The sequence below is a fragment of the Lolium perenne genome, chromosome 5 (assembly GCF_019359855.2).
Source record: "Lolium perenne isolate Kyuss_39 chromosome 5, Kyuss_2.0, whole genome shotgun sequence".
Lineage (NCBI taxonomy): Eukaryota > Viridiplantae > Streptophyta > Magnoliopsida > Poales > Poaceae > Lolium > Lolium perenne.
Window position 1 is genome coordinate 206692555 of NC_067248.2, and position 72089 is coordinate 206764643.

Consider the following 72089-nt stretch of genomic DNA (forward strand, 5'->3'; position numbering starts at 1 on the left):
TATTCTGAGCATTGAGTTGCTCATATATCGAGTATCTTGAGGTATGCGAAAAATAAAATAAAAAAGAGATTGTATTGGGTTTTTTTAAAAGGTCAAAATGAGCATAACCAGGAAAGAAATGCATGATCAGCATCAAGTTTTTTTCCTCATCGATAACTTGGGGTGATTTCCCAACAGCTTATGCATCATAATAGAAAAAAAATCCCAGCCTAGTCTAAAATTCATATGAAGAATTCAGCGTTGGGCTGGCTCCCAGTATCCTTGGGAGACTGGATCTAGCTTCCAGTTTCCTTGGTCCAGCAAGCGAGTCCCCTTCATGGTATACTTAGTAAGGCATATTCCCTTCATGGAGCGTTGAAAATTTGCAAAGCCCCTGGGAATTCTAGGGCTGGTGCGTTCATGGGTCCCAGTTTTCGGCACGCTAGTGGTAGGACCATACCAGTGGCACACCGAATGTGCCGAAGCCACCAATATTAGCTGTGGCGTGATTTTAGCTTGCCACGCCACATATCACATGACCCCGCTAAGCTATTCTCTACTAGTGTACATCGATCGCGAGGGAGACGACGGCGGTGTAGGAACGAGCGCAAGACGAGGTAGCGATGCCAGCCCTAGCAGGATCAAGGACGAGGTCGATGAGTTCAACTACGACTGGTTCTATAGCGCGTGCCACGATGATGACCTAGATTAGTATAGGTCTAAATTTTGATTGAATTTCTTTCATATTTGTAATATAAAAAATTGAATTGAATTTTAGTTTTGTTTCAGTTTTAAAATTTATATTGGGGCATGGCTCGGGAGTGCCCCCCATACGCCCGATCTAGCGCAGTTCGAAAACGACGTAGGGTGGGAGATTCTCTTAGAGATCAATGAGTAGCAAGTAATTTGTTTGCTATTTGTACTTCATAATCTGAGTTCTCTGCCCTGTTTTCAGCATCTGCGTTAGGATAACCCCAGCCTTTCAACCTCAACGGTCAACCATAGTTGACTGGAGATGCTTTTAGCAAACAATTGCGTAGCAAGTAATCATTTGGTATTTGTATTTCATAATCCGAGGATCGGATAGTATGTGGCACGTCTGATAAGGTATCCATGATCCATGATTTTTTTTCTTAGAGAAGTTCTCTGCCCTGTTTTCATCATCTCCATTAGGATAACTCAAACCTTTGAACCCTAGCTGATAAGTGACAACCACAGTTCAGAGTTACATTTGTGGAGGTTCAGCCCAAACGAACACAGCGTAATGTCACTAATTAACGTGTAACTTGGTTGTTCTAACCGAAGGATATGTTACTTATAAGGTAATTATTAAAAAAATGATAGTGAAAACATATTTAATCTGAACTTTTTAGGTTGTTGCGCGATCGATCTATTATCCATGTGCTACATGTTTTTTATTCTATATTTTGCGTATTATTTTCTTATTTCTTAAATCTTCTTTATTTGTGACATTAATTGTAGGTACAACGTATACCTCGTGCTCATATTTTGTGCAATGCGTATCGCACCTCTTTACTATCATTAGGATATATAAGCTTGCCTAGTGCAGCATGTCTCTATTAATTAGCTCTTCATCCTCCACCTCTCTCTCCATATCTTCCTCCCTCCCCCTCCAGCCATCTCTCTCTCTCTCTCTCTCTCAATCTCTCTCTCCAGTTGCTCAACATCATCGTTTCTGACTTGCGAGGAGAACAGGGGAGGACCCATGTTCGACCACGACAATAATAATGGCGTCCAACGATATTGAAGTTGTTGGTAGGTATCAGATCTAAGAAAATATATCACTTCTAGGCGGTGCATCTTTTCTATATTGGGTGATTTTTTTTCTTGTTTGCCTAAGGACTTGAGTAGACCGGTTCGAGGTACATTCATGATTTTATTTCTTTTTTATGTTGTTGCTTGTTTGTGTCATTGGTGTTTTTATTGTCCTCTCTTGTGTCCGTGCAATACTATATTTTTCTTATTTTATGTTTTCGTTGTCATCCACCTATACGAACCTCCAAAATATCTACACACTTTTCAGTCTGTCACATCCTCTTTTCCAACAACATAGGAGATCAAGAGAGATTTCACAGTTCATTCCTACATATGTTATAGTCTCCTTACCAACCCAACTATGTTCCTAACCATGGTGGGTGTTAATTGACGTCTAAGGGCTCTAGATCTAGACCTGGTTACGGTTGGGGTGTGTCTATTATGGTGCAGCATGCAAAACACAAGTATTTGTTCCATCCCCTCCCCTAGTATAGATCTGACTCCCTACCCTAGTTATCCAGCTATTATTTCACTGGAGCACTATAATCATAATGCCGTTCAAAGATATTGAGGGGGCGGGTAGGTGCCGTATCTGAGCGGTTCCATCATTATTCTAGTTTCTTGATTGTTATTTTTCTCTAATATTGTTCTTTGAAGCACATTCTGTACTAAGAGTTGTCAGTGGGTGCATCATTTTCATATTGGAAGATTGTTTTTCTTGATTGCCCAAGGGATTGAGTAGATTGTTCTAGGTATGCACCTATTTTTTTTTCTTTTATGTTGTTGCTTCTTTTATGTAATTGAGTTTTTTCCTGTCATCTCTTGCGTTGGTGCAATACAAAACTTTGGTGAGGCTCTAGTAACGCTGCCCTCGAGATCCTTTTTGATGTCCTTCACAAAGAGAGACCCACCCTTTGTTTTCTATGGATCCGTTGGCCGCTCGAAGAGATCTCTTACAACTTCACATGGGACATTTTCCTATCACAGGGTTCCATTCTCCACCATTGCTCGATATTTTCACGCCTTCTAGCACCGAAGGAGCCTGCCTAGTCGATTGATGCAAGCGCATCCACATGAATATTTGTGCCATAGGTTCAACTTACCTCCTTAGTCCTTATTCCAGACCCATGGGTTTTAGGAAGGTTTATATCTGCATACTCAACCTCCTCGGTGGTGGTCGCTGGTGACAACATCTTATCGACGACAATAAACACATGTTCGACAATATGGCAACTCGATGCATGGTACACATGGCAATGGCCAGTTCTGTTTTTGTGCATGTGTCCTCTAGGAGCACTGAGGTTGTTATTTATTACTCTCTTTTTATCTATAAAAGGATGTTTTAGATGTGTCTAAATTTAGATAAATCTAAGACAATATTTTATGGATAGAGGTAGTACTTTTCCTTGGATCTTATTTATTATTCTGGGTCTTCGGTTGCTCATATGTCGAGTGTCGTGAGGTATATGCAAAATAAAATAAAATGAGCATATATTGTTTTTTTTTGAAAAGGTCAAAATGAGCATAACCAGGAAAGAAATGCATGATCAGCATCAAGTTTTATTTTCCTCATCGATAACTAGGGGTGATTTCCCTACAGGTTATACATCATAGCAAACAAATTCCAGCCTAGTCTAAAATTCATATCAAGAATTCAGCGTTGGCCTGCCCTGGCCTAGGAATCCTGTGTCCGCTACAGGGTAACCCATGCATGTTACACCAATCTACCGTTGGGTGCCAACAGGAGGCCACCCTTAGCAAAGAAAAGAGCAGATGCACTCGTGTTGGTTTTCCGCCGTGCAGTCGCCAATGACACCCTTGATGTCCGGGTACTTCCACATGAAGAGCTCCACGCACAGCGCGCCACAGCGGTCCCGCTCGCAGATGCCGTCGTGAGGAACACGGATGGAGATGACGCTGCCGCAAGGGTACCCGTGGCCGTCATCGGATGACACGGAGGAGGAGGAAGACGACGATGAGGCTTCCAGCACCGCGGCCCTTCCATGATTCGCACGAGAGACTGCGTGAGGCACTGAAGCCACAGTTTTAAACAAGCAGGAATTAGTTTAACTTACCAGTAATGATCGATGAGAGACAGAGGAGGGAAGGCCAACCTAGGCACAAGAACGCGAGAAGAGCTAACAGTGCAAGAGACGATGCTCTGGCCGCCATGACACTACCGCCGTTCCTGCGATGAAATCTAGCTTAGCAAGTTTCTTCGATGCGTGGTTGGTTTCCAGATTTACTTCTCCTAGTATTAGGATGTGCTTTGGGTGCATCTCAGTGTGGTTTAAATACGGGGCTCGTGTCTTAAGCTAATCACTAATATGGCAGGTGTTTAGTTCCCTTATCATTTTCGTGCCCAAAATATCATGGCCAAGATAATACAATATATGGGATCGAATTTCATGACGATTACAGCTCCGCGCGACGAATGCGTGGAATTTATTTTTCGATTCCTTGCCATTTTTATCCATAAGCGAGAGAGCGTGTTGCAAACTTGCAATGCATTAACCAATAACCAGTGGGGTCGTCTATTTATTTAGAGAAAATCATATATTTCCGTTCTGTGGGGCCTCCGCAGCCAATGACCGCTGGGGTCGTGTATTTATTTAGAAAAAATCATATAGAGCTGCTCTGTGGGGCCGCCTCAGCCAATGACCGCTGGGGTCGCCCTTAGTGAAAAGGCATATATCTCTGCTTTTAGTTAGAGAGAAGCAACAAGTTCGCTAATTAATTTTTATTAAGCTAGACCCAGCATGTGACTATTTTCGCAGCTTAATCTAAAGTGAATCTTATGGTAAACATGGCTGGATCCTAGTGTTGTGTATCTCATTAGTCATCGGAGAACCGCCGGCAGCTCGTTCCCCACCCTCAGACAGAGCAGCCATCGTCGACGCCTCGTCGCGCCGCCGGCTCTGTCCCCCGGCGGCGTCGGACGGACTGCGGCACTGCACGTCAACCACGGCTCCAGCACTTATTTCGTCTGCACGCATTGTACCCACCGCAGGAAATTATGCCGCAAGAAGATCTGCCGCCACGATGACCGTGATTTGTTCCGCGCATCAATTGGTAGTATAGCTTGGTAAGACCTCCACTTCTGCCTCCCCCGCCCCCTAATCGATTCGGTTCCCGTAATTTATTGGAGTTTGCAGGTGCGAAATAGTCCTCAATGTCTGGTCGTAGCAGGTATACCGACGAGGGTGGGGATTCGATCATGTCGTGGCCACGTTCTACTTCTCCTACCTCGTCGGAAGTGCAGGTATTTAGCTTCTGCTCTCTGTACTACCGTTGAATTTGAAGTGCCGTCATGGCCTGTTGTAGTGATTTCAGTTGTTCTTTTTTCCATTATTGTTACAGTTAGCCAGGCAAGACGATGATCCATGGTACATTGCATACCAAGATGAATCAACCCAGTGGTGTAGCCAGAGGTTGAATTTGGAATAGAAGGTGGCCAATTTAGGTGATGAATTGGCCCGTAAAAACCTGATGATATTCGAGCTGAAGCGTACTGTGGAGGAAGAAAAGAAGAATTCAGAGCTTATTCGCAAGGAGGAGTTGAGAGTTGAGACAGATCTTGCCGTATTTGATCAAGTGGTAGAAAATATAGAACATGAAATTCAAGTGATGGGAGAGGAGAAAACTAGATTCATCTGGGAAGTTTTATTAGGTGTCATCCCTGTCCTAGCAGTTATGTGGTTGTGGTAGATGATTTAGATAGTATAGAATTGTTATTCAGTAGATGGCTCTAACCACTGTATTTTGGCGTACAATTTCCTAGTTCTGCTAAGTAATGCGCGCCATAATTTTAGCATGCATGAACATCTTATAAAAGTGAAGGGATCCCAAAAGTGAAAGCATGTACCAGCCTCTCGGATCAAATACATATCAATCTTCCCAATCAAGTTGGGATAGAATTCAAATCATACATCGGATGTACATGGACACATCGAGAAAGTGGAGAAGTTTTTTTTGAGACGGAGGTAGTAGTTCGAACAATTTTATCCCAATTTGAAATTGAAAAATACAAATTTATCCCAATTTGCGTCGTCAAACAAGGCCGCGCAGCGATGGGCTAGAAGGGCCGGGACGACCGGCGGCTAAGGGGTGGTCATCTGCGCCATCCGCAAACTCGGACATGGAGGAGGGCTGGATCTGCGGCTTCGCAACCACTCTTGGCACCGCCGCCGTCTTGGTGTACTTCATCAGCGACGGATCTGAGGAGGGCTGGATCGGCGGCTTTGCAGCGTGGTTGTAGATGATGACTTGAATCGTCTTGGCATCGATTCGCACTCTCGGCACCGCCGCTGTCTTGGTGTCCTTCATCAGCAACGGATCTGAGGAGGGCTACGGAAGTGAGACATCAACAGGCTCCGACATTGAAGGCTGGATCTGCGCCGTCGAAGCGATGTTATAGGCGATGGCTTCAATGATCTTGACATCGATGACCACTGTCGGCATGGCCGTCATCTTAGTGTTCTTCATCATCAACGGATCTGATCAGAGAAACGAAAGTGAGACAGAGAGAGACATTTCAACTATTTCTGAGGGTTAGATCCTCACCGACACTCTTAGATCCATGCCGCCGCACGGTTAGATTTGCGCCGCCGCACGCACGCTGCAGTTCCGTGCCGCCGCGACCGTCGGAGTAAGAGAGGAAATAGGAGAGAGGAATATGCGACTGGAATATGCGACTGCCAGGGTTGGTAGGTATGTGCTCTGCTCTTCTCTCCGTATGCGTACATCGAGGTAGAGAGATATACAGGCCATCCGATCATAAATGATTCAATGGTGCAAGCGTACGTTGAGCTATCAACCAACCAAGATCCGTGTGACATACATCTCGACCAATCAGAGATCAGCCAGTGAGTACAAGTGAGGAAAACTGAGTATAACTAAGAGGGGGAAAAGTGAGGAAATCTTTATCGGAAGGGCAAAACTGAGTAGAACTGAGTAAAACAAGTGGACACAGAGGGGGAAAACTGAGTAAAACTAAGTAAAACAGGGGCACCCAAATAATAAAGGGAGTAAGGGAAATTGAATCTTTTGGCATAAAAATTGTTAGATTGTGTTATTTGAATAATATATTACATTTGAGCCGACGTGATATTGTTTGCAATTCAAAGATACACAAGTGTGACGAATTTGGACTCATTTGGACAAAGTTTGTAAGCATAGTGGGTATTTGGGAGGTGTGTTGAGTAGAATGCCCTGCATCTTCATAGCTAGTAGCTCATGGACTAGGAAGTGATTTTGGGAAAAACTTCATATTTCTATATTTGCTTTTCCATTATTATTTCTCTAGGTTGTAGGTAACATAACAAGACTCCATGGGAAGGTTCCACCATGTTTTGAATTTTTTAAATTATTTTGAATTAAACTAAACCCAAAACTACATTTTTTGAGTTTAGTCACTTAGAAAATGATAAATGTGGCTTAAGCGATGAACTTATTCGAAGTGCATGACCATAGAAAACTTGCAATAAGACATACATTATTGTGATTATTCAACATACAAACTTGGAAACGTCACACTAGTTCGAATTCAATACAAAGGGATCCCCAATACAAATTAGCTCATACAAATTCAAATTAATTGTTCAAAATAAAATCTTTCTCTTGCTCCTGGTGTGACTCGCTGGGGCCACCACCTTACTCCGGGTAACTCTACCAGGGATATTACCGGTGTCTACCTTCCTTTTGCCCTCTTTCTTGTTCTTCTTCTTCTATTCAGGTGTTGCCAAGACCGAGACAACCATATCATACGAAGCTTGTGTTCTTTGTTCTAATGCATTTTCTTCCCTTGCTTCTACAATATGCTCTTCGGGTTGTGCCAAGACCGAGACAACCATATCATACGAAGCTTGTGCTATTTCTTCTAATGCGTTTTCTTTCATCTGTTCACTCATCTGGCGCAGCATTTCTTCAACGGCCTCTCGATCCATCTGTTCCCTCTGCTCTCGATCCATCGGTTCAAGCAGCTCTCGATCCATCTGTTCCCTCTGCTTTCGATCCATCGGTTCAAGCAGCTCTCGATCCATCAGTTCAAGCAGCTCTCGATCAATCTCCTCATGTTGAATTGTTGCTTCAATCGATCAAGTAGCTCTCGATCAATCTCCTCATGTTGAATTGTTGCTTCAATCTCCTCATGTTGAATTGCTGCTTCATTCTCTTCTGCATTTGCTGCTCCCGCCTGATCTTCAATTCCAAAAGCTGGGTCAACCGGATTTTTACAAAGTCTAGCAATGTGTCCAGGGATTTCACAACGTTTGCACTTACGTTTCCGAATCGTTGCACCACCCTCTGCACTAGCTCTGATCCTATTCTTTCTCGGCCTACCTACTGGTCTAGGCAAAACTGGAGAGTACACTTTGAAGCCTGGATCGACTTTCATCCATTGGTCTTTTTCCAACAAGGTAGGAACATTCATAGCATATGCAGCCCTAAATTTTGCAACAGAGAAATACTCTGACACATACTGATCAACTTCACCTTCTGCACCCCCTATAACACTCATGAAAAATAATGTGTGTATGCAGGGTATCCCACGGATCTGCCATCGCCTACAATGGCATGTCCTATCAACCAAACTCACTGGATACCTCCACTGCCTATTTTTACTGTCATTGTAGGTTACCTCGGCCTCCATTCCTTTTCTGATGCATTTCATCTTCAATTATTTTGCCCTGGCATGCAAAGACTTAATCAAAGATGGGAGCATGAGATGGCCAACACATTTTGTGGATGCAAGTCTTTGACGCAGATTGATTATCATGATCATCTGCCTAATCTTATGAAATATTTTCCACAGCATAAGCCCTTTCAATGATTTGACCTTTGAATTGAAACTCTCCACAAGGTTACTTGTTACATACTCTATCTTGCAAATTTCATTGAATTGTCTTCTTGACAGATGTTATCTTTCAACTGAATCGCGATAGCCCCAGGGGTACATAGCGCAAATGTTATCTTTCAAATCCCTCAACGATATGGTGGTTGCAACCACCGCTGGGATGTAAAATCCCGTCATATTGCGTTCAGAATCACGCATAAAGCTAGTATCCAGCCTAACCACCAGCTGAAAAGCCAGTGCTGGATCAATCCTATTCGAAAAGCAACGCAGTTAGTTGAGCAACAACGATTCGCACTCAAAAACTGACTACTGTTAATTCACATAGGAAGACGATGCTTACCCAGATGGAATCCATGCATTAGATCCCTCAGATTCCCAATCTTCTCCGCGGCTGAGGGGCAGAATCGGCACACCAGATGTCTGTATGAACTCTACCGCGACAGGGGTAGATCTAGTGAAGGCTGAGCCCTCTATTCCTCCCGGGGGTGGTGGTGGGGGCGGGGGCGGCTCGGGGTCGGACGACGCCATAAGGTAGGAGGGCAGGACGGCATGGCAACGGAGGGGTGGTGTGTGAGCTTCTCCAGTCTCGGGCGGAAGGGAAAGCTTTGGGTGAGTGAGAGACCGCCAGTCCGACGTGTCTCATTGGGTCAACAGTCAACACAATTCAAAAGCAACGGTCAATTCACAACCACCGCGGCTCCCTAGCCGTCACCAGTAACGGTCAAGGCCTCTGACCAGACGACAACCCTCCCGTCCGAGCGTCTACATTATTTTAATCATGTTGTCTACTGCAATCATCGCTACTGTTTTTTCATTTCACTACTACCATTGCTATAAAACTGTTACTACTGATAAACTGTTGCGAGCAAGTCTACTTCCAGGTGTAGGTGAATTGACAACTCATCTGTTAAAGCTTATAAATATTCTTTGACTCCCCTTGTGTCGAATCAATAAGTTTGGGTTTTACTTCCCTTGAAGACTGTTGCGATCTCCTATACTTCTGGGTAATCAGTGGCTAGCTAGCAAAACATTCAGAACGGGCAGGAGGGAAACCTATGTCGAAAAAGGACCCCACCAAAACTGCACCAAGAATATGAACCTCCACATCACGTGCCATACACGGTACCGCACCCGGATGGCTCGTAGGCCCACCCTCCACCGGAACAGCTGACGGCTTAATAAAACAAGACACATAGAGGCGACACGGCGTAAAGACAACCACACTTGACACCACATAGAGAACCCCTTACCGCGAGAAACAACCGCATCAGAGCGCAGTTACAGGTCTCACTCTCCGGTGAGTCTGTCGCTCCCCTTCCCTTACGATTGTTGTCTGACATCGTAAGGGGGAGGGAGGATCGGTTCTTGTTTGTTTGTTTGCTTGTTTGTGTGTGTGTCCTATATTTTCAAGGTTTCTCTGAGTGTCATGGTGGGATATATGCTAATGGTGGATTTTGGAATAATGGTTTCCCAGTCCATGTTCCTACTTGCCGAACGTGTTGCTGACGCCAACGAGAGGATTGTGGATTCCAAGCTAATAGAGTGGCTTCGTTTTGGCACTGCGTCATGGCGTGGCGCCAAGGTTGGGCTGCTCTTGGAGTGCAACGGTCTTACTGCTTCGTGTTTGCGTAAGATGCTGGGTGATCTGTCCGCTTGAAGGGCGCGATGGCGTTGGCCCTGGATCTAGCATTGAAGAGGCTCGGAGGGCTCTTCCGCATGATGTTCCTTATCGGGCTAGATCCAGTCTTATGGGGCTGGTGGATATTGTGGCTCGCTAACGTCTCATGGGTAGGGGTTTCTTCAGAACCAAAGTGTGGACCAACTGCTGGTGTTCTTCTTTTCAGTGACTGCTGAGAATGTGTGTTCTTGGTGGTTGCGGCGAAAATTGTTTGTAGCAGTACAATCGTGTGTATCCTCCTTGTTATATGTTGCTTGTATACATACCAACTCTGTATTTTTATGTCCATGAATACAAGTAATGTATCATAAATGAACCACATGTATCCCAATTCATCCAGTACGAGCCTATGGAGGACCGAAGCAACCTCCGAGAACTCATGCGACTTCCCAAGCGAGCGAAGGTATGTGTCCCGTCTAAGGCCTTGTTTACTTCTCTCGTATTTTTATTTCCAATAGATATGGAGATGGGATGGGATTAGGCGACTTCCACAAAAATATACTAGTATGATATAGAGTTTTTAGTTTAGGAAAAAATATGGGGATGGGAGGGGATATCTGAAGAAGTAAATGGATAAGTGGGGATATCCCGGGATTCAAAACAACCCCCTTCGATTCCTGCAAATACACTAGAAGTAACCAAGGCCTAACCGGGACATACGTTGCGCCACCGCAATGGCGTGTCCCATCGAGTGCAGAACCACAACAGGCGTGACCCAGACACTACAAGCAACATACAACCAAAACCCAAAATCTGGCGGCCGCTGCCACAGATCCGTCTCCACCGCATAATGATACAAAACTCCGCCGCCACCGCAGATCCGCTGCCTACACCGCATAATGACAAAAAACCCCGCCGTCGCCGTAGATTCCTGCCACCAAACATAAAACCCTGAAAAACAAAATAGCGCAATTTTTTTGTGCCTTCGGTGAATTCAACTACACCACATATGCCTACTACGACATCGACCACTGCTACATTATGATCGGCTACCTCAACATCAAGAAAACGTCAACGTCAACTAAAGAGCTCTACTCAACAACGTCTGCGTCGTTACTTGCGTCCACAACACTCCCGCTGTGACTGCGGGAGGGAAGAGAAGGAACCAGAAGAGGATGAATGATGATGGCAAGGTGGAGAAGGAGACGAATGTGTGGGACTTCTCCAGTCGCATGCAAGCATTCTCTTCACTCTCGCTACCACTGAGGGGATGTTAGAATACATGTACGGTTTAGATTAGACTAGGATTAGATCTTCTTGTAGTACAAGTCTTCTTCCCTCATTGTACCTCTATATATACCCCACAGGACCATTGCAATACAACACAACAAAACACACAATTCTAGGGTTTTAATATTTTCTACAAAAGCAACAAAAGTTCGCTCCAATTTCCCAGCCAAAGATGCGCCTTGTCGTTGGTGAACCACATGGAGGTATTCACATCATACTTTCATGAACCACCCACCAAAAGTTTCGCCACCACAACGGTCCTTACCTCTCCACGATACCTCTGAACGAAGGTAGACCCAGGAATATAGGGTTGACCAATGCAACCTCACCACATGGCACATGTACCATGCGTGTAACATGACACCGATAGACGTACACCACCCAAAGCGACTAACATCTGAACACAAGGGATGCCCGCATAACGCCGGTCTGAACGCATCACATCGCTCGATGGCGGTGCAAAGTTCACACCCACCGCATGACACTAATAAAGTTGGATCGCAACTATCATTTATTTTATCTGAGAACTAGCACATGTGTTTCCTACTTACTTTCTGTTATTCAAGAGTCAAAATACGCAAAATATCCAAGGAAAATAAACAAAAGAGTCTTCCAAAAAAAATCTATAGGTTCATCCACGTATGCTTTATGATCTATAATACTTTCATTTGTTTCAACACAATACCACTTATTGTTGAGCATGTTCTGTAGATTGTATAAGATATCACCTTATAGCTAACTTTCTTATTGTTATTGTTTGGGGATTGAGCCTTGCAAACTCTGTGTGACAATGAAAAGAAGCAAAGCAACAAACTTGAAACTCCATGTTAGTTTTATCACCTTTATGCTCAAGGACGAGCATAGGTCAAGCTTGGGGACGTTGATGCATGTAAAATGCATGCATGAATTTTGTATTTTGTTTACACATATTACCACATATTTGTAACATATATTATTTTTTATATATACATGTTTTATATTGATTTTTGGGGATTTACCAATGATCCCCTTTCTTTTGGTTATAACTCCGCATGACAGGAAAACCATGTTTTGTGTATTTTTAGCTTTTAGGTAACTAAACTAATTCAAATGGAGCTAGGACTTTGGGGATGTAAATATTTCATAATGAGAAACGTCTAGGGGGGAGGGCCTCACGAGATGGGCCAGGAGGGCCAAAAGAGGCATGGTGTCATGTCCAGCCAGGGGGTGCCACCCATGCTCTTTCCCCCCTCGACCGTCTGATTCGCTTGATTCTTTCAAGCACAGACTCCGTATGACCTACAAAAACCCTATATAGAGGACTTTCCGAGGATTCCTCAGGGAGGGCGCTGCAAAAACACCTAAAAAGCAAAATAGAGCCAGAACAAGCGAAGATTGGAAGGGGGAACTCAGCCGGAGCCACCGTTGGAGGGATCTCCACCTTCTCCAACGTCTGCACCATCATCACTATGATGAAGAGGAAGTACTCCATCTCTGGACAATGGGTTTGTGGCAGTTGCTTGATCTATTTCTCTCTTGTTCATTATAAATCTAGTACCATATGAGTTGCCCAACATGATTATAGTCATATATGTAATTCCTATGTGGTGGATCTTTATTCTATGGTATTGATATATTATATTGGAACCTATTATGCGTAACATGTATCGATATATGCATATCATGTACCGCATTCTTAAGTACTTATTCAGATCCAACTTGCATGGAAGAGCATGTGTGCGGAGAAGTGTGTATTAGATGGACTAACATGGTGGTAGTGATTGAATAGTGACAACAAATTTAAGATATACTATGGTATTTACCTTTCTCTTGCTTCCTCACTAGGGATAAAGTGAATTCATGTGCTATAATTACCATGTGACGGTGTGATAATATTGTTTGGTCAAGGTAGCATATTTGAGATTCAAACATGATGTCAAATGACTTAAGGCTATACTTCTGTTGATTCTTAATTCAAGATTTCTTGGAGTTTTCCCTTTCTTGAAGAGTATACGAGAGATGTGTTGCATCATATCTATGTTAGAACAGGATGCCCATATGAATGCTTATCAAACACATTTTGAAGTTCCACCAATATTATATCTTTGATGAATTATTTGTGTCCACTACAATTAAAAATAGAGTAGAGAAGTGAAACCATGAACTCCGGTCAATTTTAAACCATAAGAAACACCTTTCCAACATAATTATCACACTTTAGATTTTTTTGCCATTTATTATTTCGAAAATACAAAAATACTTTCTTCACTTGCAAACACGCAAAAACCAAAAAAACCCATCCTTTCATTGCCTTTATCTTGCTTTCTTAGTTTAGTGTTTTACTTTACTTCAATTACATTTATATTTCATATTACAAGTACGAAACCTTGTGCTTGACAACCACACTACGGAGTTGGGGATGCAAAACAAAAAAAAATACTTTGCAGGTTGCTAGAAGACGAGAAAAATAAATAAACCCTTACAAATTCCCCGAGAGTTCGATATAAACCCTCGAGTTATCCTTGTGGGGAAAAGATGCTTGCTATTATACTCTGCACTTGGAGTCCCAACGAGTTGGTACACATGTCGTTGTTGCCATCATATGCCGGCGGTAACATGATCTATCACTGGCACATCGCAATGGTGCTCTATCAGTATTCTTTTTTCAGAATTCAAAGAAAGAGCCACGATCTTGATCTCGATTTGGTTGTCGCTATGGCTGTGTGCATTTTGCAGGAGGGATAGGGATGAAGTGGTCACTGGAGGAAGGGAGGTCGAGGAGGTGGTTGACGAGAGTAGCTTGCCGAGGAGGTGATTGCCGGGAGTAGCTCGCCGGAGATAGGTTGAGGAGGTGGTCGCCGAAGGCATACATCGCTGGAGGGAGGCCGAGGAGGTGTTCCCGGAAGGCATCCTTCACCAAAGGGAGCTTAAGGAGGGTCGCCGGAGAGAGGGAGAGGATGGGTCGCCGGAGGGAGGAAGAGGAAGGACAAGGTGGAGAAGTGGAAGAGGAGGAGGGGAGAACGTGGAGAAATTGAAGAGGAGGAGGGGAATAAGGTGGAGTTCGGTAGGAGAAGGAGGTGGAGAACGGGAAGAGGAGGAGAAGAAGAAAATGAGAAGGGAAAGTGAGAAAGGATAGAGAGAGAGAAGAGCCATGGTATGGTTCTCAGATTAGGGTGAGACTGGAATATTTCTGAATCAAAATCTAAAATATCAGAAAAATCAATTTTTCATTTTTGATTTTTGAGAAATCTAAAAAAAGGTAAGCGGACATTGGCCAACCTTTCTTCATAGATACATTTTCATATTGAAAATGTCTTTACTCTGTGGTCGTATGCAAAATTCAGAGCCGTTTTACCGAAAAAATGATGCCATTTAGTGCAAAATATGTCGAAATTCATGTTTGTTATTTTTTTGATACAACTAGATTACATAACATATGATCATCTCAAAGGAATTAAATTTTGATGTACCACTACATTGGTGCGTCGACGACTCATAAAGCCCCGTTGGCGATGGTGCTTATTTGGATCCGGCAATGGTGGAGGCTCGGCAGCGTTGGAGTTTGGCGGCCACCGCTAGTTTCAGCTCGTGCAGGAAACCCTAGGGATGGTTATGTATTTTTCTATCTTTTAGGGTTCTACCTGCAAAGTTTTCAGAAAAAATCTCTTCCCCTCGTCTGTTTTTCATTTTCCACGTTTTTTGGTTCGTGTAACTTTATTTTCTATTAATGAAATACGTGCTTGCTCTAAAAAGAATCAGCAACCAACGTAAAAATCAGTTGTAGACTTGTGGTGCCAAACAAACAGGATATGTTCATTGTAAGGTAACTATTAAATAATAAATTGACAGGGAAATCATATTTTAAACTTTTAAGGTTGTTGTTCCTGGGGAAGCCGCCTCTAAGAAAATATTGTTGTCTCTACCTTCTTCTCATACATAGATCAGCTCCTCCTCCTCCTCCGATCGGCCGCGCTGGCATCGGGAGAGGTGGGGAACCCGATCTATGCGTGGATTTTTTAAAAAGTAGGTTTTTAATAGATTATGTTAGGATTTTGGTAGTTGTCTTCTTACCAACCTCCGTCCTATTGGAGATGGTCATATACAATAAGTGTTTTTTAGCCCGTCATCCGACAACAAGATATCATTCATAACATCAATGGTGGTATTGAAGGATTACAATCCTCTAGGTATAGACCATCAAATTTTGTTTCACGAGATCAATTTTGGATCTATTCTCATGGTTTCCGCGTGGAGAATTATTCTGGCAATATTTGTCTAAGCTATTATGTCCTCATCAACGGTGATTCGTACTCTCGGCTCTCCAGCAACATCGTCCAGGCTGTTCTTCTACTTTTCTCTGGCATAGCAGTGTTGATACTCTTTCCGATGTTGATTGACGACTTGAATGGATACAAGCGCGTGTAAGCTGAGCATTGTAGCTAAGAATGGCAATTTTACCCACGGGTATGGGTACCCGCGGGTACCTTATCCTTATGGGCAAGGTATGGGTATAATTTTATGCACGTGGGTAGTATCCATACCCTACCCATTAAGTCATGGGTATAGCCTCCTACCCGCGGGTATACTCATACCCTACCCGTTTATTGTCAATTTTCTTACGTGACACGTCTACTTTTTTGACTTATGAGTTAGAATATGAGAATGCGATTTTTATAATTTGTTAATTGTTATGTACTCAACTACCTATTATTGACTTGAGATAATTTATTGTTTTAATCAAATTTGTTATCGGTAAATGTAAAATTTTCAGTGACTTGTGTACAATTTTACCTACTCACCGGGTACCCAATGGGTACATATACCCGCCAGGTATGGGTAAAGTTCTATACCCATGGGTACGGATATGGGTAGAAGTTTGTACCATTTGACTATACGAGTATGGATATGGTATTGCTCTAGCTTGCCCATACCTTGCCCATTGCCATCCTTAATTGTAGCTCAAACTAAAATTATGAGGGAAGCTTGAGTGATATTTGAGATCTATGGTTTGGTTTTTATTTTCAATTTTCTTAAGAGAATTACAAGTATGAGATTGTGTCATGGAACAAATAAGAAATTGAAAATCTAGATGATTTGCTCCCTTCTTTAGACTTTATTTTATAATCATTGGAGCCAGTTTGTGTATATCTACCAAGTACTATTTGTTACAATATATATATATATTTTTTTCGTTTTTTTTTGAATTTTTTTTCAATTATCCGGGTATAGGTCCTCCACGCCCGAATATTTGATAGTAATATCAAATTGAGATGTATATATATATATATATATATATATATATATATATATATATATATATAGGTCTGCTATTCTCGAACCGGTTCGAGAATAACTATTCTCGAACCCTTTTTGAACTTCCGGGTGTTTTCCTAGTGAACTTCTCGACGGAATACCAGAATTACATGTTCATGCGGACAGTATTTGCATCATGATTTTCAAACCGCTTATCGGATTGATGCGTATAATATACCGTTGGATTCGCACGGAAATTTCGCAACTTTTTCGTGTTCATTGTTTTCCCAAATTCTATATTGATTAAAACTAATTTGAAATATACAAAACAACGTTTTCGCGGATTTCCCTATTTTTGTACAGTTTTGGGGTTCCAGTTTTCAAACCGTTTATCGGAATGATGCGTATGATATACCGTTGGAAAGGTACTGACTAGGCGCACCTTTTTTATGAAGAACACTTTTCCAAATTCTTTATAGTTTAAGAGCAGATTTGAAAATACGTGATTACGTTTTTCGAACTTCTCGGTTTTTTGAACTGTTTTTTGAGGCTTATTTCCGAACCACTTATCGAAATGTTCCAAATGATATTGCGTTGAAAAGATATTGATTAGGCGCAGCTTTTTCATGTTGAACATTTTTTCAAATTCTAAACGGCTAAAGTTTAATTTCAGAGATATGTAAAATCGGAGATAACGCCGACATGGCAACATTTCGATATTGGCTCATCTAGATTGATTAGGTGAGGCATTGCGGTGTGTTGGAGTATTAATAGGGTTATATTAGTGCTAATTTTATGTGGCGTCGGTCGGTTTGCCCAATAAGAGGTTGTACGAATGATTTCTATGAATATGATTTCCGTCCAAAAAATACAATGCTCGAATATGGAAGTGAACTTCTCGACATCTGTTAGTGAACTTCCAATTGCAGTATAAAAGTTTTAGGCATGCTCAAAATGTACTTCTTACATGTGCAAAATGAACTTTCGCGCCGATACAAAATGAAGTTTGACAAAAGCAAATCTCCGATATGTTCACAGTAAACTTCCCCATGTTCAAAGTTAATATTAACAAAAAATAAATTTCCAACTTGTTTTCTAAATTTTCTAGAAGTGAACTTGTGATGTTCACTGAGTGAACTTATGTCCGCTGTTTTTTCTTGATGAGGTTTTCCTACAGTGAATCTTGCCAATAAATTTTGTGAAACCATTGCTTGACAAATTGAACTTGCCAATAAAATAGAAGTGAACTACAGTTTCTCGAGTATATCAGTATATCATCAGTGGTATTTTTTCACACAATTTTTTGTTAACTTTCAAGTGCATAGGAATTGAATTCCATTACAGAAGAAAACAAATTTCCTGAATTGGGTAAACTTTATAGACAGAAGTTAACAGTCATTTTCTCAAAAGAAAAAAGAAGGTGAACTGTGGTGAGCTACTTATATACATACAACTGAAATGCCGAGCTACACAAAAGTGGATTGTCCAGATCACATAGCTAAGCGCATACATCCTCATTGCCGCACAAACATATGGCATTTATGAGAACATCATAAACCCGTAGTACCAACTGTGTGTTCCCGATGGCCTGGACAAGCATGTATTCAACTAGCCAAAACCCAAGACCAACTGAGTTAAGCGATCTGGGGCAGCAGCGGGATTGGGAGGTCGCCAACTCCTCGGATGCTGACCACGGCATCACGACTTCTCCAACTACAACGCAAAGTTTCCTTGAAGAAAGTTGTCCAGAATCTTCATTCACCTCCATAAGCTCATAAACTAGTGCAAATTCTAAATAATCTTCACAATGAGAGTAAGTTCCTTTTGAAGATGCACACCTGTACAATTAAATAGTCAAAATGAATTGCTGATCATGAAATTTTGATCATAATAGTTCAATTTCCTCTAAATAGTCAACATAAAGACAAAAAGTACATAACAGAAGGAAGATTACTTTGATTAGACCTACCAATCAGTAATCGTGGATGAAATAAACTTTCAAAGTGAATTTCCCGTGCGAACCAAGTGAACTTCAATGTTAACTACTCTGAACAGAAAAAGGTAAATATGAACTTCCCGACAAAATGGGGTGGGACAAAGCTAATTGCCCCAATAAATAAAATGAACTTCACACGTGCTATCTGAATGTGTTTTTTACCGTCACTTGTTTGTCTATTTTCAGGACCTACTAATTTACCTTGGTTCTCTCCATGTCCAAATAGGAGTTCACTAGTAGTGGCTGGACTAGATGAAGTAGTACTCTAGTGCACTAAGCCAGAAAAATGCAGAGTCAGGCGGTTCAAACACAATATCATAAATATTGAACAAACATCTCAAATTCAACCATCTGCATTTCCCAGATGCAAAATAATGCACTTGAAACCAAGAGCGGACTCCCCAGAAATAGAAATTTAACCTCTGTGACAGATGACTCAAGCTTCCTCGACATGCTGAAAACGCATTTTTATTTGGAAACCTGCCCTCCTTGGCTGCAGGAATAATGCACATATTAAAAGCAAAAGTCAACCTTTTGAAATAGACATATAACTCTAATGTGCACTGCGCAGCAGTCACATTTCTTGCTGCAATATTGACACATTTTAGCGGGTCCATATGCAGAACAAGAACAAAAATCTAGAAGAAGCAACGGAAATCTTCATGCATATAAGTGTGACATCTAAGAAAAATAAGATAAGAGAATCTAGATGTATTAGAGAGAAGCTACAGCCAACATGCATGGGAGCTAGAATGGAGCACAAAATACACAACTTGTTAATGGCCAAATCAAATATAAGCTCACAGTAGTAGGCAGTCCGAACCAATTAAGCAACAGCTTGTTAATGCACCAGCCTATGTTGGACTAATTGAACTTCTCCAATGTATAAAAGTGAACTTATGCAATGTATATAAAGTGAATTTACAACAATCAACTAATGCTTAGTTCAAATCGATAATACATTGCTTTCAAATAAAACGAACTTGGCCATGTAAACAATATGAACTTCTTTTTTCCTTCATAAGTGGATGAGGCGAACTTCTATTTTTAAAGCTATCGTATTTGTTACATAATCAGTCCATGCAAAGATAGGTGTTCTCTAAACTGTTTGCACAAGCAGACAGGTTGAGTAATACAAGGAAATAAACTAGAACGGACTGCAGCATCAGCATAGATTATTTAAAAGGAAATATCATAGGTAATTGTTTGGAAGTGCATACCAAATGCAAGTGTTTTCATTTTCATACATTTTTTCCTGGTAAGTGCCAAACATGCTTGCCATCAGGAGCCTCAAAGGTCCTGCCATATAGAAGATATAGTTCGTTATCTAGAGCTCATTTTAGTGATATATAAAAACAATGGAATATCATAAATGCTAGATATACAATCGCAGAGCAGCATTGTTATACAAGTTGATTAACGAGATATTTTTGAGTTTCAACACATGATAAAAAAAGTGAGCTTCCCCTAATGGAGGAACTAAACTTTTAGCAAATAAAAAGGTGAACCTCTGAACCACATTGCTTTTTTAATTAGCTGTAATTCCCATGTACATGTACCAAACTTCGCGGTATGGAGAAAGTGAACTTCAGATAAGAAAAGATTAAGCTTCCAGTCATGCCTAAAGTGCAAATGAATAAACGATCACCATAAAGAGCGTCTCTTAGGTGCAGAACAAGAAGCAAAGTGGAGCATGAATTGTGTGAGCTTCCAGGTCGTAAACAAGTGGACCTCCGGACATGCAATTTTATAAAGGCTATTTTTTCCGTGCAGGAACTTTTGTTTACATGTATTGAACCAGTTTTAATCAAAGAGTGAACTTCCGACGTTATTGCAAAGCCATTTTTTGTAAATTAGGAGAATTCTGGTGGAAATTATTTTTTCAAGCATAATTCGTTTTTGTAGCCATAGAAGGAAACACTTGTAGGGAGCAAATTCACAGATTGTGAACTGCTACCATGGCCTACAGTGTGCTGCGCCATGGCCACTCGGTCACAGACGATACTAAGGAGAAGTGAACTATAAGGATTAGAAGAAGTGAACTTCACCCATCCTACGCCAGTCCCGCTAAGCCTAAGAGGAAGGCCTCTTACCAGCAACAAGCAGACAAGCACCGTTGAGAGATGAACTTGTGGAGTTCACTCCATCGCCAAAGACGAGCTCCGCTAAACTCCAGCGGCGGGGATTGTGAACCAAGTGAGCTTCCGAAAGAAGTTGAGGTGAACTTCCAAACTATCTTGGCCATAAAAATTGGAGCTCACATATGTACAAATAGAACTTCCCTGAAATCAAAGTTTAAGAATTCTCTGAAATAAACAAAGTGTACAGCCCGAATTCGTCTAATAAAATGAACTCATATGTAAAAGTAGATGAAATCTCAGTGACAAACAAAGTGCACACCCCAAGATAAACATATTTTTTTGAAACACAAATTAACTTGCTAAACAAATACACTCCTAATAAAAATGAACTTCAACGACAGACGTAGTGCACTTCTCGACAAATTTAAACCCAGACTTTAATAAACAAAGAAACCAAACTTCCAGAATCTCATGATTTGGAACCATTTTTGGTTATTTGTATTTCTGTTTTCGAGTGAACTGCAAGAAAAAAATTAACATCCCGTGTGGCTAAATCAAACTTCCAGTTGAATTTCAGCGAGCTTCTCAAAAAATATATATTCCGGCAAAAGTTGATAAATGTCCAGAAAAAAGTGCTTTTTATGTGTGAGACGAAGTGCACTTCTGTGTTAACCAAAACGAAATGTCTGAACCGAATAAAACTTGTTCACATAACCAACAATTTGTCAGAATAAGGGTGCACATGGTTCAACCACATGGTCCGCATGAGAAGTGAACTACAGTATAAAATGAACTAAACTTGAGCAGCTCTTCGATCTTTTGTTTATAACCCATGTCCTGAGCTGACCAACAAGCAAGCAAGCATGAGCCTGCAGCAAACTAGCTTGGATTCAGAAAAGCCATCGGCCAACAAGGAAAGCTGTATAGTAGAGTATATTCAGAAGATTTGTAAAAAAAAAAGTTATATTCAGAAGACAAATACAAGGAAACTCACACGATCCAAGCGCATTTCCAAACCAAGACAAGACTAAAAAAATAGAGAAAACTACGTAAGTGCAGTCTCTCTGAATCTACAAGTGCAGTCTCTCTTAGCTGAACCTGTCACATTTTTTTATAAACTTTCAACTCTGCTATTATGCACTTATCTGAATCTACAAGTGTTGTTGTGGATGGTCCTGGAGACAACCTTTTTACAAAAAGAAAAGTGAGAGATATTGCACTTACATGAATGGAAACTGCAGCTCACATCAGCGGCCGCTGTAGTGCAGGTAGAGCAAAGCAGCATCGTGGCTCTCCACAATCCATGCGCGTGCGGCCAGGAGTGGAAGGTCAGTGCAGCAGCCACAGACACAATAGGCGTAGGTGGTAGTATCCCCGCAATGGGTTGACGGGCGGCAAATCAGAGTTCCCCATCGTGCGCCGCCCAGCCCAGGGCGGATCCAGGCAAAGGAGGGGCGTTGACCGGCGGTGCGCCAAGCAGAAGATCCAGCAGCGGGGAGGAGCGCAAAGAGGAGCCTCTCTGTGGCAGTGGTGAGGCACACCCGCGAGCCGGCGACCGACACCAGGGTCGCGTGCAGGGCAGCCAGCGACGAGGGCTGGAAGGCTACTTCGTTGATGCGTCTCGACCTCCCATGAACTTGGGGATTTGGGGCTTCCGCCGGGGAAGGAGGCGGGGGCGGATTTGGGGCTGCCGCCGGGGAAGGAGGCGGGGAGGATTTGGGGCTTCTGCCGGGGAAGGAGGCGGGGGCGGATTTGGGGCTGCCGCCGGGGAAGAAGGCGGGGAGGATTTGGGGCTTCTGCCGGGGAAGGAGGCGGGGGCGGATTTGGGGCTGCCGCCGGGGAAGGAGGCGGGGGCGGATTTGGGCTTCCGCCGAAGCAGGCGGGGTCGTGCAGTTCGGACGTAGCACCGTGTGCGGTACAGTGGTCGGTGGTAAGAATAGGATGGTGGGCGTGGGTTGGCTGGGTGGTTCGAGAATAGCTATTCTAGAACCCCTCTTAAGGGGGGTTCGAGAATAGTTGGGCTCTATATATATATATATATATATATATATATATATATATATATATATATATATATATATATATATATATATATATATATATATATATATATATATATATATATATATATGGTATTGACTGTCAAAATAGACTCTTAAGTTTGTTGCACGGTCGATTTCTTCTCCATTTATTCCATGATTTTTATTTTTGTGTGTTGCTTAATATTTTCTTATTTCTTAAATCTTATTTTTTGCGATATTAATTATATGCAGGTGTAACAACTTGTTCCTCGGGTTCACATTTGTTTGCAATTTATATTGCGTGTGTTTGCTATCATTAGGATATAAGCTTGCCTAGTTCACGCTTTCTCTATTGATTTCATCTTCATCCTCCATCTTTTTATTTCTCCCTCTCCCCTCTCACTTTCTCTAGCTCTCCCTCTCTTTCTCCTCCTCCTCCTCCTCCTCCTCCTCCTCCTCTCTCTCTCTCTCTCTCTCCCTCTCTCTCTCTCTCTCTCTCTCTCTCTCTCTCTCTCTCTCTCTCTCTCTCTCTCTCTTTCTCTCTCCCTCTCTCTCCCTCTCTCTCCATCATCTCCCTCCCTCTCTCTCTCCTCTCCCTCCCTCTCGCTCTCTCTCTCCTCTCCCTCCCTCTTGCTCTCTCCCTCTCTCTCTCCCTGCTCTATCTATGGACCTTAACATATATATTATCTTCACTTTTAGTCGCTCACCACTGTTGGCCCACTTTAGAGGAGAGCAAAACATGCATAAAGTACTTTTCCTACATATGGTATGGTATCGAGACCAACATAACTATGTTCTTAATCGGGTGTTCATTGGCATCTAAGGGCCTTCGATCTGGCTATGGATGAGCTTTCTCTATTGAGACACACATCCAAAGCACGAATATGTATTCTATCATTTCTAGACAATATAGATCTGATTCCCTACTCCAGCCATCGTTCTACTCTGGCATTGGACCATGATAGTTATAATTTCATTGAACGATGTTGAGGGGGAGGGTAGGTGCCCAATCTAAGTATATCTACCACTTTTAGGCGGTGCATCTTTTGTATATTGGTTGATTTTTTCTTCATTTCTAAGGACTTGAGTAGACCAGTTCGAGGTACACACAAGAGTTTCTTTCCTTTTATGCTATTGCTTCTTTCTTTCATTGGTATTTTTCTTATCCTCTCGTGCATCGGTGCAATACTATGCTTTGCTTATTTTTATGTTTTTTTGTCTGTCATCAACCTCTCTATATGTACCTCCATAAATTCTCCTCGCTTTTCAGTCTCTCACCATCCTTTTTTCCAACAAGAGGAGAGAGCAAGAGAGATTTAAGTACCATTTCCCACATATGCTACAATCTCCACACCTACCTAACTATGTTCGTAGCCATACTGGGCATTGATTGACGTCAATAGGCTCCAACTCTGGCTATGGTTGGAGTTCCTTTAGTGTGGTATGGCATGCAAAGCACAACTATGTATTCCATCCTCCCCTCCAAGTATAGATCTCAGTCTTACTACAGTCATCCTTCTTTTAAGGCACTAGACCACATGGCGTTCAACGATGTTGAGGGGTAGGTAGGTGTCGTATTTGATAGGCTCTATCATTATCATAGTTTCTTGTTTGTTCTTTTTATCTATTAATATACTTTAATTGCAACACATTCTCTACAGGCAGTTGTTTGTCGTGCATCATTTTCATACTGGAAGATTTTTTCTTCTGATTGTCCAAGGGCTTGAGTAGATTTTTTGAGGCATGCACCTGTTTGTGTCATTGATTGATGATATTCTTGTCCTCTCTTGCGCTGGTGCAATGCACAACTTTGATGAGCCTCCAGTAGTGCCACCATCCAAATCATTTTTTACCCCTAGCCCCACCATGTTTTTATGGACCTGGTGGCGGCTTGAGGAGATATATGTCATCATTAGATCTCAAATCGGGCATTTCCCTATTCCAGGGATTCTATTCTCCACTATTGCTTGATATTTCCGTACCTTTTAGCAATGAAGAAGTTGCAACCGAAAGGTTCAAAAAAAGGAGTTGCAACCGCATCCACATGAATCCTGGTGCCATAGGTTCGATTTACCTCCTTCATCCTTGTACCAAAAGTCCAAAGCCATGGGTTCTAGGAAGGTTTCTAACCGCGTACTTAACCTCCTCAATAGTGGTCGCCGGCGACTTGCATTTCATCAACGACAATAAACACAAGTTCGTCAATGTGGTAACTCGGTGCATGTTACGTGGTAATGGCGGTCCTCTAAGAGCACCTATTTTTTCTGGCCTTCAGTTACTCATATATTATGATTGTGTGTGTGAGGGGGGGGGGGGAGGGGAAGCATTGTACGCTATTTTTTTTTAGCATATGTCGATGTTATTTAAAAGGAAAACCATGTGTATCGGGTGGGGGGTCTGTGTGCTCGCATTCTTCGGGTGCGTGGCAGTACGAACTCTTTCATGGTATCCACATATGAACAACATGGGTCCCACCACACCTCACATTCGGAGTTTCATGTCCATTCATTTTATTTTATGTCATCTTCCCCAAATAAACCAAGGCCCAGCAACCTCATCAGTAGGAGCACATCATCCGCATGGGGAGAGCCACCGCTTAATGCAACACGCGCGGAACTCGGACCTGCACGCCGGCATGCAACGCACAAAATCCCCGTCCGTGACTCGGCCAGGCAGATGATGCATTCCCACGCCACGCCAGCCGGCTCCTTCCTCACCGCCGAGCGCCGAGTAGAACAACTCCAGCAACGCAGCGCAAGACCAACCTGCGACATCTTCTTCAGGTCCATCGTTGCTCCATCGAGGGAAAAGGGGTGGCTCCGTTGGTGCCGTTCACCCACACCCGACACCGCCGTTGTGCCCCCTCCCTTGGTCCCACCGCGCCGCCATGATTCCCCACCTCCAATGTGCCTCTCTTCGGTGTCAAGGTTTCGCGCCGCCGCGACCCAACTAAGCTCCCAAACGGTGCCGTCAACATTCAACCTCGAGCAGGGCACCACCTCCTCGTCCTCTGCTGCACCTCCAAGCTCGAGCAGGAGGAAGCCGTGGCATCCCTTGTAGCGACGACAAAGCTATTTGTCACCATTGCTACAAATATCTGCTACAATATGTCTATATATTTTCACCACAAAACGATTTTTTTTGCTACAACTGTTCACTGTATAAAATTGCCGATACAAAGTCCAGCAAGGGTCTCCGGCGAAGTCAATCTTGCTACAGTAGCAGCAAAAGAAATCCAGTAATGTCTTCGACGAGGTCAATCTCCGCATTTGACTCGACGAGTGCGGAGGGTAAGGAAGTTAGCCGAGCCTAGGAGGATACGCTTAGGTAGCTGGAACGTAGGGTCCCTGACGGGTAAGTTACGGGAGTTAGTTGATACAGCGGTGAGGAGGCGTGTTGATGTCCTATGTGTCCAAGAGACCAACTGGAAGGGACAGAAGGCGAAGGAGGTGGAGGATAGCGGTTTCAAGTTGTGGTACACGGGGACAACTTCAAACAAAAATGGAGTAGGCATCTTGGTCAATAAGAGCCTCAGGGATGGAGTTCTGGACGTCAAGAGGCAAGGGGACCGGATGATCCTTGTCAAGCTGGTTGTTGGGGACTTAGTCCTCAATGTTATCAGCGCGTATGCCCCACAAGTAGGCCAGAATGAGAGCACCAAGAGGGAGTTCTGGGAAGGCCTGGAGGACTTGGTTAGGAGGGTACCTATTGGTGAGAAGCTCTTCATAGGAGGAGACCTCAATGGCCATGTGGGTACATCTAACACAGGTTTTGAAAGGGTGCATGGGGGCTTTGGCTATGGCATCAGGAACCAAGAAGGAGAAGATGTCCTGAGCTTCGCTCTAGCCTATGACATGGTCGTAGCTAACACCCTCTTTAGGAAGAGAGAATCCCATCTAGTGACGTTCAGTAGTGGTCTACACTCTAGCCAGATTGATTTTGTCCTCTCTAGAAGAGAAGACAGACGCGCCTGCATTGATTTTAAGGTGATACCTGGAGAGAGTGTTGTCCCTCAACATAAGCTGGTGGTTGCTGACTTTCGCTTTAGGATCCGTGTCCAGCGGGGTAAGCGCGCCAAAGTCGCTAGAACAAAGTGGTGGAAGCTCAAGGGTGAGGCATCCCAGGCTTTCAGGGAGAGGGTTATTAAGGAGGGCCCTTTGGGAGGAAGGAGGCGATGAAAACATGATGTGGACGAGTATGGCGACCTGCTTGCGGAAGGTCGCTGTAGAGGAGTTTGGGGTGACTAAGGGAAGTAGAAGGGAAGCTAAGGATACCTGGTGGTGGAACGATGAGGTCCAGAAGGTTATTAGGGAGAAAAAGGACTGTTTGAGATGCCTATATGCGGACGAGAGTGCAGCTAACATGGAGAAGTACAAGGTGGCGAAGAAGGCTGCAAAGCGGGCGGTGAGTGAAGCAAGGGGTCGGGCGTATGAGGACCTCTACCAACGTTTAAACACGAAGGAAGGCGAAAGGGACATCTATAAGATGGCCAAGTTTAGGGAGAGGAAGACGAGGGATGTCAACGAAGTCAAATGCATCAAGGACGGAGATGATCAGCTTCTTGTGAAGGATGAGGCGATCAAGCGTAGATGGTGGGAGTACTTTGACAACCTTTACAATGGAGAGGCTAAGAGCTCTACCATTGAGCTAGACGACTCCTTTGATGATACCAGCATGTGCTTTGTGCGACGTATCCAGGAGTCTGAGGTTAAGGAGGCGTTAAGGAGGATGAAAGGGGGCAAGGTGATGGGTCCTGATGGTATCCCCATCGAGGCGTGGAGAGGCCTTGGAGACGTAGCGATAGTATGGCTAACTAAGCTTTTCAACCTCATTTTTCGGTCAAACAAGATGCCCGAAGAATGGAGGCGGAGTATTTTAGTACCAATCTTCAAGAACAAGGGGGATGTTCAAAGTCGTACTAATTACCGTGGAATCAAGCTGATGAGCCATACTATTAAGCTATGGGAGAGAGTCATTGAGCACCGCTTAAGAAGGTTGACAAGCGTGACCAAAAACCAATTTGGTTTCATGCCTGGGAGGTCTACCATGGAAGCCATCTTCTTGGTACGACAGCTGATGGAGAGATACAGGGAGCAAAAGAAGGACCTTCATATGGTGTTCATTGATTTGGAGAAGGCCTATGATAAGATACCTCGGAATGTCATGTGGTGGGCCTTGGAGAAACACAAGGTCCCAATAAAGTACATTACCCTCATCAAGGATATGTATGATAATGTTGTGACAAGTGTTCGAACAAGCGATGGCGACACTGATGACTTTCCAATTAGAATAGGGCTACACCAAGGGTCAGCTTTGAGCCCTTATCTTTTTGATTTGGTGATGGATGAGGTCACAATATATATACAAGGAGACATCCCATGGTGTATGCTCTTTGCGGACGATGTGGTGCTAGTCGATGATAGCCGAACGGGGGTTAATAGAAAGTTAGAGTTGTGGAGGCGAACTCTCGAATCGAAAGGTTTTAGGCTTAGTAGAACTAAAACTGAATACATGAGGTGCAGTTTCAGTTCTACTAGGCACGAGGAGGGAGAGGTTAGCCTTAATGGGCAGGTGGTACCGGAGAGAGACACTTTTCGATATTTGGGGTCCATGTTGCAGAAGGATGGCGATATCGATGAAGATGTGGGCCACTGAATCAAGACTGGTTGGATGAAGTGGCGCCAAGCTTCTGGCGTACTCTGTGACAAGAGAGTGCCACAAAAGCTAAAAGGCAGATTTTATAGGACAGCTATCCGACCTGCGATGTTGTATGGCGCTGAGTGTTGGCCAACGAAGAGACGACATATCCAACAGTTAAGTGTAGCAGAGATGCGCATGTTGAGATGGATATGTGGCCACACAAGAAAGGATCGGGTACGGAACGACGATATACGGGAGAGAGTTGGGGTAGCACCGATTGAAGAGAAGCTGGTCCAACATCGTCTCAGATGGTTTGGACATATCCAACGGAGGCCTCCGGAAGCGCCGGTGCATAGCGGACGGATAAAGCGTGATGAGACTGTTAAGAGGGGTCGTGGTAGACCAAACTTGACATGTGAGGAGTCCGTTAAGAGAGACCTGAAGGTTTGGAATATCGACAAAGATTTAACCATGGATAGGGGTGCGTGGAAGTTAGCTATCCACGTTCCGGAACCATGACTTTGCTTCGAGAACTTATGGGTTTCAACTCTAGCCTACCCCAACTTGTTTGGGACTGAAAGGCTTGGTTGTTGTTGTTGTTGTTGTTGTTGTAAATAGTCTCCGCTGGTCTTCAATGAGGTATGTGTGTTTCATGGGTGAACCACTTTTTGCTACAACCGCGGATGGTTTTGCTGCATTTGCGCTTTTATGGAAAGTGGGATATTGGTGGGAATACCTTTTGCTCGAATCAAAACTTTTTTGTCCTACATTGGTATTTTATAGAAGCAAAAACAGGATTGGAAGGGTGGGTGGACATGTGTCGCGCTCTGGATTAGAAGAATGATTTTTTTTATCACCTGGTACATGCCCAAGCGAGCTCTATTTTAAAAGGAAAAAAGTGAGCATAAGCAAGGGTCAACCCCTAGGTTTCATAATTTGGTGTCTTAAAAATGTGAAATATTTTTCAGTCGGATGCGATGTTCCCATTGATAGTGAGGTTTTTGTAGTGACTGTCGTTCATAAGACCCGTCAGATTCTTTTTTTTAGACTTGATCTCTCGAAGGTACTTGTGCATGTACATATTTCAGAAAAGAAAAAATAGGAAAGAAATGAATGATCATCAAGTTTTGTTTGCCTCATCGGTTACTAGGGGTGATTTCCCAACAGCTTATACATCATAGCAAACAAATCCCAGCCTAGTCTAAAATTCATATGAAAAATTCAGCGCTAACCTGCCCTGGCCTAAGAATTCTGGGTCCGCTACCGGGTATACCAATCTGCCGTTGGCTGTGAAAAGGAGACCATCCTCAACAAAAAAAAGAGCAGATGCATTTGTGTGGATCTTCCGGCGGGCAGTCGCCAAAGGCGGCCTTGATGTCCGGGTACTTCCACATGAATAGCTCCACGCACAGCGCGCCACAGCGGTCCCGATCGCAGATGCGATCGTGGGGAACGCGGACGCCGACGGCGGCGTCGCACGGGTACCCGTGGCCATGCCCGGATGACACGGGGGAGGAGGAGGAGGAGGTTGCCTCAAGCTCAGCGACTGCTCCACGGTTCATACGAGAGACTGCGTGAGGCACTGCGAACAAGTAGCAATTAGTTATCCCGTACCTTAGTACTTCGATCGTGCTCTGATCACGAGGCGAGAGAGATGGGACTGGGCAAGGGAGCTCAACCTAGGCAAAGCGCCAGGAGCACTAACAGTGCAAGAGACGATGCTCTGGCCGCCATGACACTACCGCTGTTGTTCGATCGATCGACGAACCTAGCGAGTTTCTTCGATCCGTGATTAACTATAGATCTCCTAGTATTTGGATGCGCTTTGGGTGCATCTCAATGTGGTTTAAATATGACAGGCTAGTTAATGAAGGATCGTGTCTTAAGCTAGTTATATGGTAAGTGTTTATTTCCGTATCATTTCCGTATCCAAAATATCATGTTCAATATTTCAGTTTGATGGCCAGGATAATACGTAGGTTTATTTTATTTTTAATTCCTTGCCATTTTTATGCATAAGCGAGACAGCGTGTTGGAATGCATTAATTCTCTGACATCCCAAGATTATTCCATAAAATCTAGGCGATTTCATGCCCAATCAATAGGTTCTTCCTCCTCAGAACAACTTCCATGCCCGGCCAGATTCCCAGAACAACCGTACATGGACGTATGAGTCCGAGTTCAATGCATGAAACGGTTCTGCGAAGTGCATTTTTTTTATGTATAAGAAGCATATCAATGTTACATCTGTAGCTTTGTAATTTTGGACAATGCTATGACTTTAGCTTTGGGAGAAATTAATTTGATAGTACGAATGCTCCCATTTAAAAAAAATGAATTTCACGTTCTTCCTAAAAAAAGGAAAAAATAGAAAAGTCCTTTTTTTTCGAAATGAGAGCATCGCCCCAGCCTCTGCATCCAAAGGATGCACACGGTTTTTCTTTATTAAATTATTCGCAAAGTCTTACAAGGGAGATACAAAGATCAACTCGAAGCCACCTTTTCAGCGATAACTCGCTATACCTACAAGAGCGATGAAGGGGGTGACCATGAATAGGGTCATTACCCTGACAATACACCAACGCACATCATCTAAAACTGAATGCCTTCCCAAGCCACCCATTGGCGGGTCAGAAGCAGAACAAGTCAAGCGGATCCTGAGCGCACGCCATTACACACGCCACAGAAATCGCTACCGCCTTCTTCCTCGCACCCATCTTCAAGAGGGATCGCCGCATTTACCTTGCCAGACCTGCCGTCCAGACAGCTCCACCATTCTGCACGCGTGCAGCAGTCCGCGCCCATCTTCGATACCCTGCAGCTCCACGCCGCCGAGAATCATCGACGTCAACGTGGTAGATGAACACCACTCCACCAAGATCCACCTCCATCCAGCCGCTGCTGCAAAAACGATGTCCCAAGAGGTAGAACGACGCAGAAAGCGTCGTCATCATCCGATCCGGGAGACCCGGATCTAGGATTTCCCCCGGAGCAGCACGAGTAAGTCCTATTGACTGCTCCTTTCTCCATACGCGTGGAAAAGCATGAAAAAAAGGCTAGAATGGTACGATCACCCTGTCACCCTAAATGAAAGGCGTGATCTCGTAGTTCTTGTCTATAAAGATGCGTTGTTAGGTGCTCCATTTTTCCATTAACGACGAACCTCAACATGTGTTCGAGAGATAACTCTCCCTACACTCATAAGCACACATGTGATGGTAGTACAGTCCATGGCCTTGAAAGTGAAGCGGCATTGTATTTATCCAAGCACATCTCTTTGTTGAAGAAGCATACAAGTGATGCGTTGGAAGCTTTGTAATTTTATGCCTCCTTTTACGAGGAAGCAAAAAAAGGTTAGGAAGCATCCTGCAGCCATGGCAGGTAGAGGCAGCGGCAGTCAACCGCGATCTCGGTGGAGAAGGCGGCGTCCCATGTAGTACTTGTTTACTGTGTATATGGGAGTCTAATATACTGTATCGTTATTCCTTTCGAGCAAAAAAAAAATTTGCAACTATTTCCTAAATGATATTCCAACCATTCTATTTGAAAAAATAGCGGAGGCGCTTGCCGCGTGAGCAGGAGTTCAGGACACACCGAAACACTTGTACTGACTTACAAGCAACACCTTGGCAGATTTATCACTTACTCTACTCAACAGGACGAGCTCCCTTTTATACCTAACCAATGTCGCGACTCGCGAGCGCCCACAACAACAACACTGGTCGCTCCATCGATCAATTCAGTAGCCATGGGCGGCACGCCGCGCAGCAGCATCGGCCACATCCTGCCCGGCGCCGGCTTCTTCGCCGTCGGCCTGTGGCACCTTTTCAGCCACGTCAGGCTCTTCTCCCTGCGCCCGGACTCGTACGTGGCGCCGGTCTGGTTCCCCGTCACAGGCGCCCGCTACCTGGAGCCGGCCCTCGTCATCGCCGGCAGCGCCGTGGAGCTCGTCATGGAGATGTTCGTGGACCACTCCACCTTCCTGCCGTTCGACGCCGACGGCTCCATCCCGTCCGACCGCCTCCACAACCACGAGCATGCCATCATCTGCCTCGCGCTCATCGTCTACGCCGGCGCCGCCGTCCACCTCGACCGGGCCCGCGCCCCTGGCCGCCGCGCGCTTTGCCTCCTCCTCGTGTCCGTCGTCTTCGCGCAGGAGCTCCTCGTGTTCCACTTCCACTCCACGACGCACGCCGGCGTCGAGGGACAGTTCCACTGGATCCTCCAGGTGGTCGTCGCCGCGTGCCTCGGCACCACGCTCCTCGGCATCGGCTTCCCGCGGAGCATCGCCGTGAGCCTGGCCCGGTCGGCCTGCATCATGTTCCACGGGGTGTGGTTGGCCGTCATCGGCGCCATGGTGTGGGTGCCCAGCATGGCGCCCAAGGGGTGCTCCCTGGTGCGGGAGGACGGCCGCGACACCGTGCGCTGCCGCGACAAGGCCAGCCTCCACCGCGCCAGGGCGCTCGTGAACCTGCAGTTCGGGTGGTACCTCTCCTTCATGACGATCTTCGTCCTCGCAATCTACCTGTACGTCTGCAACAAATACCCCGCCGAACAAGCGTACGCGCGGCTCGTCCACAAAGCCGCCGGCGACGAGGAGGAACAAGATCACCTGGAGCTGGAGGCGTACAAGTGCAGCGTGCATGACATGGGCGGGGACATACATGTGCGCGGCTTATCGCCATTGGAGATTGAGGTGTAATGTGTCAAAAGACTCAAAACTGTAACATAATATACCTGCAGTTGTATTGTACAGTGTTTCTTAGAAACTGTGAATATCCATGGATCGATCGGAATTCGGACGTGCCTATCTTTAATTTCCCGCGCTTTTTTGCTGGCATTGAAGACAAAACATGTTACCAAAAAGCCAAAAACGTATTCCCTCCGTAGCAGTGGCGGAGGGTGACAGCTAAACTAGGAGGGGCTAATTGCTCAGCTTGAAGTGTTAGCCTGGGCCGAATAAGCAGTATGTCTCATGTTGGCCAATATTTTCTCAACTTTTATGAGCTAAATGACCAAGTTTTGCTGCTGGAAGACCGGGCCACAACCCGGGATGGTCTCCAAGACCCTCCGCCAGTGCTCCGTAGGGAATGAAACCATTGGGGTCGGTCTCTAGGTTATTGTGTAAATTTTCACTACTAAGTAATAACAAATGTTAGATTAGTGAAGGATATATGGGTTTTATTGGGTTCATCTCAACCCAACACTTACACAGCAGCTACGCCATCGCAGGACTAGTAATAACTGCAATATCGTAATTTCGGTATGAATCACTACAACACGGTAACCATATTTCCACTCTGAATCCGCGGTTTTCATACGGAGTATATGTATGCGTATAGATGGGTCCATAAACCATACAACCAAAATTAATTGATAAAACGAGTTAAACAAAACACTCATATTCAATAGGGTGACTACATATGTGAGCTATTATTTAATGGACGAACTCGTGGCAACTCACCAACTACTACATATATATCCCTCTATTAGGTTTGACATTTCGAATCAAAATTAGATTATTTGAATAAAACTACCGGATAATCATAAATTATTGTTGGATACGGATATCAAGGTGCTTTTTGGCATACCGTATTCTCTACCGTATCTGGTGTTAAGTTCGAAATTGGATATCTTTACCTACATATACCTTCAAGCATGATGTGGATTCTCTAAAACGAATATGAAAATGAATGCAGTGTGCAAATTATTTTATTCGTTTACAGCCCTATGTAGGCCAAACTACATGGGCCGATTGCTTGATCTTGCCAGGATGATCATTTCTGGTTTTCTTGTAACGCAATGTGGTGCGATGTGCTATTGGTTGGGTGTGCACACGGTTTCCGTCTTGATTTCTTTTTTTGGCATGTACCCGTTCTTTTTCCCACATGTTTTCCTTCTTCCCTTTAACTATATGGTTGACCCTGCCTCAGTTTTCACCTTTTTAAAGATTTCCGTTATGTTAATGGCACGATGAAGAACATTGTTTTTTTTTACAATTCCCATTGTTTTGGTTGCAAAAAATTCTAGTGCTCGCCATGCTTTTACCATCTATAATATTTTTTTGCTTACGTTTTCTCTCGTGGGTAAAAATTTATACAATTTCCTTTTTGTGATTGTGAAATTTAGGGGGGAAATAAAAGGTAGGGTGATAGCATGAAAAACCCACTTTCAACCAAATTTCTTGCATATATTGGATTGTATTTTATCAATATTCTATTGGCAAGAAGATTGTAAGAAAAAAAGTATCCGCTAGCTAAATGGAATATGGTTTGCTAGCCCCAAAATCAAGAAGGGTTATGTACTCATGACCTGCAGTGGAACGCTTCATTGGGATCAAGGGGGAGGGGGAGGCAACGGCCCCCTCCCCCCTCATAAATTTTTACAACCATGAAGATATCACTTGTTTTTAGCTGATCTGATCATAAGTACCATGGCTAGTACAAGCCGCAACCTAGCCTATGGTTGCTCTGGTTGCAACTACAGGTCATTGCAACCAAGCGCTATAGTTTTGTCCGTATCACTGCCCAAATAATAGCAGCGTGCGTAGATATCACCGGGCAATAATAGCCCACCGGCGAGCATAGCCATTCTAGTCTCGCTTGGTACGTGCCTTTGGTACTTCTTTCGCCTTTCTTTCTCTTTTGTCTTCTCCCCCTTTTGTCGGCAACCGATGGCCCGACTTTCACAGGTATGAGATGACGGTGTTAGCAAGGTTATCCTTCCTGCTTGGCCTGGGCAAGGTTATGGACGACACTGGTTATCTTGAGAATTCTTAGTCTCATTTGTATCTTGTCCATACTCAGACGTACTTTTATTTTCTATATGATTCAGATCTTTGTATTGCATATTTGTATTCCTGGCTCGTTGAAGTCGTTGGTGTAATATATGTTTCTTGTGGGGTCTATTATTGTAAACATGTTGTAATGTTACTGCTCATGGTAATTCCTCTTGCATCATGTGTGTGCTTCGTCGCGCACGTTGTGTAGGAGGGCTTCTCAGAATCGATATCGTGCAGATTTCGGCAGGATCGTTGGAATCCTCATGGTACCGGTTTTGGGGCGTCACACTCCCTTCACGAAAGTTATAGGGTTTAACCTCAAAAGTGCTTCGGCACCTAGTACGGGCAGACGGTACGGGTAGGGCTTTCCTGTACCGGTGTCCACTATGCGCTTTGGAACCGAATTTGACCCCCTAGTTGACTTTGCCGCAATTGTGATGAGATTTTATTTAGTAATTGCAAGTCTATTTGCCATAAAAACTTGATTTCCTGCACACCATACAAAAAGAGAAGGGATTGCACATCTTTGAAATAATTATTCATTAGAGGCATAGTGAGAGAGATGTTTAGTAAATTTCTTAACTTAGCAAAGGGTTTTAATGAGAAAAATAGCATATTTCACAGCCATCAATCTCCCCTTTGAATTTCACAATGTTGGCAGTCGTGTCAAATTTGCCAGATATCGTAATTGGGCCAAAGCATTATTTGAGACATACAAGCAGGAGGACAAAGACAAGTATATGTAGCTGCGAGATGATCTTGTGAAGCATCATTGGAAAGGGTTGCTGGGGGTCGTAGCAGAATTTTTTTTTCTAACTAACGCAACCCGGTTTCCTAGATCTATCTAGGAGCAATGCAGTAATGGAGAAGATATCGGTGACGAACCCTCGTAGACCAATAGTAGTTAACGTGTTCCGCTAGAACGTGGTTCATGTAGTCGTACTTCATCGCCGACCTCGTGGTCGTGTAGAAGTCCTCTCATACCACCATGAGTACCGCAACTGTAGCACCTCGTAGTTTCACACACATACGATGCTCAATGACGCCCTTGGCATCAGATCTAGATAAGGTTGCGGAAGAAGATCTTCTAGATCCACATCTTGACAGTGCTCCCGTGTACCGGGTGGAATCAACTCCCTCCATATTGAGCTCTTCGAGGAACCACCCGCGGGAGAGAAAACTAGAGAGAGAGAGGAGGAAAAGCTCTCGAAGGGCGCCCTCCTTTTTCCCACAAGGGGGGATTGTGTACTCCACCTCCCCCAAGCCTCCACCTTATATAGGGGGAGGGGGTTGGGGCGGCCAAAACCCTAGGGTGTCCTACTGGGCCAAGGGGACGACCCATGCATCTCCCCCACCCAAAACCCTAGCCACACCCATAAGCCCATTGGGTGGCCGACCCCTTTGATGGGACCCCCTCTCTAGGAGGGGCTAATTAAGGGTGGGCTTCCTTTATTTATGAAATAAATAAATTAATTAATATTAATTCAATTAATTAATATATAATACATACTCCCTCCGTTTCAATCTATAGTGCCTATAGATTTTCTGCATTTGTTTCATAATATAAGAGTAGATCTGTGTTTATTTGCAAAGAACCCCTTCCACCGAGATGAGCTGAATAGCCGGAAAGGAAACGAACTAATCACGTGCATAAAATCTAGGAACCTCCTATATATCTCCTATTTCTGAGATCGTGGTTGGACTCTTTAGGGGATTTTGTGTTAAAAATGACTTTCGTTAATTACCGTGCAGAAAATCTATAGGCATGATGCGTGTGGTTGACACGTCCGTTGGGAACCCCAAGAGGAAGGTGTGATGCGCACAGCGGCAAGTTTCCCTCAGTAAGAAACCAAGGTTTAATCGAACCAGTAGGAGTCAAGAAGCACGTTGAAGGTTGATGGCGGCGGGATGTAGTGCGGCGCAACACCAGAGATTCCGGCGCCAACGTGGAACCTGCACAACACAACCAAAGTACTTTGCCCCAACGAAACAGTGAGGTTGTCAATCTCACCGGCTTGCTGTAACAAAGGATTAACCGTATTGTGTGGAAGATGATTGTTTGCAGAAAACAGTAAAACAGTATTGCAGTATATTGTATTTCAGTATAGAGAATTGGATCGGGGTCCACAGTTCACTAGAGGTGTCTCTCCCATAAGATAAACAGCATGTTGGGTGAACAAATTACAGTTGGGCAATTGACAAATAAAGAGGGCATGACCATGCACATACATATTATGATGAGTATTGTGAGATTTAATTGGGCATTACGACAAAGTACATAGACCGCTATCCAGCATGCATCTATGCCTAAAAAGTCCACCTTCAGGTTATCATCCGAACCCCCTCCAGTATTAAGTTGCTAACAACAGACAATTGCATTAAGTATTGCGCGTAATGTAATCAGCGACTACATCCTTGAACATAGCACCAATGTTTTATCCCTAGTGGCAACAGCACATCCATAACCTTAGAGGTTCTTGTCACCCCTCCAGATTCACGGAGACATGAACCCACTATCGAGCATAAATACTCCCTCTTGGAGTTACTAGCATCAACTTGGCCAGAGCATCTACTAATAACGGAGAGCATGCAAGATCATAAACAACACATAGACATAACTTTGATAATCAACATAACAAGTATTCTCTATTCATCGGATCCCAACAAACGCAACATATAGAATTACAGATAGATGATCTTGATCATGTTAGGCAGCTCACAAGATCCGACAATTAAGCACAATGGGGAGAAGACAACCATCTAGCTACTGCTATGGACCCATAGTCCAGGGGTAGACTACTCACACATCACTCCGGAGGCGACCATGGCGGCGTAGAGTCCTCCGGGAGATTATTCCCCTCTCCGGCAGGGTGCCGGAGGCGATCTCCTGAATCCCCCGAGATGGGATTGGCGGCGGCGGCGTCTCTGGAAGGTTTTCCGTATCGTGGCTCTCGGTACTGGGGGTTTCGCGACGGAGGCTTTAAGTAGGCGGAAGGGCAGGTCAGGAGGCGGCACGAGGGGCCCACACCACAGGGCCGCGCGGCCAAGGGGGGCCGCGCCGCCCTAGGGTGTGGCCACCTCGTGGCCCCACTTCGTCTCCTCTTCGGTCTTCTGGAAGCTTCGTGGCAAAATAGGACCCTGGGCGTTGATTTCGTCCAATTCCGAGAATATTTCGTTACTAGGATTTCTGAAACCAAAAACAATGAAAACAAAGAATCGGCACTTCGGCATCTTGTTAATAGGTTAGTTCCAGAAAATGCATGAATATGACATAAAGTGTGCATAAAACATGTAGATAACATCAATAATGTGGCATGGAACATAAGAAATTATCGATACGTTGGAGACGTATCAGCATCCCCAAGCTTAGTTACGCTCGTCCCGAAGCGGTAAAACGATAACAAAGATAATTTCTGGAGTGACATGCCATCATAACCTTGATCATACTATTTGTAAAGCATATGTAGTGAATGCAGCGATCAAAACAATGTAAATGACATGAGTAAACAAGTGAATCATATAGCAAAGACATTTCATGAATAGTACTTCAAGACAAGCATCAATAAGTCTTGCATAAGAGTTAACTCATAAAGCAATAAATCAAAGTAAAGGCATTGAAGCAACACAAAGGAAGATTAAGTTTCAGCGATTGCTTTCAACTTATAACATGTATATCTCATGGATATTGTCAACATAGAGTAATATAACAAGTGCAATATGCAAGTATGTAGGAATCAATGCACAGTTCACACAAGTGTTTGCTTCTTGAGGTGGAGAGAAATAGGTGAACTGACTCAACAATGAAAGTAAAAGAATGGTCCTCCATAGAGGAAAAGCATCGATTGCTATATTTGTGCTAGAGCTTTGATTTTGAAAACATGAAACAATTTTGTCAACGGTAGTAATAAAGCATATGTATCATGTAAATTATATCTTACAAGTTGCAAGCCTCATGCATAGTATACTAATAGTGCCCGCACCTTGTCCTAATTAGCTTGGACTACCGGATCATTACAATGCACATGTTTTAACCAAGTGTCACAAAGGGGTACCTCTATGCCGCCTGTACAAAGGTCTAAGGAGAAAGCTCGCATTGGATTTCTCGCTATTGATTATTCTCAACTTAGACATCCATACCGGGACAACATAGACAACAGATAATGGACTCCTCTTTTATGCATAAGCATGTAACAACAATTAATAATTTTCTCATATGAGATTGAGGATATATGTCCAAAACTGAAACTTCCACCATGGATCATGGCTTTAGTTAGCGGCCCAATGTTCTTCTCTAACAATATGCATGCTTAACCATAAGGTGGTAGATCTCTCTTACTTCAGACAAGACGAACATGCATAGCAACTCACATGAAATTCAACAAGGGTAGTTGATGGCGTCCCCAGTGAACATGGTTATCGCACAACAAGCAACTTAATAAGAGATAAAGTGCATAAGTACATATTCAATACCACAATAGTTTTTAAGCTATTTGTCCCATGAGCTATATATTGCAAAGGTGAATGATGGAATTTTAAAGGTAGCACTCAAGCAATTTACTTTGGAATGGCGGAAAATACCATGTAGTAGGTAGGTATGGTGGACACAAATGGCATAGTGGTTGGCTCAAGTATTTTGGATGCATGAGAGGTATTCCCTCTCGATACAAGGTTTAGGCTAGCAAGGCTTATTTGAAACAAACACAAGGGTGAACCGGTGCAGCAAGACTCACATAAAAGACACATTGTAAACATTATAAGACTCTACACCGTCTTCCTTGTTGTTCAAACTCAATACTAGAAATTATCTAGACCTAGAGAAACCAAATATGCAAACCAAATTTTAGCATGCTCTATGTATTTCTTCATTAATGGGTGCAAAGTATATGATGCAAGAGCTTAAACATGAGCACAACAATTGCCAAGTATCACATTATCCAAGACATTATAGCAAATTACTACATGTATTATTTTCCAATTCCAACCATATAACAATTTAACGAAGAAGAAACTTCGCCATGAATACTATGAGTAGAGCCTAAGGACATACTTGTCCATATGCTACAGCGGAGCGTGTCTCTCTCCCACAAAGTGAATGCTAGGATCCATTTTATTCAAACAAAACAAAAACAAAAACAAACCGACGCTCCAAGCAAAGCACATAAGATGTGATGGAATAAAAATATAGTTTCAGGGGAGGAACCTGATAATGTTGTCGATGAAGAAGGGGATGCCTTGGGCATCCCCAAGCTTAGACGCTTGAGTCTTCTTAGAATATGCAGGGGTGAACCACCGGGGCATCCCCAAGCTTAGAGCTTTCACTCTCCTTGATCATGTTGCATCATACTCCTCTCTTGATCCTTGAAAACTTCCTCCACACCAAACTTAGAACAACTCATTAGAGGGTTAGCGACAATAAAAATTAACATGTTCAGAGGTGACACAATCATTCTTAACACTTCTGGACATTTCATAAAGCTACTGGACATTAATGGATCAAAGAAATTCATCCAACATAGCAAAAGAGGCAATGCGAAATAAAAGGCAGAATCTATCAAAACAGAACAGTTTGTATTGACGAATTTTATCGAGGCACCAGACTTGCTCAAATGAAAATGCTCAAATTGAAAGAAAGTTGCGTACATATCTGAGGATCACTCACGTAAATTGGCATAATTTTCTGAGTTACCTACAGAGAAAACAGCCGAGATTCGTGACAGAAAAGAAATCTGTTTCTGCGCAGTAATCCAAATCTAGTATGAACTTTTCTATCAACGACTTTACTTGGCACAACAAAACACTAAACTAAGATAAGAAGAGGTTGCTGCAGTAGTAAACAACTTCCAAGACACAAAATAAAAACAAAGTACTGTAGGTAAAAACATGGGTTGTCTCCCATAAGCGCTTTTCTTTAACGCCTTTCAGCTAGGCGCAGAAAGTGTGTATCAAGTATTATCGAGAGACGAAGTGTCAACATCATAATTTGTTCTAATAATAGAATCAAAAGGTAACTTCATTCTATTTCTAGGGAAGTGTTCCATACCTTTCTTGAGAGGAAATTGATATTTAATATTACCTTCCTTCATATCAATGATAGCACCAACAGTTCGAAGAAAAGGTCTTCCCAATATAATGGGACAAGATGCATTGCATTCAATATCCAAGACAACAAAATCAACGCGAAAAAGGTTATTGTTAATGGTAATGCGAACATTATCAACTTTCCCCAAAGGTTTCTTTGTAGAATGATCAGCAAGATTAACATCCAAATAACAATTTTTCAGCGGTGGCAAGTCAAGCATATTATAGATTTTCTTAGGCATAACGGAAATACTTGCACCAAGATCACATAAAGCATTACAATCAAAATCTTTAACCTTCATCTTAATGATGGGCTCCCAACCATCCTCTAGCTTTTTAGGAATAGAGGCCTCGCGCTCTAGTTTCTCTTCTCTAGCTTTTATGAGAGCATTTGTAATATGTTGCGTGAAAGCCAAATTTATAGCACTAGCATTAGGACTTTTAGCAAGTTTTTGCAAGAACTTTATAACTTCAGAGATGTGGCAATTATCAAAATTCAAACCATTATAATCTAAAGCAATGGGATCATCATCCCCAATGTTGGAAAAAATTTCATGACTTTATCACAAGCGATTTAATGATTTAGCAATTTCAGGCAGTTTCTCGCGCTTTGCATTAGAAGTAGAAACATTGCTAACACCAATTCTTTTATTATTAATAGTAGGAGGTGCAGCAACTTGTGTAGCATTAGCATTACTAGTGGTGGTAATAGTCCAAACTTTAGCTACATTCTTCTCTTTAGCTAGTTTTTCATTTTCTTCTCTATCCCACCTAGCACGCAATTCGGCCATTAATCTTATATTCTCATTAATTCTAACTTGGATGGCATTTGCTGTAGTAGTAATTTTATTTTCAATATCCCTATTAGGCATAACTTTCGATTTCAAAAGATCTACATCAGCAGCAAGACTATCGACTTTAGAAGCAAGTATATCAATTTTCCCAAGCTTTTCTTCAACAGATTTGTTAAAAGCAGTTTGTGTACTAATAAATTCTTTAAGCATGGCTTCAAGTCCAGGGGGTGAACTCCTATTATTGTTGTAAGAATTCCCATAAGAATTAGCATAACCGTTACCATTATTATAAGGATATGGCCTATAGTTATTACTAGAATTGTTCCGATAAGCATTGTTGTTGAAATTATTATTTTTAATGAAGTTTACATCAACATGTTCTTCTTGTGCAACCAATGAAGCTAACGGAACATTATTAGGATCAACATTTGTCCTATCATTCACAAGCATAGACATAATAGCATCAATCTTATCACTCAAGGAAGAGGTTTCTTAATGAATTTACCTTCTTACCTTGTGGAGCTCTTTCCGTGTGCCATTCAGAGTAATTGATCATTATATTATCAAGAAGCTTTGTTGCTTCACCAAGAGTGATGGACATAAAGGTACCTCCAGCAGCTGAATCCAATAAATTCCGCGAAGAAAAATTTAGTCCTGCATAGAAGGTTTGGATGATCATCCAAGTAGTCAGTCCATGGGTTGGGCAATTTTTAACCAGAGATTTCATTCTTTCCCAAGCTTGAGCAACATGTTCAGTATCTAATTGTTTAAAATTCATTATGCTACTCCTCAAAGATATAATTTTAGCAGGGGGATAATATCTACCAATAAAAGCATCCTTGCATTTAGTCCATGAATCAATACTATTCTTAGGCAGAGATAGCAACCAATCTTTAGCTCTTCCTCTTAATGAGAAAGGGAACAATTTTAGTTTAATAATATCACCATCTACATCTTTATATTTTTGCATTTCACATAGTTCAACAAAATTATTAAGATGGGCAGCAGCATCATCAGAACTAACACCAGAAAATTGCTCTCGCATAACAAGATTCAGTAAAGCAGGTTTAATTTCAAAGAATTCTGCTGTAGTAGCAGGTGGAGCAATAGGTGTGCATAAGAAATCATTATTATTTGTGGTTGTGAAGTCACACAACTTAGTATTTTTAGCATTGGCCATTTTAGCAACAGTAAATAAAACAAACTAGATAAAGTAAATGCAAGTAAACTAATTTTTGTGTGTTTTTGATATAGCAAACAAGATAACAAGTAAAGTAAAACTAGCAACTAATTTTTTTGTATTTTGATTTAGTGCAGCAAACAAAGAAGTAAATAAAAGTAAAGCAAGATAAAAACAAAGTAAAGAGATTGGGATGTGGAGACTCCCCTTGCAGCGTGTCTTGATCTCCCCGGCAACGGCGCCAGAAAACAGTCTTGATACGCGTACAGCACGCGACCGTTGGGAACCCCAAGAGGAAGGTGTGATGCGTACAGCGGCAAGTTTTCCCTCAGTAAGAAACCAAGGTTTATCGAACCAGTAGGAGCCAAGAAGCACGTTGAAGGTTGATGGCGGCGAGATGTAGTGCGGCGCAACACCAGAGATTCCGGCGCCAACGTGGAACCTGCACAACACAACCAAAGTACTTTGCCCCAACGAAACAGTGAGGTTGTCAATCTCACCGGCTTGCTGTAACAAAGGATTAACCGTATTGTGTGGAAGATGATTGTTTGCAGAAAACAGTAAAACAGTATTGCAGTAGATTGTATTTCAGTATAGAGAATTGGACCGGGGTCCACAGTTCACTAGAGGTGTCTCTCCCATAAGATAAACAGCATGTTGGGTGAACAAATTACAGTTGGGCAATTGACAAATAAAGAGGGCATGACCATGCACATACATATTATGATGAGTATTGTGAGATTTAATTGGGCATTACGACAAAGTACATAGACCGCTATCCAGCATGCATCTATGCCTAAAAAGTCCACCTTCAGGTTATCATCCGAACCCCCTCCAGTATTAAGTTGCTAACAACAGATAATTGCATTAAGTATTGCGCGTAATGTAATCAGCGACTACATCCTTGAACATAGCACCAATATTTTATCCCTAGTGGCAACAGCACATCCATAACCTTATAGGTTCTTGTCACCCCTCCAGATTCACGGAGACATGAACCCACTATCGAGCATAAATACTCCCTCTTGGAGTTACTAGCATCAACTTGGCCAGAGCATCTACTAATAACGGAGAGCATGCAAGATCATAAACAACACATAGACATAACTTTGATAATCAACATAACAAGTATTCTCTATTCATCGGATCCCAACAAACGCAACATATAGAATTACAGATAGATGATCTTGATCATGTTAGGCAGCTCACAAGATCTGACAATTAAGCACAATGGGGAGAAGACAACCATCTAGCTACTGCTATGGACCCATAGTCCAGGGGTAGACTACTCACACATCACTCCGGAGGCGACCATGGCGGCGTAGAGTCCTCCGGGAGATGATTCCCCTCTCCGGCAGGGTGCCAGAGGCGATCTCCTGAATCCCCCGAGATGGGATTGGCGGCGGCGGCGTCTCTGGAAGGTTTTCCGTATCGTGGCTCTCGTGCGGGGGTTTCGCGACGGAGGCTTTAAGTAGGCGGAAGGGCAGGTCAGGAGGCGGCACGAGGGGCCCACACCACAGGGCCGCGCGGCCAAGGGGGGGCCGCGCCGCCCTAGGGTGTGGCCACCTCGTGGCCCCACTTCGTCTCCTCTTCGGTCTTCTGGAAGCTTCGTGGCAAAATAGGACCCTGGGCGTTGATTTCGTCCAATTCCGAGAATATTTCGTTACTAGGATTTCTGAAACCAAAAACAGCAGAAAACAAGAATCGGCACTTCGGCATCTTGTTAATAGGTTAGTTCCAGAAAATGCACGAATATGACATAAAGTGTGCATAAAACATGTAGATAACATCAATAATGTGGCATGGAACATAAGAAATTATCGATACGTTGGAGACGTATCAAGGCACTATAGATTGAAACGGAGGGAGTATTATTTAATTCCTGATTATCCGAGAGACCTCTCGTATCACTCTGAACATCCTTCGGATTCTCCCGGAACCCTTTCCGGTTCTCTCTTATTTATTCTTCGGTGTTTCCAATGAATCCAAAACAATCTTAAGTTTCGTTGAACCATTAAGTGTGTTTCCCTACTGATAGCTCAAAATTTAGCACTATTTTACTGAGGTTTTTAAGTATAGTATTACATATTTTCACTCATTTCATGCTCCAGCTAGATACACATATGCCTATTTTGCATACTTACGAGATCTTGTTCACTTTCATGTGAGCATCGCATACTTAGTAGTTGTATTAGGATTTTATTATGTTTCCCTTTTGTTTTACATGTGTTTATGTGCTATGGACAATCAAGGAAAAAGAAGGCAAAAGGACCAAGATGGTACAATATGGGAGAATTACAAGCACCAGACTTAACCATATGAGGTGTGGAAAAAGTGATATTTTCCCAACATCTTATATTTACGATCTAAATCCATGGTGTTGTATCCCTCGTCCATACGAGTTCAACGAGCCGAAGAACACCTCAATCGGAGTCCGGATGAAGAAATGGAGAGCAAAATACGAAAGCATCTTCGAGTTTGGCGACCATTGGTACGAGCAAACCCCGTCCGTACCTTCCACCCGTACTGGGCTCCGTAGGCTCCGTCTCGTCAAATGGAACAACATTTGTGAAGGTCTGATCGGCATATTTGGCCCCTGGCTCCATCGATTCGCGAAACCGACCTCCAGCGCCTATGTAAAGAGGGGAGGATTCAAGGGAGAGGCACCACTTCATCCACGCCCTAGGGGTGGGGCCATGTTGCTCCGCCACTGCCTTCATCACCATCTCCACCAACACAGAAGAGGAGGAGGATAGGATCTTGAAGGGTAGCGCATCGATCTCCATCATCATCATTATCATCAACGTCTCCATCATCGACCCCCTTTGTCTACTTGGTTGTGATCCGAACTCTATTAGGATTTACACTTGTATGCAATTAAAGATGTCTTATACCTTTGATCTATGAATGTGTCTTAGTTCTCCTCTTGATGTTATGTGAAGTGCACCACATAATATTTGCCTTATGGACAAGGAGGGAACTACCCTTTGAATTGTGATAGAGTGAACGGCGGGAAGTGACATTACCGTATCGGCGTTTTAACACATGGATGAGGGGGGTAAGAAGGGAATCACTAATCTCATATCGATAACCATGGGGTAAAACCCTTAATAGCAATAGTCAATATGTGGCTTGCAGGAAACTATTTGATGTGGTTATTTAGAGATGCGATGACCGATGACTTTCTGGGCGCATCTTACTCTGGAGCTCTCCCCACACATAGCATGTCAAAGATATAGTTCATTCTAATCATAAGTAATAGAAATACTAGTGGTGGAACCTACACTCCTTGAGAACCCGTCAACCATACCACAAACACTCTCTCAACACACTCTTGCTTTAGTTTACTTTAATTATTTACTTTGCTCTTACTTACTTAGAACTCTCTCAAATCAGTGCCATTTTAGTAGCTTATAGAATAAGCTACTTCCAAACTATGGTTTGGGTGCGAACGTGGCTGCGCCTGACAACGCAATTGCGGGATTGTGTTTATTGCCATTTACAAAGCTCCTTTGGGCCAAACTTTCTAATAAATAGTTGTTGCTACAAGTACTGCAATAACCCTGTTGTTGAACGCAGGAACCCAGCTGTCACCTACGGTTCGAGAATAACGCAGACATGATCAGAGACATATCTCTCTGATCAATGATTGCCAGGGTGTTCTGGAGAACAATAGCAATCTCTATGTATTCTACGAAGATGTGATTCCTCGTTTGAAACATTACATCATATCCAATTCCCTTTGTTACTTTGATACCAACACTCGTCCGAGACTTGATCATAGGTATTAAGATACCTAGTTCGATCTCGTTACCGACAAGACTGTTCAACTCGTTCTGTTCGATTCTATCCCCATGATTTAGTCATGTGTTGCAACTTGGATATAATCTTACCGAGTGGGCCCATAGTATATTCTGTCACGCGGATGAACAAATCCCGCTCTTGACTCGTACGCCTTAACCTATCACATTGGATACCTAACTACACCTTTATGATCGCTCTATTACGGTGTGACGTTCGATCCAGCCAAAGCAGCTTCCGATGACAGTGATTAGATATCACTAGTAGAAAAAGAGGCTTCCATCCACCCCCATTAGTCCCCAAAATATTCGAACCGCGACTAAAGGGGTCTTTGGTCGCGGTTCGGGAGGCGACCCGCGACCAAAGGTCAGGGCCCAGCGGGCTCGCTCGACAGCTGGGGGACGGAGGGGCTTTAGTCGCGGTTGGCCTGGCCAACCGCGACTAAAGCCCCACCCCTATATATACCATTCATCACACTCACTTAGCCATTTGGTGCCACACTTCTCTTCACAATTTCACAAGTGGGTGGTGGGTTTGCTTTTGGTTTCTCTTATGCACACAAGGTGTTCGATGAAATGCCCGAGAAAATGAAAGAACATGATATGAAGTGTCCGAGCCACACTTGAGCTTTCTCATTCATTTTTCCTCCTCGATCGCGGTTAGCAACTTGAACCTTTCATGTGTCATTGATAAAATATGCATGTGTGTAGTTCATTGTTTAATTTCTATTATTTCTAGCTAGTTAGTTTAACAAATGCATGATGGTTAATTATATACTTTATATAATAATAATGCAGATGAATCGGCAATGGATGTACGGTAACCGACTCTCCAGCGAGTTCACTACGGGTTTGAAAGATTTCCCAGTAGTGGCTAAATTATGTACCTAAGACCACAAAGGTACCGGAGCCATCACTGAAGCCTCTCCCCCCAAGGCCTTGGGAACGTAGTGTCGAGGAAAGGGACGCGGCCGCGGCTGCTCACCATGAGAAATGGAGGGCGGAAATGAAGGCGAAAAGAGAGCCTGGGCCCAAGCCAGTATTTTCTGAGAAGGAAAAGAAGTGGGCTAAGTCATTTTTGAGCACACCGTCCCAAGCCGAGAAGAATATGCCTATGGACGTGAACTTCGTAGGCAAGCACTCATATTGAAGGAGAAGAAAGACTTGGCGGAGAAGGAGAAGAAAGCCTTGGAGGAGGATAAAGAAGAAAGTAAAAAAAGCGGGAAACAAGTTGCCCAGCTCGGGGAACAAAATAAACAATCGATCCCCCTGCTCATAGTGAAAGCCGCCGGTCCGGATGCTGAACTACTGGACCCCGCTATCATAGCAGCTGCGGCAGCACAGGGAATGACTATAACGGGTGCCAGAGAACAAGCGTCCGAGATCGGTATGACTCTTCGTGCAGTGTTAGGCCTTGAGGAGGCACCAATGAGTGAGGTAGTAATTACATATGAGCCGAATGCGCCTCTCGTCGAGCCTGTGCAGGAAGAGGATCTACCAGCACAAATGAAAAATTTGCTACGTTGGTACAAGGGTTACATAAAAACTAACGCCGACAAAGAATATATTTATGCGGAAGTTAGACATGAGCATCGCTTCAAACATTACTATGTAACAATTCATATGAGTGAATTGTTCCAGCTGTTCAATCTGCGCGAACTCGACAAATCTATCATCAGTTGCTACGTTATGTAAGTGATTTATTTCTACCTCATCTCGTTCATTGCCCGATTTCAACTGGATGACTAATTTTTTGGGGGTTCATGCGACCAAACCTTTTGAGGCGTAAAAGAAATTTTTGTATATGTACCATGCACAGACTACAGAATTATCAAGTAATAGACAAATCTTTGATCCGTAAAAATAGAGACAACATGCATGAGGAAGAAAACGAATCATTGTACCTCACGCAATCCATGTATAGCAGATAGACTAAATAAATTAACAAAGACTAAGATTGGAAAGTTGCCAGCAACTAGCATGGAATCTCTGCAAGAAAAGGCCTCTAATAGTCCTAGAGCCAAAGAGCAGCATCAAGTACACGCTAGCGGATTCATCGATGCCGCAAAGATCAATTAGATAAGGCATCAATCAAATCTGGTAAAAATCCATCAGGGAGAGCTAGTCAAATCAGCCCAGCTTAAAAAATCAACACAAACACAGCGTCAGGATCTAGTTCACGAACTTGATTTTGGATCTGCAGTATAAAAATCAAAACTAGATCCAGAAAAGAAAAGCCAGGCAAGATGGAGAGAATGATGGCGTTGCTGGAGAGGAAGAGTCGGGGGATTCAACCTCGAATACGATGCAAGCCAGCATATGGTTCTTCAAGCTCGTTCGAGGCGGCCGGACCTAGCACTGCACGATGCGAACGGCCGGGCCAAAGTCGACGAGCTGCGCGCGGGTGGTTGAGGACGCAACAATATTGGCCCTTTCAGAGGATCAGTGAGACTCCAACGGGATGAAGATGGGCGCTATGGTGGTTCACCATGGATTCGCAATAGCGACCTGCTTCTAGTGGAAAAGGAAAGTGATAGGAATCACGGGGAGAGAGAAGGAGAAAAGTCACCGGAAAAATGAGACAAGAAGCAGAGAAAAAGGTAGAAGTAGGGCTGCAAATTAACGCGGCGCGCGTGACCGTACGCACCAGCATACTAGACGGCGTCAGACACGCGTCGATATTCTAAGGGGAGGGTAGCTACCCTCCTTTGTAGCTGACAATTTTCGATATATATATATATATATATATATATATATATATATATATATACCAGCACTATTCTGCAACCGGTTGCAGAATAATATTCTGAGCACCGACTTGAACTTCTTTGGACACAAGGTTGAACTTCCTGTATAAGAGGGTTGACCTTTCTATCGGAACTTACCTGAACTTCCCATTTTCTTTAGAGCTACTGATTATACTACGGTTTTCTCAACCATTTGGCGGAAATGTGCAAATGATATACCGTTGGATAGATAATGAAAAACCGCAACTTTTTTATGTTCACAACTTTCGCAGATTATGCACGGTTTAAATTTAATTTTGAAAATACGAAAACACTTCTATATGGTCAGAAAAGGAACTTTTAGTTCAATTTTCGATTCGCTTATCCAAAATGTTCAAATGATATACCGTTGGATAGATAATGAAATTGCACAACTTTTTCATGTTTTACGTTTTTTCAAAATCCTCACAGTTTTTGAACAATTTTGAAAATACCGAAATTCGGACGTACTTAAAAACGAGCGGACAGTAATTTGGACGATTTGTTTCAACCGTTTGTCGGAATTATGCAAATGATATGGCGTTGGAAAGCTATGGACTAGGCGCAACTTTCTTATTCCAATTATTTTCTCTAATTCCTTACAGTTTAAGATATTAACTTGAATTACTGTCCGTCCGTTTTATGTGACGGGCACCGAATGATTTTCCCCGCGATTTCCATGCGGTATATTTAAACAATGCAAATGATATACGGTTGGAAAGGTCTCAAAATGTCGCATCTTTTTCGTATCTACCATTTTTTCCAAATCCGAATGGTTTGAAACTAATTTCAGAAGTTTTGAAATCATGTTTTCGTTATATTTTGTGGGATAACAATTTGAATTTGATGGATTAGATCCATTTATTTGTTGTAAAATGTTGTAGGTAATGAAATTAGACATATACTATACCATATAAAGCTTTTGGTGACAATGATTGAAGTGGTTGGTGATCAATCGATGAGATTTGAACAATAAATTTCCGCCCCGTAAAAATAGAGCGTTGAACTTCCCTCGACATGAACTTGCACTTCTAGGGAAATGCGATTGTACTTCTCGGCGCTGTTTCACGAAAGTGTTCAGTAAAATTACTATAAGTTACTCATATGGTGTCCGTTTGAGGTGCACGGCCAGACAAAATGCTCAGCACAACCACGCGCATCTGAACTTCGCACGACATGTCCTTGTACTTCCTGGCCTTCGTGGTTGTACTTCCTGTAAATATTTTGATACTAGTGTGTTTTACAAAAACTAGCATGTGCGCTTCGAAATGATAATTTTAGATTGTTTCTACACTCTATTTAAGATATTTTGCACTTCCCGGATCTTAATATTTGAACTTCATAATGTTTGCTATGTGAACTTATATGGGAGTATTTTCTTTGAACACTTATAGTTCATGTAATTACCGCTTGTACTTCCTCTAGTCTGCGCGTGTACTTCATGAAATAACTGCTTTTACTTCCTCACGGATAACGAGATTATTTTGTTTTTCAACATTTGTATTTTCTCGGGTTTCTTCTACTTCCTATAAAAAGTGTGTGAACTGCTCGCGCCAAAGGGTTGTACTTCTCATTCTCAAGTATATGAACTTCCTCGCGGGTGATGGGAGTATTTTTGTTTTTTTGTACATTTGGATTTTGTGCATTTTTCTTTGTACTTCCTATGTTAAGTGGGTGTACTGTTCGTGTTGAATGGTTGTACTTCTCAACATCAACTATTTGAACTTCCTCACGGATGGCGAGATTTTTTTTACATTTTATTTTCGCAATAAATTTGCATCCCGCAAATACAGAGCATTGAACTTCTCTCGACATGAGGTTGTACTTCTCGGGAAGCGCGGTTGTACTTCGTGGTGTGGTTTTACGAAAGTGTTCGGGAAAAAATCTAAAATTTTCTTTTACTGTTCTCAAACCGACCATTTATATTTCTCGTAGCTACCGCGTGTACTTTTGGGAATCACATCTTGCACTTCCCATGAGATTAATTCGGACATTTTTTGTTATTTTTAATGCACTACAAGATGAACCGTGTACTTCAAATTAATCAATTATACTTCTCAATGTTGTCGTGTGTACTTCGTGATAATCTTTTAGAGCTTCCAATAAATGGCCATATGTACTTCTCGTAGTCACAACTTGTACTCCTCGGACCCACTTCTTGTACTTCCTGTGAAGTAATATATTGGATAATTTTTATTATTCTTGTACTTCGTGTTACATTTTCATGTACTTCCCGCAATACACATTTGTACTTCCATGTGGTTAATTATATTTTTTCTAGCACTTTCAAATGATATTTGCACAATAGATTATTGCCCCGCAAAAACAGATCATTGAACTTCCCTTGACATGAGCTTGTACTTTCCGGGCAATGCAGTTGTACTTCTCAGCGCGATTCATAAAGTGTTTAGTAAAACAACTATAATTTTCTTTTGCACTTCCAAAACCGACCCTTTGTACTTCCCATAGTCACCGCTTGTACTTCTGGAAATCACCGCTTGTAGTTCCCGTGAGGTAAATAATTAGATGCTTTTTATTAATTTTTATTAAGTTGCGGGTGGGTTGGCCCCGTTCCTATAGAGGTGTGATGCCTTTCACCAATCGTGAGGCACCGCCGCACAGGGAGCCAAATCATGCGGCGCTTCTTCGTATATTTTCCCTTTTTATTGCACACGGAAAATGGACTTATCACCCATACGTAGATTTTACACTTTCTTGCATCTATTCTTTTTATTTTGCCAAAATTTACAACATGGGCTGGTTTATCAACACTTCAATATATGAACAATACCACGGTGTACACTTGTACTTCCCCTAACTGAACATTGTACTGCTCGTAGAGGGAGCTAATGAGTGGTCTTTTTATTTGTTGTTTTTTGGGACATTTTGATCGAGGCAGTACCAGTTGTACTTTGTATCTGTGAATGTTTGGAGTGCGCACTCCAAACAGATGTACTTCATAGTGTGAATGTGAGGACAAATCTAATTAGCTACTTGAAGGCACACGAACGAACATGGTCCTTGCAGTCTTCTACGCACACAAGAATAATCGAAGGAGTTAACAGAAAAAAGTTCGCATATCGACGTTAGAAGGGTTTTGAGCAATACATGGTTGCCGAAATTAAAAAACCTTCCTAAGTAATTGCACTGTCCGTGTTAACACAGTTAAACTGCCTCTGTTAACTAAATTGGATTGTTGTTGATAGAAACAAAAGAGTTGCTGCCGTCTGAACCCAGTGGTCTCCGGAGGCACATCGATGATCGGGGATGAGGGGGGTGCCTGAGTTTCTTCCCTCCGTGCGCTCTAGTTGTGGCCTCGGTCCACCTCCGTTGGACCCCACATGGAGGCGGCCCGGTACACCCTGGGCGGCAGGAGGAATCGGACATCGGAGGAGAAGCCAGGTGGGGGCGCGGAGCTACGGGCATGGGGCCGCGGGCGTTATGGCCGAGTTCGGAGATTGGAACCATGGCAGGAGGGTTGCGGGAGCTAGGCGTCGCAGCGGGGCAGGGGGTAAGCTGGGCGGCGGCCCGCCTTTGGGGACGACGAGGAACCTGTGGGCGCTGATGTGGTGAGATTCTAGGGCGCAACCATAGGGCGAACGTAGATATTGATATTATTCTTTTATGAATTTCCAAGAAACCTATGCTTGTACTTTCAAGTGTTGCCGGCTGTGCTTCTCGACAATTCTTTTTATCTTTTTTTGTGCACTAACCGGCAGTGCTTCTCGATAATTCTTAAATTCCGATACTGCACTTATTTTGCATTGTAATCCCATTTGGTTGGAAATACTACTAATGACGATACAACTGCATCCTGATTAGATTCGCTAGGTGTAGACCGTGGAGTAATGACATTGCTTCGCGCATCGCTGCGTCTTGGACTTGCATACGTAGCTGATTACTTGCTGCTATGAAGTGTCTTTTTAATTCATGCTTATGCGCTGCCCACGACCTGTGAATGTACTGCCAGCGCATGAAACTTGGACTGTCCAAATTTCTGTTACTTATCTTTCCGCACGTCTGCGAGTAAATTTTCATTCGTTTTGTAAGTTAACTGTACTGCATATAGCCTGTGTAAAAATATGTGCACTGCCAAATCCTTTACCTTTTGCGATTTTGTCCGCACTGTTTGTAGGTACATCTCTAAAATTACTTTTAGCTTCAGCCATACGCGCACTGTCCGTCACAATGCTTTTGCACTTGTTCCTCGTTCTACTTGTACTGCTGATCACCTTAGGGCATCTCCAGCGGCGCGACGCAAATGGTCGTTTTCGTCCGCCGTGACCGAAAATGCGTCTGGCACCCTCTCCAGCGGGGCGACGCAAAGTGACCGGGCCGTCCGCGGAGACGCAAACCTGGCCCAAATATGCGCCTCGGATGCGTCTCCGCGGACACTGCACGGACGCCGAAAGTGTCCGGTCGTATCCGGCGGACGTTTCGTCGGGCCCGCCTGGCAGCGACCCGGCGTCGATGCGTCTTCTCAAACGCGCCTGCGACTGGCGCCGCTGCGTCGCTTCGGCAGTCTGCGCCACGTTAATGGCAATGCCTCGGCTGCCGAGCGGCCGCAGCCCGCCTCCGCCAACCACGTTAATGGCGTCGCCACGCGTCCCGCGGCCACCGCATGCCTCCGGCCTATATAACGGGGCCGCGCCTTCTTCTTCCTCATCCACTCCCTCCATAGAAACCCTAGCCGCCACAAAGCTCCAGCGTTCCGCCGCCTAGGTGTTCCTGCGACGCAGCCAGCCCCGCGAGGAAGACCATGGCGGGTCCTGGTGGCCGGCGAGGCGGTCGAGGCCGCGGCCCTGGACGGCCCCGGGGACGGGGCAGGGGCCGCCGTGGTGGAGCAGCTACGGCCCCACGCTCGCCGTCGCCTGCGCCCTCTTCGTCTTCCTCCGACGTGGAGGGACGCTGCTTCGAGTTCCTCCTCCGCATCGACGACGACCCGCTCGGCATCAAGCGTCTCCCGGACAAGTTCGCCGAGTTCGTCGACGGCGTCGAGCCGGCGCATTTGCAGCTATGGGAGGCCAGCTGCAACTTCTGCCGCTGGGCCGTGGAGGTCCTGTTCGGCGGGCAGGGCAAGATGTACTTGCACACCGGGTGGGGCAAGTTCGCCCGTGACCTGGCGCTCAAGCCCGGCTGCCAGCTCACCTTCCTCTACGAGGGAGACGGTGAGATGGTCGTCAAGGTCTTCGACGACACGGCCTGCCGCAGGCACTACCACACCGGCGAATCCGAGTCGGACTCCGATAGTTAGAACGTAGAGTGTTCTTTCTTTGCAGCGAATCTGGCTACGGCCAGACGAAGCGATGGTGGAAGGTTTCTGTCTGTTCGCCTCATCGGTAGAACCAACAAGGGCACCGTCAATCCTCCCGCTGGATTTTCCAGTTTGGGTGACTGGGTGTGCCCTCGAATGTTCTTTCTTGGCAGCGAACATACGGAAATCAACACAACTGGTTTCTATTTTTAAAATATTTATATTTGTGTCCACCATGGTACAAACTATGTATTAGTTTGTGTAAACCATGTTCCAAACTATGTATTAGTTTGTGTAAAATAATCTTCCAATTTGTAATATTTGGAAGTATGTTGAAATGAAAAAGAGAAAAAAAATGCGTCGGGCCACTGGAGCCAACCCCAGACGCAAACGGACACGCGGACGAAAACGGTCATTTCAGCGTCCGCTGCGCGACGCAAACGGACGCGCGCAGACACTAAAATGCGTCGCGCCGCTGGAGATGCCCTTACAGGAATTACAGAGAGATCGCGCCCTGGCCGTTGCAGTCTAGCAGTGGGCTCTCCCGAGCAGCTCGGGGGATGCAGCTTCTCTGCTCCTGCACGATCCAAGAGCCGTGGCGGGGTGCAGCAGATAATCCAGAGGTGGGGCACGAGAGAGTACGGCCGGGCGGCGGTGCTGGAGATGTCCAACAGCGCTGGAGCGAATCGGCGTCCGCTCGGACGGGGAGTGAACGCGACATGCCGGAGGTGAAGATGAAGCGCGGCGGTGCTGGTAGGGGTCGCCGGCGCAGGGGTAGCCAGGGGTCCGTGGCGGTGACGGGAACGGGGCGGGCAGGGGAGGCTGGTTGGCGGCGATGGGGCTGGCTAGCGGCGGTGGGGTGGGCCGGCGGCGGTGGGGTGGGCCGGCGGCGAGGACCACCAAGGGCTGAGGAAGGAAGGGTATGAGGGGGCGGCAAGACTTGGGGGAGCGGGGGCCTGCCGGCGACAGGAAAGGCGGGTGCTCGCAGGGGCCTGCCGGCCGTCGGGACGAACCAGGGCCACAAGGGGCGGCGGCGCTTGGAGCATCAGGGAAGGCAGCGGCGGCGCGTGAGCGTGAGGCGGAGGTGCGCGGCTCGCATCGAGGCCGACGTCCCCGACGACGCGCTCGTAGCGGCGGCGCGGGGGACTTCCAGGAGGCGGTGGGGGTGGGGATGGCCGGCGTCGCCGCAGGAGCCGTCCGGGGCAGTGGTGGAGGTGGCCGACGGCGGTGGGCGTACTGGGGATTTGAGGTCCAACGAGGTGGGGTGGGAGTCGTTCGTGGGCAGGTGGGGTTCGGTGCGGGTATTTTTCTTTTCGTCCATCAGATCCATCCTACATAGAGGCAGGTGATGCTCAAAATTATATTTTGAGCACCGGTTGCAAAATAGTGTAACCCTATATATATACAAACAGAAATAGATACAAACAGTCGCTGGTGTCGGTCTGTTGGGAATCATGTCAAGGACGTCCCCGTCTCTCCATAAACTGCAGTTATCAACTGAAATATTTATGTACCAATCGTCCCATCTCGCTTATTTGGAGTAAATCACACCAATTCATATGCGTTTGCAGGTCTCTGGAATCAGCAAGCAGCCTCGTGGATAAACATAAGCGGGAGGATATGGGCGGAACCGCGGAAGGATTGTAAGGGGGCTTCACTGAAGGAGAACTCAAGAGGACGAGGCCGTGGAACAAACTTCAGAGAAGAATCAACCGTGTGTGTGCTTGAGGGATTGAACCGAGAGCCACTGATTTCAAAGAGCCGCCCTAAATGGAGATGCAATTGTGTGTATACGAACGATCCAACATGCCGGTCGTCGTTCTACATATCACCTCGGTCGTGCATATGCGCACACTAGCTAGCCGTGGCCATGGCCCACTGGGCTAGCTCATTGTTTGGCTAATAGAAAAACAATTTATTTTTTTATATAAGGTAGTTGTTAGAGGCCAAAGTGATTTAGTGAGGTTTGAATCAGAAAGGAGGACACGAACATGGTCGAAGAGATGATGATAAGAGCGAAAAGATAAATAGATACATTATTTATGCACTAATAATTAAAATAAAGAAAAATAGGAAACCATATATTATATTTAAAAATATAGTTTGAAAAATTGATACAAACCAAACAATAATGTGTCTATCAACTTTGACACAAAATTTTAGTGTTAACCGGTTATTCGACAAGAAACTATTTTTAAAACTACCGATCCATTGTTTTTCTATCATAGACCTTAGTTCCGAGGGGATCACAAGACATAGTCCTAGGATTTAGCATGTTAGTTATGAATAGGAAAAAAATCTGACCACCTTCAATAGTGGCATAGAGAAGTGTTACCATGGATGATTCATTGAACATTTAATTTGTTTCTCCCGGTGCAACGCACGGGCACTTTATATATATATATATATATATATATATATATATATATATATATATATATCAAAAATTGTCACCTACAAAGGAGGGTAGCTACCCTCCCCTTAGAATATCGACGCGTGTGTAACGCCGTCTAGTATGCTTGTGCGTACGATCACGCGCGCCGCGTTAATTTGCAGCCCTACTTCTACCTTTTTCTCTGCTTCTTATCTCATTTTTCCGGTGACTTTTCTCCTTCTCTCTCCCCGTGATTCCTATCACTTTCCTTTTCCACTAGAAGCAGGTCGCTATTGCGAATCCATGGTGAACCACCATAGCGCCCCATCTTCATCCCGTTGGAGTCTCACTGATCCTCCGACAGGGCCAATATTGTTGCGTCCTCAACCACCCGCGCACAGCTCGTCGACTTTGGCCTGGCCGTTAGCATCGTGTAGTGCTAGGTCCGGCCGCCTCGAACGAGCTTGAAGAACCATATGCTGGCTTGCATCGTATTCGAGGTTGAATCCCCCGACTCTTCCTCTCCAGCCACGCCATCATTCTCTCCATCTTGCCTGGCTTTTCTTTTCTGGATCTAGTTTTGATTTTTATACTGCAGATCCAAAATCAAGTTCGTGAACTAGATCCTGACGCTGTGTTTGTGTTGATTTTTTAAGCTGGGCTGATTTGACTAGCTCTCCCTGATGGATTTTTACCAGATTTGATTGATGCCTTATCTAATTGATCTTTGCGGCATGGATGAATCCGCTAGCATGTACTTGATGCTGCTCTTTGGCTCTAGGACTATTAGAGGCCTTTTCTTGCAGAGATTCCATGCTAGTTGCTGGCAACTTTCCAATCTTAGTCTTTGTTAATTTATTTAGTCTTATCCCCTATTCCCCTCCGTATCATGTCTTCCTTATATTTTCCTTTTGCCTTTTTTTCTACTACAAAAAAAAAATCTTAAGAGATTTTTCTCTGCTATACATGGATTGCGTGAGGTACAATGATTCGTTTTCTTCCTCATGCATGTTGTCTCTATTTTTACGGATCAAAGATTTGTCTATTACTTGATAACTCTGTAGTCTGTGCATGGTACATATACAAAAAATTCTTTTACGTCTCAAAAGGTTTGGTCGCATGAACCCCCAAAAAATTAGTCATCCAGTTGAAATCGGGCAGCTAGCTACAGTGGTGGCAACAGAGCATGCTACCTTCGGTGAAGGCGAACGCACATCCTACCAGGGCACCGGAGTTCAATCCACCAGAACGGCATCCTGGCCGGCCGGTCTGGCCCCGTTTTTTTTGTCGTGTGCACTTTGCATCTTAATTCCTTTTGCGTGTGTCCACGAATTAATTTCTTAGCTTTTTTTTTCAGTTGTCCAGGATGTACTTTTGAACTGGTTTGATTATGCCATTTCTCCCTTTTATGCCAGAAAAGGTGCCTTAGCACGAGCTCACCCTCATGATGCGCCTCGTCCCCCGGAGAGGGCTATGGAGTGTAGAACAGCGGTCGGCGTGACACGCTTGTTGATCAGCAAAAATACCTTGAGAGTGAAGGTACAACGGCGTGAGTCCGTCATTGCTCCAAGTGAGGCTCCAGATTAATTGCATGGCAGTTTTAGCCTTGTTCTTGTTTTTAGGAATCAATATCATCTACACAGGAAGAGAGTTCATTTGTTTTCCGTTCTCTTATTTCCATTCTTTCCCGGTGGACTTTCCTCGTGCTTGATTTTCCACAGCCGCAATTGGTGATTGTACCTGTAGTCTTTTATTTCATGGGGCCAGAATTGGGGCAAACGCCAGGGGATGTCACTGCTCAATGTATGTACTATTTCTGGGTATTTTTTAGATATTTGACAGAACTTGTCGCCTCACAACAAACTTTGTACTACTCTGTATGTGGAAAATAATTTTCAAGCAAAGATTTTATGGGCATGACAGAGAAGCTATAGGATTAGGATAATAGAACACAAAAAGTTAGACCACTAAAACTAGGCGTTGGAAATTCAAAACTGAAAACTTAGGGTACAGTTAGGTGCTACCGCCCTAGGCACATTTTTCATGGTCGACAGACCAAAGACTCTCCAATGACCGTGAACGAAATCACTGTAAATACAAAACGGAAAAAGTAGAATGTAGAATGCGGGTAAAGGCCATGCAAACTTTTCCATTCTTCCTCCCTTCGCCGGTGATGGAACGAGCTTTAGAGGGCTTTTGGAGGCAACATTTTCTCACTCAAGTGAGATGAGAGAAAATATTACTATAAAGATACAGCCCACTACCTTTTGTTTGTTTCCTCTGCATGCACCTTTTGTCCACTTTTCTCCAAGGCCGTTAAGTTTCCGTTAATGGACGTTATGAGATGGACAGAATCCAACTGTGCTAGTTGCATGGGTAGCTACCTCTCTTTGCAGCAAATCCACACCCGGTTGTAGTTACTCCCACGTGTGTTTCACACAATCTAGGTAGTATCTATCATACCGAAAAGTATATACATGTAGTATGAAGTATATAAGAATATTTTAGCAGTATATATACTACTTTGTAGGTAGTATGTACATTTTTTACGTACACTATTTTTTTACGTATAAATATGCATGTATTTTGTATATATAGTGCAAACTATGGATGTATTTAATTTTTTTTCACCAAAGTTGGTATGGAGTATCTTAGATATAGTGTACGAACATACTCAAACCAATAAAGTATGTTATATACTTTCGTATGGTAGTATATGAGACGTGGGTGTAGTTACACCCAGGAGTAGGAAGTATTTGTCCTATATATATATGTATATATATATATATATATATATACACATATATATATATATATATATATATATATATATAGATACACTAACTATATTGTTGTGTACGCTATTATGCAGAATGAAGATTAGGGAATGCAAAATAAGGAACATCCATGATGTTGGGTTCATTGACCCACAAATCGTTAATGGATATGTGTTAAAAAAACACCCCCGCGACGTGGAGCAAGACCTGTGGAAATTTCTTACAAAGCAGCAACTCAAAAGTCAAATTCTCTTTATTTCCCTACCATTTTGGGTGAGTGTTTCTGTCTTGAGCACATTCTCGTAAACCATGCCTTTTGTCTCCAGGACTTGAGATCTTCCAGCACTTCGACTCAACATTCAGGTGGGTGGTTTGCCAAGCCACGCGAGACGCAATGAAACCGTGCAAGCTAGATAGTGTGCATTTTAGAACGACATTTGTGATGGAACGAGCGGTTCGGACGTGCCAAATTTCCCCTCGGTTTTTTGCCGGCATTGAAGACAAAACATGTTTACTTTTTTTTTCAAACGAGGCAAGTGCCTTTCATTGATATAGAAGAAAAGAGTTGGTCCGTTTATGAGGAAAACTGCACGAAAACCGTTACAACACGACACCACACGCCAGCCCCGAGGCTGCGCTCCACACGGGTCGACGACCAGCCAGGTCGACACCACACCTCAACGCAACAGGCGGAGGCAAAAGACCAGAGCCACCGCTCCAACTACCATGCCGGCCCCGAGGCCGCGCCCCACCAGGCCGAAGATGAACCCGCCTCCGCTGAAACCACCAAAACACTCCACAAGTTCCTTTGTCCGGTGGACATCCAAAGCGAGGCCTCAAGAGGCAAAGCGACGCAAGAGCGCCACCCACGCCCGATCCCGGGAGGGATCTAGGGTTTCCCCCGGAGAGCCCGAGCGGAGAACAAGAAACACCTGCTTCGACGACGCCTTCAAGAAGTATGCGGCGCCCACAGGCGTCACCATCATCGGTCCTGGCCGGCTGTCAAGACAGAGCTTTCGCCCAGCGAAGAGTTCCAAGACCTCGCGCCCGCCAACAAGGACCGGCACAAACCACCACCTTCAACCGCTAAGCAACCTCCTGGCCAACCTGTAGCCGCCGATGCGTAGAGGGCAGCACAGCCCGAATCCAACGGAGTACCGCCGAAGAACACCGTGGGCGCCGCCGGAACGCCACATAGAGGGGACGCCGACTAACACCGACACGGGGCTCGAGGACGAACGCCGAAGTCCGCAGATATGAACTCCCCGCACCACCCGAAAGCCACCACCACACAGCCAACCCGGCCCATGATCATGGCCAGCACCGCGCCACCCCCAAAAGCAAAAAATTCTAGCTAGCTAATGTAATATCCCAGGTTTAGAGGCAATAAAATGAGAGAACACCAAAGTGTGCATTGCATTCATGCATAGAAAATCCGGGGAATTTTCGCGCTTTCAAATAAAACCTACCACAGTAACTGAAGTTTCACTTGACTTGCTGGAATTGAAGTAGATCATCAAGTCAAGCGCTATAAACTTCACTATGATCTTTGTTAAAACCTTGTTTTGGGTAGAGATGATTTGATCTATGGATTAGATCAAATGGAATTATATTTATAACAACACATTCTTTAAGAATCAAACCCTAACTTATTAACACTTAAAAGTTAGCAACTACCTTTATGTGTAAATTAATTCACTTCTAAACTTATTACCAAACAAGGTAAACCACAGGGTCTAACGTGCATAAAAGCCACACATTCTTATTTGAATCATAACTTATTAAGTATATGGAATATCATAAAACTAAATCCATTTACATTACGATTTATAGTTCAAACTATTTGAATCAAACTGATTATGAGTATTTTGAAACTCATATGATCATGCCTTGGTGAAATCAAAACCAACTATCCAAATTTGAGGAATAACCTTCAACCTTGATCTTTTGATCAATATTATAATATAAATCCAATCCAATATGATATAGTGACTCCTCCACAATAATAAAATCATCCACAAGATATTTAGTAACAAATGCCACTTGGCTATCCAAAAATAAATCATATGAGAGGATAATCTCTATGCCACATGGGATGAAAATATCTACATGACTTGAACCCCAAGCTTTGCCACCTCATGCTCAAAGGATTGCTATGGATGAGGGCATGACAACCAAGCACCTTACTCATCAAACCAACACAAGAGTCACCATCTATGTGTCATGATACTAGAGCTTGCCTAAGCCTATAAATAGAGCCACACCCTTCATCCATTTGCTCACCTTGTAGCATGATACAAGGAAGAAAACACATAGAGCCACTTCATGTGAATTAGCTAGGATCAAGATGAAGAAGCTAGGAGGTGGAGGCATACCACAAGATGTAGGTTTATCAGATTTACTGAAGAACAAGCTACAGAATATTGCAAGGTAGAATCCCTAGGCAAACCATATATTTTGAGGATCATATCATCATATCTTGAGTAGGACCCTAGGCTATTATAAGACATTTAGAAGTGAGAGACATTATAGATGCTAACCATAGCCATGTCTATCTTAGAGAATTTTAGAGTAATATTACATCTTACTTGTTTAAACCAACCTTTAATCTTGTAGATGAAAGCCATGTTCCATTAGTGAAACATAACCAAAGCTTATGCTCATATTCTAATCCTAGTTGTGTATCCCATTGGTGATCACTACTTAAACCCTAAACTATATTTGGATTCCAACCCATGGATTAACTTGGATTATAATTAGAACCCTGCCATACCTCATGCCTATTTATACTTCAATTAGTGAAGCATTATCAAAACCCTAAACCTCTTCACATAGGATCCAATCCACCTAAAATATTGTTCCCTAACTTGTGTATCATAGATCACAAGTACACATCCAAGATAGAAGTGCTGAGCAAGAGTAATGAATATAGAGTTGATCCAACCATTTTGTTAAACCCTTAGAAACAAATCTCCACATAAAATCATGAACCATTCCATTCTCAACACCATTTAATTTGAACTCTAACCATGATATCAAATACATGGGGACAATAAATATTGTTAAGTAATAACAAAACTTAATGACATGTTTACCAAGCACTGGTCATAAATTTTCAAACCACTTAAATAGATCTAGTTTCTAAATTTAAAAAGGGAATTTAAAATAAGTAACTAACCATTTCTATTTTACTTAAGCCTCACAAGATCTCAATTAAATCCTAACCAAACTATTTGTTTAAAATAACAAAACCATGCAGTAGGCATGATTATCAAATTATCTTGATACTCAAGTATTTTAGAACCTATAAAATAAAACAGAATTCAAATATGAATTCAAATACCAAATAGAAACCAGAAAATATAAAAAAAAACAGAATTTGAAAAAAGGAAAAGAGAGGGAAGCTTACCAGACCTGGCCGCAGCAGCCCACCACAGCAGCCCATCAAAGCCCAGGAGCAGTCCAGCCCACGGCCAAATACTGTTTCGCGTGCGTCAAGAATCGTGCGAAGAGAATAGACTGCGTCGTCGTCGTCTCCGAGCTCGACAGCGGGGCGGAGCCAGTAGGCCACGATCTCGTCGACGATAAGCTTGCCCCGGACGTCGTCAGACACTCAGAACCACGCCCAACCTCTCTCGCGTCCGAGCTTATCCGCGGGAGCAAAGATCTTCACCAACCAGAAGCTTCCAGAGACCGCCACCTCTCGACCATGGCCGTCGCCGTGTCGAGGCCACAGGGCTTCCCTTGGCCTATAAATAGGAGGAAGACGTCGCCGTGCATTCCTTGTTCACCTCCACCACTCCTTTGCTGCTCAGACACTCTCTATCTCTCCCGCTCATCCACTCTCTGTCGCCGGAGTCGAAGACGAAGCCGACGGAGGAGGTCACCCTAGCCTCCGGCGCGTGGTCCAGGAGGAGCGCCTGGACTCAAGAAGCACCCTGGAGGAGCAGAGCATCAAGGGGAGCAAGGAAGCGGCTCAATTTCGGCGTTCCCTTCTGCGGCACATCGCCGGGAAATCGCCAATCGCCGTCGTCTCCATCGACCATCGCCGGAGCCGTCCACACCTTGAGCTTCAGGGTGAGCATACGCATCTGTAGATCTAGATCTCGCATCCTAGAACCTCCTGTAGCCTCTGATTCGATCCTCGCCGGAGTAGCACCGCCGCAGAGCTCGTCGTCGGCGACGCTCCGATGAGTCCCCGTGAAAACCACCACCACCATTCGCTTCGCCTTGTTGTGCTTGTTCAGATGCACCTAGTAGCGCATCCAGGGGAGCCCTAAATCAGCGGCGCCACCGTGCCCTGGCCGCCGGCGGTTAAACGCCGGTGCGGTCAACAGCCCAGTCCACCTTGACCAGTCGTTGCCTACGTGGCATCCGACGTGGAGACAAGCCCCACTCGTCAGTCGCAGTAGCTAGGGTGTGAACCGGTACGTTTAGTATTTTGCTTTAATTTAAATTCCAGGAAAAATACTGAAACTTTGCCAAAATAAATAAAATTCATTTCAACTCAGAAAAATATGAATAATATATCAAAATGCTCACAAAAATAAACTCTATTCAAATAAAATATAAAAAAAAAATGTGTGTCAAAATAAAATTTCACTTATTTTTAACCTTATTAATTATGCCATTTCAATTATTTAAAATACAATTTGAATTCAATAATTACTAAAGTTTTAAAAATTAAATTTTAACTACTTAGTAACTAAGTAAAATGTTAAGATTAACTTTATTTACCATGTTTGCATTAATTTAATTATTAGTGGTAATTCATAAACCCTAAATTGCAAATTACTATTTACCATTTTCTTTAAATAAGTAATAACTCAAGAAAATATTATAAGCCCATATTATTTTGATCAATCCAAAACTTATTTACTTAAACATCTTTAGTTAAAAAGTTAATTATGTTAAACCCTAATAACAATTATTAAACCCTGATTCTTAATTAAACTAAAATAGGAGTTATTCTAATTATTAAGTCTTGTGTAGATTAATAAAATGCCAAACCATTACTAATTATGCTTCAAAGTAATTAGTTACCACACTTATATTTCCAATCATCATTTTAGGAGTTGTACCATAATTTAGAAACCCTAGTTTGAATTTAAGTAAGACCTGGATCCCATTATTTTATGTGTTCATCCTAAATAGTTGAAATCCTAAAACCCTCGGGGTTTAGTCCATGTGATCATTCCACCTTAGAACCAACTCTAAAACCCTAGATATGTGTCACATATGATCATGGGAGATTTACTTAACATAGAAAACCATATTATGTGACCAATGAATGCATGCTTATGATCCACTAACATAAACCAAGTCACATGAGATTATCATTTCATGTTCCTATTCTTAATTAAAACCTATATGACTCACTAGTATCACCTAGGTATAAACCCTAGCTTGTTACCACATGTTAGTACCATTTATCATCAATCCTAGGTACTATACCATTAGGATTAACCTCAACCATCAAACCCTAGTTAAACCATGATGAGAAACCCTAATACCAATCTTGTGTAGTAATGCACATCACATGCTCCTATTCCAACTCAACCCTACTTAGGAAATGATAAACCACTTAGCTGGGCAACCATTAGAAATTACTTAGTTAAGTAGTTATGAAACCATAGTAAACCCTAATAGCTAATTTATAAACCATCTTAAACAACCATCCTTTGATATGATGCTTAGAAGAAACCATAGCAATAAAACTACCAATACTTGCTATATAGAAACCCATTCCAAGTTAAGAACCAACTAGTTCCTATTAGTGGAACTAAATGAATTCAATAGTAAACCCTAGAAAGCCATAGCTCCTATATATGTATAATTCATATTCTTATTTAACCTGTTCTTCAAAAGTTATTCTTTTGAAGTACAAATGTCAATCAAACCTTAGAAGCCTTAATCCTTCTTTGAAATACTAAATGTTTCTTAAACAACATGTTCTTCAAAAGTTATTCTTTTGAAGTATAGTATAAGTAATCATCAACCACGTCCTGTAGAACTAAAAATTGACAACTGTTCTTCACATATTATTCCACTACTATTTCTTATGTGTATGATTGTTATGATGTCTTATATCATTTGATTATGATGCTAATATAACCAAACCCTAATAAGAACCTTGTTTGAGAACCATTCTAAAAGTGCAACAAACCCTAAATAAATCTTTACAACTCATCAATCTTAAATCATCGAGATTAGGTTACGCTCGGGACGATTGCATCTCATACTATGCATTATAGCATATTTGCCAGTTCTTTAAACATTGTCCTTACCGGACGATGATGGTATTTCAGAATTTGGAGTTATCACGTATCGAAGCTTTTGCCTGCATAATCTTGCAGTCAAGAAAGGCAAGTTCATCGCTTGCTCATGTCATTTGATTATTTTTATCAAACTATATGCAAAGTACTATACTTATCACTCATGCATTGAAAAGCAAAATATTATTTTCCAATTATGAATATGACTATGTGGTGGGCAATGGAACCATGGTATGTGTTGATATGGTGGAGGTTCCATTGCAATGGGTTATATCACCCTAGGATTAATTACCAATGCCGTCCAGTGATTCTAGCGCCGTACATATCGCGTTGACCATAAGATCTATAATGGCTCTGGGGAAGCCAGCCGTATCTTTTCCCTTCTGCACGCCAACGGATCGGAGAGCTGGTGGGGTGTTGGAGGCACTGCCGCAATAGGTTGGGAAATCCTTTTAAATCCCCATCCATTAGTGATGATAAGCTCTACGATCTATGAGGGATTGTCCGGAGTACACCATGAGTAAAGCCGTATTATCGGGGGAAGTCTACTGGAAGTGTAGGGTCGGACAAAAGGGTGGGTTTGCAGTCGCGGAGAAGGCGGTGTGGGCTTGGATCTTACACCTGGCCTCACACCAAAGGAAGTGTGGACGAGCATGCTACTCGGTTGGCAACAAGGATAAGTTCTCTTATGGGAAAAGTAACGCACCTCTGCAGAGGATACTGAATTGTGACTGTCACTCCCTGTTCCGGGAAGGGAACTGCGAACGCGGCAGGAAAGGAACTCCACGAAGTTCTGGTCAACCTGTGAAGACTGACGGGCATAGTTTTCAGAATAAAATAAACCTTTTGAAGAAATGTTTACAAAAACTTGCATTGGCCTATGACTTTCTGGTCTGTGGCTGTAGCTAGTGCATGATACACCTATTTCCTAATATGAACTTGTTGAGTACGCTTGTACTCATCCCACTCTTAAATCCCCTGCTTAGCTATGGAGGCACCGAAGGAGAAACTACCGTGGAACTCGAAGACAAAGGAGTCAACTACAACAAAACGAAGAAGCCAATCAAAGAAGTCAATGGAGTCAATTTCTGCATCAGCTAGAGTGGAAACTTAGACTATTAATAGAAGGGAACATTTCCCTAATCCTAGCACCTAAGTAGCTAGATGTCTATAGCAAGCCTAGTAGTCCTTTAGCTAGATTTAGCAATAAATTAGACTACGAGTCGTTCTTCTGGAGCTTTATTTGAACTTTTACCTCAATGTAAAGTAGGAGGCTATGTTGATCTTATGTAAACAGTTCGTGTGTACTTCTATAGACATACCTTGGACTCGCATATGTTTCTGTTGTACCACTCTGAGGGATGTAATATGAGTGGACGGTGTTTCACTTGTGTTATGTCAACGACTTGTGTACTACACCATGCAGTGGTACGCTGGGTCACCACAGCTGGTATCAGAGCAAATGCTTTGACCCTAGGATTAAAACCCTTTAAAGGAGACCTATAGGTTTGGTAGTGTCTATAGGAAGTTGTCTTAGTTAAACCAACTATTATTTTGACTTGAGATGGGTATTCACTTGAGAATAATCCTGACACACTTGAGTCAATCTTTCTTATCTATATTTCTTAAATAAGGTTAATTAGTTATCTTGCTTCATTCCAAATAATTAGAACACCATTGAAGCTTAAGATAATGGATGGTAGTAGACCACAGTTGGTATACAACACATGGTAGTCCAAAGAGAGGATACAACCATAAGGAAGATATCCTATTGGAAGATGTATACCAAGTCATGTTATAGTTAAGTAAGAGTCATTTAAAATGTAAAATGACGAATGTTAAGTAATGTAGATAAGTAATATGAGGTAGTATGTACCTATGATGAGTCAATCATAGGAGGTAAGGAAGAGTGATAAGAGTTATACAACTCTACTTTTCATGGTAAAGTTGGTAATCATATATGATTCACTTGAGAATCATGGTATGATGGAGTAGAACATCATAAGTACGATAACAAAAGAATGATAAGGAGTAAGGATTTAGGGAATAGTTCGAAAGCTTAGGCCTTAAAATCCTGGAAACTGTACCAAGTATGTTAGAATCATAGTCCTTAATTTAAAGAAGGCCTATTTAGAGCATATCACATAGAGAAATCCTAGAGTTGTAGGTGGTATATTCTAAACAATCATGTGTTTAGAGTAGACATATTAGAAATAATTGTATTATAGGAAGTAGTCTTCAATAGCACATATAGGGTATACTATTTTGTTAGTACTTCCAAAGAAAACTAGGTTAACTTCAACTATCCCAAGCCATTTTGTTTCAAGTTTGTCTCATTGCAAATGTGCAATTAAGATAAATGTTGAGACAAATAGTAGAAATTCACGTATAAGTGCTAAGTATCACAACCTAAACCTATCTTATGTGGTGTTATATACTACACATCTGATCCTGATGATTAGGGATGTCTTACCCAATTATTATATTCAGGCATATAAGGATGTGTATTATGAACACAAAGCTGAATCTTCTTGGATTTTATTGGATTTTCATTGATTGACTAGATCCATACATGAAGTTTGACTTTGATATGCAAATGCATGTTGCAATATCAAGCTCTTACTTGATGTTATAGGTCTAGAGGGTAAAGATATTCGTGTAAGGAAGTGACGAATTCTGAAGATTTGAAGACAAGATGAAGGTTCACTGAAGAAGGAAGTAAAATTGTGGGAAGCAACCACAACAATCTGAAGGAAGGACCAATCAAAACTCACTTTTATCCTCAATCAAGGAGTACTTCAACATGGAAGTATCATGAAAGTGAGAAAAATAGTGAATATGGAGTAGTAGAAGTGGAGCCATATTCACTATGGAAGAAGGGAATGCAAGTGAAGTCACTTATAATACTATTTTCATAGTGTCAACAAGTGGTTATCTTGCAAAACAAACCCTAGAAGAAGGAAAATAGACAAGTGAAGTCGCAGTTGGTATAATAAGGCCGCAGCTGATATAGGATAATCATGAAGAGAAAGTATGTGAAGTGAGGTACATCTTAACTAAAACTATGTAAGTAGCCACAGCTGGTAAGTAGATATTGACTAGAACCATAACATAGCCACAGCTGGTATCCAATAAGCCACATCTGGTACTAAGTAGTCTGCAGCTGGTACCAGATAGCCCACAGCCTGAACATTTCTTTACCCTAAAAGAAAGGGGGATTCCGCAGCTAGTATTTCACAGCTGGTATCTCGTAGTTGGTAAATATTTAGCCGGAGGATTCATAATGGATACCCACAACTGTGTGGATACACCGCAAAGAATTCTTCGTGAGACTTTAGAAAGGTACAAAATATAAACCAGACTTAAACCAACTACCTAACCTTGGAGTTTAATGATTAGAAGAAAGGAAGTTTGAAGATCATTAGTAAACTCCAAGGGGGAGAGGAAGGCTGAAGGAGAAGTATTAAAATATGATTTGGAGTATGATAGACGGAGAAAAAGGTCTGAACTGAGAGGAAGTCCGATCTTATTTTTATAAGGTTGTTGGGAAGTACCCATATAAAACTACTCTCAGGAGGTTGTCAGACCAGAAGCCGAGGTTCATATCTCGAGGAAGTAAGTGTTAGACCTTAACTTGAGTGGGTAATTGTAATTACTCGAAACCAAGAGAACTCAAGTAAGTCCAAGATAATGAAGTTGGATGAAGAATTTATCAGAGGACAATCAAAGCCTAAAAAGATACTATACAAAGGACTTTGACCCTACTAAAACATAAGCCTATTGGAAAGATTCCTTTCATGGAACTTAAAGAAACCAAAGGGAAGATAACTAGTATAAACTAGAAGCCATGATTGGATGGACTAAATGAGTCTAATCCATTCGTAGGACTAAAACCACCAGAACCATGCCTATTGTAAATACCTTACCAAGTACCATTACTTTCGTTATGGTAGTAAGGGAAAACAATACCTTACTTTAAACAAATCCTTTAGAATTAGGTTTGGACATCGCAGCTGGTACACCATAGTGTCATATTACATCGCAGCTGGATTACCGCAGCTGGTAGAACCAAGTTTTAAGTACCTAAATAGGAAGATGTCACCACAACCATTAGTAAAGTCCATTAACACAATAAGATGTCCTAATCCAAGAATCTTTGGAGAGTAAGCCTAGAAGCTTAGAGTGTTGGAAGAAATCATAGAATTGAAGAAAGTATCAGTGCCAGACATCAGAAGATTCATGAAGGATCTGGACAAGGGATATATTCAATTATATCTAATGAGATCACCATGGAGTTGAAAGATGGTGATCTGTTCAAGACATTTCAACATTCCGAAACATGAGAGCGTTCGAACTTCGGGACGAAGTTCAGTTTAAGGGGGAGAGGCTGTAATATCCCAGGTTTAGAGGCAATAAAATGAGAGAACACCAAAGTGTGCATTGCATTCATGCATAGAAAATCCGGGGAATTTTCGCGCTTTCAAATAAAACCTACCACAGTAACTGAAGTTTCACTTCACTTGCTGGAATTGAAGTAGATCATCAAGTCAAGCGCTATAAACTTCACTATGATCTTTGTTAAAACCTTGTTTTGGGTAGAGATGATTTGATCTATGGATTAGATCAAATGGAATTATATTTATAACAACACATTCTTTAAGAATCAAACCCTAACTTATTAACACTTAAAAGTTAGCAACTACCTTTATGTGTAAATTAATTCACTTCTAAACTTATTACCAAACAAGGTAAACCACAGGGTCTAACGTGCATAAAAGCCACACATTCTTATTTGAATCATAACTTATTAAGTATATGGAATATCATAAAACTAAATCCATTTACATTACGATTTATAGTTCAAACTATTTGAATCAAACTGATTATGAGTATTTTGAAACTCATATGATCATGCCTTGGTGAAATCAAAACCAACTATCCAAATTTGAGGAATAACCTTCAACCTTGATCTTTTGATCAATATTATAATATAAATCCAATCCAATATGATATAGTGACTCCTCCACAATAATAAAATCATCCACAAGATATTTAGTAACAAATGCCACTTGGCTATCCAAAAATAAATCATATGAGAGGATAATCTCTATGCCACATGGGATGAAAATATCTACATGACTTGAACCCCAAGCTTTGCCACCTCATGCTCAAAGGATTGCTATGGATGAGGGCATGACAACCAAGCACCTTACTCATCAAACCAACACAAGAGTCACCATCTATGTGTCATGATACTAGAGCTTGCCCAAGCCTATAAATAGAGCCACACCCTTCATCCATTTGCTCACCTTGTAGCATGATACAAGGAAGAAAACACATAGAGCCACTTCATGTGAATTAGCTAGGATCAAGATGAAGAAGCTAGGAGGTGGAGGCATACCACAAGATGTAGGTTTATCAGATTTCCTGAAGAACAAGCTACAGAATATTGCAAGGTAGAATCCCTAGGCAAACCATATATTTTGAGGATCATATCATCATATCTTGAGTAGGACCCTAGGCTA

The 72089-nt window shown here is 43.0% G+C and overlaps 2 protein-coding genes and 1 long non-coding RNA gene across 3 annotated transcripts; all 3 read left to right on the forward strand.

Annotated features, from left to right (window-relative positions):
• Positions 1 to 27043: 27043 nt before the first annotated feature.
• LOC139831728 (uncharacterized) lies at positions 27044 to 29493 on the forward strand. The gene is made up of 2 exons (XM_071821051.1): positions 27044 to 27589; positions 29455 to 29493. Exons 1-2 carry the CDS (start codon positions 27044 to 27046, stop codon positions 29491 to 29493), a joined length of 585 nt encoding a protein of 194 aa, XP_071677152.1.
• A 2704-nt stretch (positions 29494 to 32197) lies between these two features.
• On the forward strand, positions 32198 to 33236 carry LOC127298191 (uncharacterized). The gene has a single exon (XM_051328118.1). The coding sequence runs from the start codon at positions 32235 to 32237 to the stop codon at positions 33186 to 33188; it is 954 nt and encodes a 317-aa protein (XP_051184078.1). The 5' UTR covers positions 32198 to 32234; the 3' UTR covers positions 33189 to 33236.
• Positions 33237 to 57696: 24460 nt separating this feature from the next.
• Positions 57697 to 59356, forward strand: LOC127301761 (uncharacterized). The gene is made up of 2 exons (XR_007852445.2): positions 57697 to 58012; positions 58928 to 59356. It is a non-coding gene; the product is annotated as an uncharacterized lncRNA (long non-coding RNA).
• Positions 59357 to 72089: the final 12733 nt, after the last annotated feature.

Excerpts from the sequence above, each read along its gene's own strand:
- LOC139831728 (XM_071821051.1), top strand. The coding sequence starts at position 27,044 with ATGGCGACCTGCTTGCGGAAGGTCGCTGTAGAGGAGTTTGGGGTGACT. Across the intron at positions 27,590-29,454 it reads GGAGGATGAAAGGGGGCAAG|TCGGATGCGATGTTCCCATT; the intron begins GTGATGGGTCCT and ends AATATTTTTCAG.
- LOC127298191 (XM_051328118.1), top strand. The coding sequence starts at position 32,235 with ATGGGCGGCACGCCGCGCAGCAGCATCGGCCACATCCTGCCCGGCGCC.